Source organism: Mya arenaria, chromosome 13, assembly GCF_026914265.1.
Source record: "Mya arenaria isolate MELC-2E11 chromosome 13, ASM2691426v1".
Lineage (NCBI taxonomy): Eukaryota > Metazoa > Mollusca > Bivalvia > Myida > Myidae > Mya > Mya arenaria.
In genome coordinates, this window is record NC_069134.1 from 48,737,784 (window position 1) to 48,804,214 (window position 66,431).

Consider the following 66,431-nt stretch of genomic DNA (forward strand, 5'->3'; position numbering starts at 1 on the left):
ACTGTTCCGTAGCACTGTATATGATACTTCAAATAATTCTGACATAATAATACATTATGACACAGGGATTGATTTGCAGTAATATCAAGGTAATTAATTAGGATACTACAAATATGCCGTAATATAAACTATGATTCTAACACCTAATATATGATTCTAAAAATCATCATAATGTCATATAGTCATATATTGAGGATACTGCATTTACATAAGATACTAAAATAGTACATGTATAATTGTACATCGCATTATAATGTTATGTGTGTTGTAGCGCGATTAACAGATTAAGACAATTTGTATAAAATGACCGACGTAATACACAAACGATCATAAGAATGTCCTCGTTTTTACAAAATTACGGAAGTACATGTATATCAACGAACGGCAAATGCTACAATATTACCTCCCCTTACTAATACATTTACAGTGTTTACATCTATTTTTAGTTACCGAAAATCCGCTTGCGATTGGATGTTATTTTTAGAAGTCGAAGACCACTTTGAATATACTGGTACCGTTGACAGTTTGAATGTAAACGCGAAATTATTCAAAATTTGATTCTTTCTTGTGATATCGTTAATTGTGATAGTATATTAGTGTAGATTTAAACTTCAAGAATTTACAATACAGAGAATACATTTGACCGGTAAGCTCGAAACTAAATTATTATTTTATTATTGGGAATTTTCGTTGACAGTGTATACATGTCTTAGTTTATAAATAAACAATACATTTGCTGGCGCGAAATTTGAAAATAATAAATTCATCATTGTTCGTGTCCTTAATAATTATGTTATAGTACTTAGTGTTTATTTTTTCACTTCTTTGCTCTTATTTTCCATGTTTATGAAAAAAAACACCACCACTTTACCATCATTATTTAGTTGTTAGTTTACGTTAAATAACTGATATTCCTTATTTTAGGGTAGTGCAAATTGGAAATATTCTTTATACACTTTTTGTTTCTTTCGTTCATCTATCTTCAAAGAGGTAAGCTTCTAAGATATCTATTTTTGTAACTGCATGTGTTACATTGAACTTTACATATATTATATCAAATGAATTACAAATAACATATTTTCTATATAATTGTCAGCAGCAATGGAGAACATAAAACTATTAGTTGTCGGCGACGGCGGCGTCGGCAAGAGTTGTCTTCTTATAGCATACACAACCAGCGCGTTCCCGTCGAAGTACGTCCCGACAGTTTTTGACAATTACTCTGCCAATATAATGGTTGATGGGAAAGCGGTCAATTTGGGCCTCTGGGATACCGCCGGACAGGTAAGTCGTCGTTCAATTATAATAGAGCACTAGAGGATCCAGGGCGGAGGGGGGGGGGGGGTGCACCACTCAAATCGTGCTACATTACTTTTAATTTCAATAGAAGGAGAACAGAAGTAATTAAATACGCCAAAAATGCACAATTTGGGACTATAAAACGTTAAAATGATCTTTGGGAGCCACCCCCCCCCCCCCTCCCTGCCGACACTTTAAATAAATATAGTTCGGTTCTGACGGAAGAGCACAAGTTAAAGGGATACGCCCCTAAGTTACACCCCCTCTTACGTCAAATACTGGAACCGCCCATACCTCTTATACAGGCACGTGTACGTGCGGACTTATCTATGTGTATACCAGTTATGTGTAACATGTACATGCATATAATCACGGTCATGTAAGATAGCAGGAGAAACGTGATTTATGCGAGTATCAGCACCCCCCTCTCCCTCCCTCCCCACGCCCATTTTGAATTTCTGGATCCACCACTGCTGCTTGATTTGAATCCAATAATTTCTTTTTAGGAGGATTACGACCGCCTCAGACCCCTTTCCTATCCAGGGACGGACGTGTTTTTCATCTGTTTTGACCTAAGCAGACGATCTTCATTTGAAAACGTGGAGCCAAAATGGCTACCGGAAGTGAGACATTACTGCCCAAATACACCGATTGTACTAGTCGGGTGCAAAGCTGGTAGGTCGATCTGCTTCATATAACATCAGTTTTGTTTAAATAAGTTATAAATGTAAAACATTCGACTGCCTGTTAAAGCTGATGTTTTGTTAGCAGTCTTATATTACTGATTTCCCGATAACAACGCAAAAATTGGCTCATTCCAAGACAACATGAAAAAAAAATATGTCAAAACCGGTAAATTTGTAAGAGTGCATGTTTAAGGGCAAATTACACCAATTTGGAAGTGACTTGTATCTACGTTCAAAACAAAACAAAATCTAACTGGTTTTTTAATATTAAGTACACAAATGGAAACTTCAGTAGAAATTAGTGTTTTTTTCGCGTGCAAATTGGTCAACTGACTACAGATATTGATTTATTAAGTGGTGTCTTGCTATTTGCGTAGTAACGCGAAAGTTGTTTATTGCAGGCGCACTTAGAATAATGTACATACTTAATTGGTCAAAGAAAGCTAACACTCTACTCTGCAAGACTTCTGTAAAAAAAGAAAATTGTATAAATACGAGGCAAACTCATTCGCTGCTGAGTGTTCAAATCCTTTTTGTTGCAAACTGTATGCAGACTGTAAAGATATTTTAACTACAGACCGTAAAATGGCTATTTGCCGCTGGTTGTTTAAAATGTTACTTTCTGCAAATTGTTATTTATGTTATGTATTGCAGACCTGCCGTCCGCAGTATCCGCAGCCGATATCGGCAAGCTTACCAAGACTCATGGACTCAAATACTGTGAAACCAGCGCCCTCACACAGAGGGGTTTGAAGAATTGCTTTGATGAAGCTGTAATTTTTTTCTTCTTTGGAGCTTAAAATTATGTTGATATATAGGGGTTCATCAGTAAAATTAAATTGACATATTTCTGTTTCAAGCAGTCAATTTGATATTTTTCACTTATTTGAAATTTAAGTCCGCTCTCGGGTCCAAATGCACGTTTTCTAAAAAACGTGCAATAAAAATGACTTTTAATTCCAATTTGATGCATATGATAAAAAGAAGAAGAAAAATGTTTCAGTGTAGGATAGTAATATATTTCACAGTCCACACCAAAACTTATATTCCACAAGTGGCCACGAGTGAAATATTCACTTCTTGCACTGAAACAAACAATAATCGTCTATATATTGATTGGGGTTTGTTTAGATACACATAAAAAGTAAAGGATTGTCTTATAACAATAAGGCTTTCTTTTGATACAATGACTGAATGAATGTTTTGTATAAGGTGTAAAAAAACCTGTCTTAAGCACAGAGCTTTCAGGTAATTCAATTGATTAATGTCATCAATGGTACTTATGCGACGAGAATAATTTCTTATTTGTATACGTATTCCCTGATTAAGTTATAACTTGAAATGCATTACGAAATACATAACTTGCAAGTTTGATTCGAGAGTAGTTAATGCTCAAAATCTTTTTTATAAATACTCATCAAAATAACTGCTCACAAATGCCATGGATATTTAAGTCGAAATACGTTGGCTCGAGCTCGCTGTGCTCTATTTCATCGTTGGCTCGAACTGGATGTAAAGGACCGATTTTGTTCTACATATCTATCTTTCCCTTTCTCGTTTGGCTCTATTTTCCCGAGGCTCGAGATATTTTCGCCGGTCCCTGGGAGTTCGAGCCAACGGGGTCCGACTGTAATTCGATTTAAATCCATGATTGTGCAAATATCCCGATCAATAGAAGCTGTTGGAAACAAGAACTAAAACAAAACATTTCACATGTCCACTCTATCACAACCTATTGGCTGTGTCACTGTTTTTATAATACGGTTTCGGGTAACTTGGTCGTAGCTGAGTTCAAATGCTTTATTTGTGGGAATGCTTTCCAGTGACGATTTATGAGAAACTGTATAAAGTTAAGATGTTTGTTATTCATGTCAAAAAATAGCTCATTGGGCTAATGTTTCTTGTTAACATATACTAGTCTTTTAATAAGGATTCTTGTATCTTGTATCTTGTATCTTTCAGACACGGTCAGTTCTTAACGCACCAAAGACAAAGAAGTCCATGGGTTTGTTCAGTAAATTGAAAAAGACCATCACGGATCCGCCAGTTATGCCGCAGACAGGTTGTAGTCTGGGTTTCAAGGCAGAAAAAAGTGAAAAATGAGGAAATTTACTGCACCCCTCTGCTATACAAAATATTTTGATATCAAACTGTAAGTTAGGTTCTGTAGAACACGAAAAGTGAGTTTGGCCAGTGGGCGGCTCTTGCGGAAAGGAAATATTCAAGATGGCGCTCAAGATGGCCTCCATTAATTTCCATTTCAGTTAAAATACTATGTTTGAATATAGCTGTTTTCATCAAATATCTAAGACGATATATATTTCTCATAATGTACTTCAAATTGACATATAATCTTAACTAATTCAAGGTAAATGTATAAAAAATACCCCAAAATTTGATTTTTCCTGTTTACTTTTATTTTTAATTCATTTATGTTTAGTGTCTGTGAAAAAGTGGTGGCAGAATTGTTAATTGTACATTCCTTCATTTAAAACAATATTTTAGGATATAGCTTTTATATTTTTAATAACGTCAAGGTTTCATACTATAATAGCATCCCAAAGGTGGTCGCAGGATTGCTATTGTTGTACGAGTATACGTCTTATAGCAAACTTTGCTAGTGTGCCGTCTAAATGCATGGCATGTGTCTCTTTCATAATGTGCTTTATGTTAACATTTTTATCTGACCTCTCCCATGTCAAAGTTAAGTTCATTTCAGTCAATTCAAGGTCATGGTCATTTCAAGGTCAAGATATGAAAATAACTCAAAGAATGATTTTCCCTGTATACTTTAATTTACGTTTAGTATGTGTCTTCAGGCATTGACAGAATTGTAAATTTTATGTTCACTCATTTAAAACAATAGTTTAGGGTATAGTTTTTTCTTGTTTTTTCGAAACCGCCACCGCCAAGGATCATACCGTTACAGTGTGCCAAATAAAGGTGATCGCAAGCTATTGCAATTGTTGAACGAGTCTTTTGGCACATTGTGCTAGTGTTACAGTTAATTTATATGTATATCCTATTTCATGGCATGTATCAATTTCATAATGTGCTTCATGCTGACATACGTATCTGATTGCTTCAAGGTCAAGGTCAGTTCAAGGTCAAAATACACTGCACCACAAACAGTTATGAATGTTGTTTATTTTCGTCTTCTTATTTTTTAAGTTTGTTAATTAAATTGTGTTTGCAGAGAAGTAATTGTTAATTTCCTCTCTTTGTGATCTCTGTTCAGTTACTTTTCATTGAAATGTTTTAAAGGTGTTATGGAGACAACTAGGTGTCGTTCTAGTACATGTTACCCAAGGCGGTTACCACAACTTGTTGTTTGAAAGGGACTTCATTATTAGAACATTGTAACTGTTTCATTTTAAACACATATATCCTTAAGAATAGATTGTAACTGTTTTATAATGTATTTCATAATGAAATACAAAATTAAGCTTTTCAAAATCAAGGTCAAACTCATTTGAATGTCAAAATGCAAATATGTTCAATATCGACTTTGTTATTATTTCATTTATCTATGTTTTGATTAAATTTCTTTTAAAATGTCTATACATTACCAAACTAACCATAGTTCATATATTTCCCATATTAAAAGTCAAGTTAACCCAAAATGTCCCTTCTTGAGCCCATCGAAACAAGCTACATGACATACATTTTTGTGAATCCCATGTAAGCACATCAAACCTGAAGTCCTTCCAGTGTTGTACTAATGTGTTGACATTCTAGTTCCAAGCAACCCAAAATCAGTTCTTTCTAGGTCTAATACGTGCTAAGCAAGCCATAGTGTTTATATTGTAACGACCTACGCAGTCAAAACCTCTTAAAGCCAGTTGAAACACAACGAACACCGAGTTGAACGTTTAACGGTTAATAGTGTATTCTTGTATCTTCGAATCATGAACATCAAGCAAATCTATAGTTATCAGATAACAGTTTAAGTTTAAGCATGGGATCTCACGTTTTCTATATTTGGAAATAATTAACTATCATTAAAACAACTTATTCTTTATGTAGGGTCAAATACTAGACCTTTCCGATTTACGTAAGGTCAAATACTAGACCTATCAGATTTACGGTCACTTTCAAACCCTACCGAGCTATCCGACGTCAAATTTCAAGCTAATGATCCCGAAATGAACGCTGTTTACAGAGAGAACAGGAGATTCCCACGTGATCAAAACTGACCAATGGCGGCCGGACCTGTGAAACGTCCGACCAATACCGGAGGACCGGTGAAACGCTGATCAATCACCGAAGGACCGCCTTGACAGAGCAGAAGGACCGGTAAGACGGTACTCACAGTGCCCAAAGGGCGGTCCGGCAGCCATGGCAGTTGTTTACAATATTAAAAAAAATTCAAGCATAAAATCAAGCAGTAACGAAGTGGCTCAAAATATAAATGATTATAATAAGACAACTATAAATAAATAATGTGTATCTAATAAAAAAGGTGATGAAACAGTCCAAATACATTCAACACATATATGTAAGGTAGGTAGAGAACCCCCCTTGTATGAACATAAATAAAATGATTGGATGGATCTCAAAACAAATATGACCTAATTTAAGTGTAACGTTAAATTTTCAATTTTTAAAACATATCATAGTCTTTAAATATATTTCAGTAATGTATATTAGTTCCACAGAAAGATGTCAAGTGAATGTCCAGGTGCGTAACCTGTATAATGACAGGGTCATTACACATTCCCCAACCCTCAAAAATAAAACTCTCCTGAAACTTTTCCTTAAACTTAAATGTCATTTGAACCACTTAAAATATAGTCCAAACATGTAACACAGGTTTTAATTGCCAAACAATAAATAAATATTAATACTCACAATGTACCACCAGTGTCCAAGCACAGTCATCGACACGTTCCCTGTCCCATGTATAACTTTAATATGACATAATAATAGTGTTATCATTTATATTTTAACTTTTATCACGAGTTCTATGTTACTTATGATAACAAACAACATTCATCTCATAGGTATGATCAAGGCCAAATTATTCCCGTTTCCCGTGGGTAAAAAGGTGTAGTTTAAACTAGACGGGACGTGATGAAAGAAGCTAAATGAACGCCGCAACATTAGTCACTTCAAATATAACATTTAACGTCGTAAAGTCGGCACACAAAATACGATATAAATACGCATATATATCAATTATTCCGATATGTTATATTACCAAGACATCAAGTTAACGAAAAAACACCAAGCCACGGTGAAATACCCGGATAGGAGGCGCCTTTCTATTTAAAACGAGCGCCCGTCACCAAACTCGACGCGTAGCATATTCAACGGCGTTAGGTACTCCATTCGACTAATACTGCAGCTGAAGTATGATTCTCTTCAGATTGTGTCGTTGTTATTATTTTTTTCTGTGTTTATTATGCTATTAGAATTGTTTTGATCCATTGTTATTTCCATTGTAACTTATAAGTCTATTAACATGGTAAACATTGGATGGTTTCTTAGGATCACACTTTACAAGATATCTGACGAAATCAATCTTTTGGAGTACCAGATATGGATCCTTCCACTTAGGAATTAGTTTAGAACATACACCTATACGTCTTGATGAATTGTAAACCAGAACATACAGGGCCTATAGACAAGGTTCGCCGACGAGAATATATCATTATTTCGTTTCTGGGCAACACTGTGTTTCTTAAGTGATGCTTGAGCAACTTCGTGTGCTCTTGTTAACATATCTTCGAGACTGCTGACATAATCATTAGCGCATCGTGGAACATCCTCGGACCCAGGGATGCCCACAACAGCACGCACTGGACGTTGGACCTCTCGACCAAATAACATCCCGTTCGGTCTGATGCCCGTTGAGCTATTGACAAACGACTGATAAGCTCACATAAGCTGTGGTACATACTCGTCCCTACGATTCTGTTCTTTTTCAGAAAACATTGATAACAAAGACATTAAAGTTCTATTGAAACGTTCTACAATGCCATTGGTTCGAGGATGAAGCGAGCTTGTTCGAATTATGTCAATGCTTAATAAATCACATACATTTTTAAACAATTCTGAACTAAAATTTGTTGCCTGGTCAGTAAGAATTTGTAAAGGAGTGCCAAATCTACAAACAAACTCGTTAACAAATACGTCCACTATGGTCATAGCTTCTTGATATGGTAATGGATAGGCCTCGGTCCATTTTGTAAAGGTATCAACTACAATCAATACAAATTTGTTCCCTTTATATGTTGTTCATAGACAGCGCCCTTACTCATATAGGCCATCACGCGCTCGTGGTCTCCCTGTTTTTTGGAAAGTACAGCCCCAACAGCATGGTCACTTGCGTAGCTATCAATTATGAAAGGTATGACCGGAAGGGGTATGCTAAGACTTGCGCAGAGGTAAGAGGGTATTTTGGTTTTTCAAATGAAATTTGGGCCTCGCTTGTCCATTTAAATTTAAACCCTTTTCACACAATTTGTGAAGCGGTCGGTCTATCGATGCAAAAGTTTCGAACAAAACGCCTGTAATATGAAGATAAACCAACAAAATTCCTCACTAGCTTAACAGACGTAGGAACTGGCTTACACGAACGGCCGATATCTTATCATTATCAGTGGAAACACCACTCGTTTATACCACGTGACCAAAAACTTGATAGCGTGAGAAATACATTAAATTAAAAGGTATTTGTTGATTTTAGTCAATACCGTATATTTATTTCACTGCGCCACTCGTGAAAATAAGATTTTTCTATGACCACTCGTTAAAAAAATGCGTTTTTACACTGATATCAACAAACATTTTCTACACATTTCACTGAGTAAGCACCAATAGCTATAGTTCATGAGTTGTGAAGGTGAGTTATAGAGTAGCTAACAGTTTGGTTATTTCAAAACCACTCTGATGTAGACAAAATTCAGTGTTAACCACAGGACAACAGGTCTTCCCTTATTTAAGTTAACATTTCTCATAAGTATTAAACTCGAAATCATAATTTTTCTGGATTCTGAAATTACTGTAGTGAGCCTAGTGAGTTTTATTAAGCTGTACCGTCAACGCGCATGCGTGCGGACAATTGCCGGTGAAGACTATTTTACATATATTTCTTCCTCACAAACTATGCTTCTTAAATTAACACAATGTATGCGTTGTTCTTTTTATTATCGAAGAAACTTAACAAGCTCGGTCCGGCAATAATGCAATACACGAAGAATGATGGCTGATGTTGTCTATTGATATAGATGTCCGCCGTACATCTATGTGATCTTGTGTTCGCACCTTACATTTGGAACGTTCTGATCACTTCTCCAAACGAAAACCAGTATCTACCACGTATAGTATGAGCTCAAACGTGATATATCAGTATATCGCTATTGTAAAATTGAACTAAATAAGTTGTACAAACTTATGAGTTTCAAACACTAATTCATGCTACAAATGACTGCCGAGGAAGTAATTTAAATAGTACTAATGTTAACTATATTCGCTACATCTGTCTCCTTTAGACAGGCATCTATGAAGAAGTAGATTTTTAAGTAATATAATGATACAAAATTGTAAGTATAGGTTTATTATTATTATTATACAATACAAAATAGAATACTTATAAGTGTATAATACTTATAAGTGGTAATATCAACTAAGTTGAACTACCTAACAACATAAACATTATCAGTTATCAACAACATCACAACATTCCATTTCAAATTTCCCAGTTTCGTTCAAATGTGTTAAAGCAGATTGAACATCGATGCTTGGAATTATGTCACAGTTTTTAGCTACGAATTGAACATCCCTATAAGAGTTCTTGAGGAGCATCAGCACTTGGTAAAGTGCGTCTTTGGGAACAATTGTTTCAACGATGGTGACGCAAAGATAATCTGACACTCTGGTGGAATCATCTTCTGGAAACTTAGATCTAAACTGAATAGTTTCAATTCTGGTACTCTGTTCCGATTCCTCGATTGGCAAGATTTTGCAGGAATCTATTTGCAAGCTGATTTTGCCAACAGCATTTGTTGATGATGCAATTAAGGAAATAAGAAAAGTATCAGAAAGACTCGCTTCGAATATAGACACTTCTTTTACGGTGTTACTGGGCACTGTAGCATTAGTTAAATCTGGACCTCTTTTGTGGCTGTCAGAGCCAAGTACTTTGCAGTTCCTAACCTGAACGTGTAATGATCCTGGAAGTAAAACTAGCAATGCAAATAAAGAGTTGATGCGCCCGTTTTCAATATCTGTGTTTGTTATGGTAAGCCTAAATGGTGTCGTCCGATACCGTTTAGATTCCATTCCGTTCAAAGGAAGAACTTCTTCCCCTGGTATGACTGTGCACCTGTCTATTAAACATTTTACTGGAAATACACATTTTGTCAGATCACTAACAAGTTTATACATGTCTGAGGCATTCATCTTTGACCGGGAGAGAGTGAATTCTTTAGTCATATCTTGTCGTACACTTTGAGTTCGCTGAAGACTTTTCCTCTGGGCATTTTGCTGTTCAGGTCTTTGATAAATATTAACATTGTGTATAATATCACATTTTGTTAGGTTTATACTCTGTCTTTGGTATACTGATTCGACTGAAGATGTAAGTGCATATAGTGTAAATGATGACATACTTATTCTTTCAAAGGTGATTGATGTAACATTTTCAGGAACAGAAAGTTTGTTTATTACATCGGGAAAGCGCATGTTGCTTAAATTTAGTCTTTTCAAATTTATCATCGATGGCAACATACCAACAAGCATCGGAACACTTGCGTCGTTCAGGAGTTCTGTACAGTGAAGGGTACACTCTTCTAATGATTCAGGTTTTGATCGTGTAACTTCCGAGATAACTTGATTACACTGAGAAATAACTTTGCACGAAACCATTTCAAGTATGTTCATTCCAACAACAAAGCCATTAAATATTACATTGTCCAATTTGAGCTTTTTCAAACGAGGACATCTTGAAACATCGAAATTGCCCTCAAATCTAACGTGGGTCAGTGACACCTCTTTTAAACTATGGCAGCGTGATAAATCAAGCGTACCGCTTCCACTCACGTCCGTTTTCAATATATATACGTTTCTGAGTCGAAGGATCTCAAGTTTGGCGGTAAATGCAAAGGTTATGTCTAAAGATATGTCGCCAGAAATATCAATTTCAATTAGATATTTCGCATTAACGGCCATCTCAACAATGTCGGGGCAGCATTTGACTGTCAAATATTCCAAATTATACGTAGACAAGTCTAGATGTGCGGGCATGGACAATGAGCTCACATTTAGTCGTTTCATTTCATTTTGTTTCGGCAACACAATCAAAGGACGTGACAAAGTCTTGCTAGCATTTGATGCGTACGATGAGTCAGAATATGATCGTTTAGGGTTGGGCCAAAACGTCTTCTCTTTGTTTCCGCTCTTCGGAGTCTTCTTGGATTCTGTAATTAAGCGAAGGTCGTTAATATGCAGAGATTGAAGGTAGACGAGTTTGGAAAGGTCTAAAGTTTCTGTCGACGGCCTTTGATCGGTATGAAGTAAACCTTTTTGATTTGTTTGAATCATTGAACAATTGTCGACCGAAAAATGTTTCAGTTTGCTGCAAAACGGCAGAGCATGAAATACACTTCTTTCTATGCAAAATGTTTCCAAATTTGCCAAATTCAATTCTACAGACAGTACGCTTCTTGCAATCCGCAGTGTATGCAAATTAGAATTTTTTAATTCCATAATCACTTTCTTCAATGCAACACATTCATCTGCTTCAGAATTTCCAGTATACATGTAAAGGAAGCCAAGCGAATGTTTGTTTCTTTTAACTACAGAGGCAATTTGCTTTTCGTTGCATTGCGCCTGCAATAAAAATAAGGAGCTGATGGTATTCTTTTTGTCTAGCAAATAATGAGCTGAATCTAAAGACATCTTGCCAGAATCACTGAAATGTCTCAAAACAAGTTCAGACTTTGTTGTACCATTTCTGACACTTTCAACATATCCTTTGCAGATAATGTCTTGAACAAACTTTATTTTCTCACATAAAACAAAGTCAACTTCATGAAATATAGATTTCGGCAACATTCTATTGATTAAATCAGAAAACGACTCAGCAAAATTCGCTGCTCTTGTATCGTTCATCCCACATAAGAAAACAAATATTTCAGTGAAATCCAATGCATCCGCAAAATTGTCCATGCGAAAGTTCTGCACAAAATGTTTAAATTCATCGCTATTCATAGTTGCAAGGTGCAACGCACACAGCATTTCTTGGTACGACACATGGAAGAAACTGTATGTTTCCTGGCTACTGTAGGCCGTAGGGGATAGAACTTCCTTTGATATGATTCCAATATCAAGTGCTAATCGCTCGAACGACTTTGGTTTCTTCGGTATGAAGCTTCCCCGAAAGACGTATCTGTTTTCCTTGTTTCCCGCGAATAAAGCCTTAAATGCCAATTCAGCTAGAGAAAACATTGCATCCATGTTTTCCAAACAGCTTTGGCAATTATCAAAGCAAGAAGGTAAATGGCCTTTCTTTTGTACACTCGAAGTTGCGTGTTTAGCTTTGTTTGAGCGTGCAAAGAGCAAATTGATCATATTGCAGTACGTTTGGCATTTCGATTCTCCAAGCGGTTGTCCGTCATACCATAGACATACCAGGTGCATAATGATCAGGGGAATTGACGTCACACTGCTTGTATCACTTGGATCTCCATGGACGAGATCAGCGTTTCTATGTCCTTGCAAAATCGCAACAAAATCGTTTGGATTCTTCCTTCCTTCATATTTTTCATTAAGACACTGGATGAGCTTATCGATAAATAGTCCTGAAGAATTTTCATTTAGTCCTTCCATATGAACGAAGTTGACGTCCGAAACATCGTGGAGATTAAATCTACTAATCGCCCATGGTCGGGCTGTAAAGGCTAACGTGCATGTAGGTCGTTCCTTTTCAAATTCGGGTAAATCTTGATATGGCCAGTTTTCAAGTCCATCAAACAGAATTAAACAGTTCATTTTCATAACTGCTTCAAGTATTTTTCGATCATAATTTCCCTTTAGTCGACGGATTATCGACTTTTCGATGACGTTTTCGATGAAATAATCCCCGCCATCGTTTCTTACTTCATTCAAATTCACATAGAAAACAATGTCATATGTTTTGTTCAAGAACTGCAAGTTTTCCCTGATGATATCTCTGCAATACTGAGATTCTTCTGACGAATCTAGAACCTTGTAGAACGTACACCATGCGATTGCAATAAATTTACAAAATGCGGTTTTGCCAACACCGGATCTTGCAGATACAACAGTCAACTCTTGAGTTGGTTTATCTTCATCCAGCAAAATATCTGCAATCTGGTCTATGTTTTCAAAGGCATTGATATTAGACCCGCTTATTTGATTGCAAAGTCGCCGTTTCATCGTGGGAAGTACGTAGAAATCTAGAAGTTTTGAACTTTTCTGCTTTATAAGTGGTGAAATTGGCAACTCGCTGTGTTTCACATAGTAGAAGTCAACAAGGTCTCGCTTGAATTCTGCAAGAGAGATATTTTTTAAATTAATTATATAAGATATTTGAAATGAAATGAAATAGGATAAAAGTTTTTTAAGATAAAAGCGTTGCTTCTCAGGGAAGTAACGAATATAGTGGTAATACATGCGGAAAAATGGTTTTATACACGGGAATTAACTGAAATCTGTACATCCAACGTGTGCGGTAAGTGGACGGGATGTTGAATATACGGGTATGTTCGGACCCGTATATTCATAAAACTCATACATTTTGAGTATACGGGATTCGATGTACGGGCGTGTATTAACCCGAACACCAATGTTATAATAAAAAAAATGAATTCTGTAATCAAGTTATGTCTTTTGGTATTTAATTTGATAGTATAAATGAAATGAACAACATTTTTACCATTGACACTGTAAAAAATCACTGTTACGTAGTAAAACAGGAATGTGTTGATTTGCCGCTAGTACTAAAACTATGTTGATGAATGTACGGCACCGTATATCTTGAGTGGACGGGCATGTTGGGTGTACGGGAATTTATGCTCTTCCGTACTCTTTGAGAATACGGGATTATACCATTCCCGTACACGATGAATATACGGGCGTGTACAATTCCCGTATGTTATGGATCTACGGAAATATACAAGTTCCCGTACACGCTGAGTATACGGAAAAGAAACAATTCCCGTACTTTATGGATATACGGAAATGTACTCAATACCGTACACCTATGTTATAAAATAGTTTTAAATTTTGTAATCAAGTAAAGTTATTTGGTGTATATATGCTATGAACAACATTTATACTATTGACTTTTATATATTTGTCCGTATTACGTAGAGAAACAGAAATGTGTTAGTAATAAGAAATTTTTGTAGAAAATGTAATGCTAGTTTGGCTTTTAAAAGCCTTTGGTAACACCGTTTATCCACGGGTACGGGGAAGGATGTACGGAAGTCAGTACATGTGGTGCTCCGTATACGTATTCGTGTACGGGGTCAGCACACGTTGGGTGTATAGGTCCGAACACGCCCGAATATTCAATACGTACAGGACCGTACTTTCCCGTATATTCAACCATTTTTCCGCAGCGCATCTATTTTCATGTAATTCGCGCGATACCATCTGCATACTAGACATGCAAATAATAAATTGCATCAATAAATGTTATCTTTCATACATGACTTATTTCATACATACAGGTAAAATATGGTGTACGATTTTAAATAGATAACTACGATTACTTAAGTTCTAATAATGATGACACCTTAAGTTTACTAACAACAGTACTTCAAATTTCTCTATTTTTTATCAAAATGTGCAGACATTAAGTTAATTTGAACCCTTCTCATATGTCGGCAATATGAAATTAGATTAATTAATAAATCTATAAGAAACAATGAGCATTACTGGAAACATCTAATGCCATTTCCTGGTACACTTGAGTCAATATCCTAATATTTTCAAAGTCAAATTAATATATACTGTTATGTATATACAAATTAGTGCTTTTTTCTGTAAATAAAAATATAAGTTTTACTAAAGTCAATGAACTAAGCATTTTATATAGTATTTTGGCAATATCAAGAATTACTATCACATGATCATTGTTTTACTTAAGTACGATAATATCTTAATAAAATTACTTTAAATATGTTTTATGAACACTGACAATGATTGATCTTCTTTTACTTGAAGTTAATAAATACCAAACATTATCAATTACCTTCAAGGGCGTGCTGATTCATTGTGGGATCCCCCTGAACGGCTGATCCTAGATCTTTTATCTTTTGTCGTTCGATGAAACTGCATGTTTTCAAATCATCGAGTAGACACAGTCCTTCATTCTGGAGTGTTTCAAGATTTGTTACCCCTGTTTCATTTATTTCATCTATTAGACTTTGAGTCTTTTCTTCAATTTCTTCTGCCTGAACTCTGCAAGTATATTCCACTGCCTCAACCGCCGATCTTCCAACCCTCTCAAAATTAAACGGCTGCTCGTCCAAACGTTCACAACCTCCATTTTGTCGGTAACCTAATTCGTCAGCCTGGGTTTGTATTGTCGATTGAATGCTCAACTGAACACGCGAATTATCATCAATATTATCAATACCACTGTCTAAATGTCTATGGTCCTCATCGGTAGAAGCAGCATCAGTAATTTTGCTAGCCATTTCATTTAGTTATAAAAACACAACACATGTCTCATAAACTAGACTCTGAAAAATGAGTACAAGTTTACATGAAATTGAACGCTAACTTCTTATAATACGCTTCGTTAACTCCACTTAATACTTTAGGTGAATGCGGGTGTTCGGTGAAATGGATCTAAATATAGAATGTTGGAAATCCCATGCTGAAGTGTTTTATTAAGTGAATATTGATAAGCCGAATGAAGGAGGGATAGGCCGATATTTTCTTATTAAAGGCCATGACGATACAACAATCATACTTCTAAATTATGATTGAAGTCCATAATTATGTGTTTATTGCACTAGAAACAATTGTAACTTTCCGCTGTAGGTATTAGTGTGTTCATAACTTAAGTTTATGTACTTAGTAATTTGCAAATTGACATAATCAGTTATCCATGTGGAGGTTCAGGGCTTATAAATTATATAAAACACCAGTCGACCACCTTCAGAATCGCGTATGCCTTTCTCAGAAGGGATCGTTTGCGTTTTTTGGCCTCGCACGGTACAACTTGTAACAGCAGCTAATTTTGATCTAAACAAAAGGTGTTGTTTTTGCGAAAGTGTTTTGTTATTAGTATCGTATGTCATAGCACACGGTATTTTAGAAATAACTGATGATATATACATGTGGTGGCCACGGATCCGTGGTCTAGTGGTAACCTACCAAGATCCTTTACGTTGCATTATCTGTATTATCTACCTCAATATTTACAAGTTGTACATGAATTTGACAAAATAAGTGTTGACTTGGCTTATGTTCCTGGCGTTGAAACCTTGACACGTATTCACACGACTTAAACCATGACTATAATCACGACTATAATATCACGACGACTATAGACACGACTATTACTATATCAACGACTATGGCCACGAACAAAACTACGACTATTATTCAACGATCAAAGCCAAGATTATAATCGCGATTTATGACGCGACTATAACCACGAGTATGATCACGACTATAACCACGACTGTTATCACGACGACCGTAATTCACGACGACCATAACACGACTATAACCACGAGTATGATCACGACTATAACCTCGAGTGTTATCACGACGACCTTTATTCACGACGACTATAACACGATTATAACCACGTGTATGGTAACGACTATAACCATAACTGTTATCACGACGACCGTAATTCACGACGACTATAACACGACAATAACAACGTGTATGGTAACGACTATAATCACGACTGTTATAGCGACGACCGTAATTCACGACGACTATAACACGACTATAACCACGTGTATGGTAACGACTATAACCACGACTGTTATCACGACGACCGTAGTTCACGTCGACTATAACACGACTATAACCACGTGTATGGTAACGACTACAACCACGACTGTTATCACGATAATTTAAATCACGACGACTATAATCACGACAAAAGCAACGACTATAACCAAAAATATTCTCAAGACTATTTTAAAGATAATTACCACGAAAATATAGCCGCGGTTAAAGCCACGACTATAAGCACGATCATAACATTGGTTACGGCAATCACGACTTTAACCACGACTTTAACCACGACTATAACTATAATGCACCAGTCAATTGAAACCACGTCCCCCCCCTCCCTCATGTCCGGGGGTATACTAGGGATAGCCGGGGAGATGGGCCATGCTTTTACCTTCCAGGTGCCCCGCAGTGCCGGGTGAATGCGGTGGTTTGTCTTCCCGTCAAATATAGCGGGGAATTGGCCTTTGCCCGGGCTTGGCTGGACCGAAAGTCAAAGTCCCCGCTATTCCCCGGACCTGGGGCGGGGGGGGGGGCGTGGTTACGATTGACTGTTGCATAACCAACACAATAACCAGGGTGATAAACACAACGAGTACACCTAATAGTATAACCACGACTATAACTATAACCAACGCAATAACCAGGATGATAAACATGACGAGTACCTCCAATAGTATAACCACGACTATAACTATAACCAACGCAATAACCAGGATGATAAACATGACGAGTACCTCCAATAGTATAACCACGACTATATCTATAACCAACGCAATAATCAGGATGATAAACACGACGAGTACCTCCAATAGTATAACCACGACTATAACTATAACCAACGCAATAATCAGGATGATAAACACGACGAGTACCTCCAATAGTATAACCACGACTATAACTATAACCAACGCAATAATCAGGATGATAAACACGACGAGTACCTCCAATAGTATAACCACGACTATAACTATAACCAACGCAATAATCAGGATGATAAACATGACGAGTACCTCCAATAGTATAACCACGACTATAACTATAACGATGAAAAATAGCCGAGGAGTTCCGAATGGAATGTTGGGAGAAACGCCTTTGAGCGGTCGGTAAAACAAGAGTTCACTGGTGGTTTAAACTAGTTTATATGCACCTAGTCTCACACTTGTTGCAACAAATATCAATAATGGTAAAATAAAATAAAAAGCCTCATCCGAAGACAGTATAACTATTAAAATCAATATATAGTAAAAATTGCACATTAAATAACCGTATTATATACAAATTGTACAACAATATACATGTAACACACATTTCAAATTTCAACATAAAACACAAACATAAAGGCAGGGGCGGATCCTGGAATTGATGTTAGAGGGGGTGTAAATTTAACAATAACTAGTCCGAAATTTGAGCAAATTTTATGACTTTTCTCTCCAATATTGACTTAAAAAGTAAATTAGGACGATTTTAGGGGAAAGAGTGCCGGGTGCCCTCCCCCCCCCCACCGAAACTGCTTCTGGTAATTGAAACAAACTGACAAATCTGTTTTGAATAACGTAAACATGTTTTTTACAAGTATGTTTCTATACATATAATGTACTATGTTCTTCCCCAAATACGAAATTACAATTTGTACACAATTTTTACACGATTTGAGCATAGATATTAATCATTTGCAAGGGGAAGTCCGCACTTTTGACGAAAAATAAACTCATGATATAAATTATATGCACACAACAATAAATATACAGAATTGAGAAGAACTCTTAACAGCTTATCCAGGCTGGAGGCGTAACTTAGGGGCTTAACAATGACTTGCGACCCTCCCTCAGAACCGAAATTCATTCAGTTTGTAATATTGCTGCGGGGGGGGGGGAATCATGTAAAAAAAAATGGTGCATTTTTGGGAGTGTTTTATCACTTTTTTTCTCCTGATTTACAATGAAGAGTAAACTTTTAGTGAACAATATCTCTTCGGTCGTTTCGTAAAGCTGTTTATAATGGTGTAGAGGACACATCTGTTCACTTTCACTTAAACGTTGGCAACTAAATGACCAGTTAAGTTAAATCAGAAGGGACGGCACTTTTCCCGTATTTTCCCAATACTTATAAACATTTATTTAAACGTCAATTTTTCTCTCACATCACTGCGCATGCGTCTTTACTCTTTGATCCGTATTTCCGGTCATACTCTTCAACGTCCTTTAAATAGGACAAGGGAGGCCACCTGTTTTCTTCCACATAGTTTTTATTATCTCCCTTGAGTTGTGGAAATTCAGGTCTCTTCTCGAAGGCTAAGTAGTTACTCGCAATGAAAAACAGACACCAGTTTGCGATTTGTGAAGCGTTGTAGGCCTGAAAAGAAAAACAAAGTTTATTAAAAATAAGGCTCGATTGGTAAGTTAATTATTCAAAATGTGACAGAAGGTTTTATACTTGCCGAGCGCGTCGGTAAACCTTTTGGGCAATGAATTATTTTAAAATAAGAATATACAAAATTCTGCTTTAATACGTATCTTCTAGTTGCAGATTAGTAGTTGTAGAATAACTCAATTTTAACTAAAAATGTACAAACAACAAGTAAATGTTTCATAAACAAATACTATTTACATTAAGGATTTTGATTCAATATAGCCGAATCTATAACAGCTATTATTTTATTATTGACTTGAATCTTATTTTAGATACTTATTTTTTTTATTTTTAATAATTATGTGTTACACGTGAAAAATCAACCACCCGAATCATTCCAGCCGTTGACACAATCAAAATCTCGTTATTGTTATGCACCAGTCAATTGTAACTACGGCTCCGCCAGGTCCGGGGAATAGCGGGGACTTTGACTTTCGGTCCAGCCAAGCCCGGGTAAAATATCCGCCCTGCGGGAACAAACAACAGGTTAAATACCCGCCAAATGCCTCCGCACCCACGGACCCTAGGTAAGGCCCATTCTTCGCTATATTTGGCGCGAAGCCTATTTCCTCGGCTATCCCCGGACCTGAGGGGGGGGGGGCGTGGTTACAATTGATTGGTGCATTACACTTTCAATCCACACACCTGTGACGTCAACAACAATCCGATGACGTCAATTTCCGAACGTTCGATCTGCTTTGTCACACTCCTATCAATCTCTTTGGTGATGTATAGTTCACAGAGGTTTATCAGGCGTCTCTGACCATACTCGTCGGCAAGAACTATGATGACGACGGCGTCGGAATCCTCAATGGGTGAATGGTCGGTGTAGAGATACTCGAGGAATGCCAAGAAGGTCTCTTCTGTTGTATTTGGTATGTGAATCTACAAAATATAGTCGTTAATAAATACCGGAATGTTGACATATTTAATCGTTCAACTTGATATTATAAACCCATCATTAATCCACGCGCAATACATATCGCAAAATACGGTAGTCCGTATTCCACTCTGGACAGTGCAATACGACCGTATTCCACTCTTGTGACGTCACTTCATAACAAGTATCGTTGCGCGATGTTAAAATTACGTCATAAAGCAAAACAGTGCATCGTTAAAATGACATTTATTATGAAAACAAGTGGTTTTTAAGTGATATAACCAGTAATGTATATAATAAAAGGTTTATTAGTACTGCGTTTTGATCCGGAATGTCGTATTCGACTCTCTTGGATTTTGCAGATTTTGAATCAACCCGGAGGATATCCGAATCGAGTCGAATAAAACCTCCCGGATCAATAGGCAGTACTAAAAACCCAATATACACCCGTCGGTGACTAAGGCGGATTAAAGTGACACTCTTATTCACAATCAATGCATACACGTGTATAACATATATACATTTTGAACTGATTGAACTAGAAGAGTTCCTTTGTCATTTATAACAAATAGTATTTCACTCTCTGACCCACGAGTTACAAGAGCAAAGGAAGATTAATCCGCGTGACTGCCGAATGAATGACGTTAAAGAGAGACAATAGTTCAATATTATTTGCAAAAAAATAAAAAAATGAACCTCAGTTATACATTTTCAAATGTAAGTTAACCACTTGTAATCAGTTATAAATGCAGTTTTACCTCCGTCATGTTAGACTTGCTCTCTACAAAGTTCCCACTAAACATGGCCGCCATGACGTCACACCGCGTGCTCAACACGCACTTGTTTGCGTAAATATGGGAACCTAGAAAGGACAACATACAACATTGGTAACATATTTTATCACGTGCCCTCTAACTTCCTATGCCATAAAATATGACCATGTGTTGGTTTTATGCTTTAAATCTTTTTGCATTCTTCTTCGAGATGCCTAAACGCTGCACTCTCACAGATTGATCGTTTTGACAACTTTATAATATTTTTTGGTTATGACATGAGCCAATTTGGGTAAACGTCTGGAAACCAGTGATGAATGACTGCTGACAAAAGATCAGATAACAATTTTTCATACATACGCTTGAAAATTGATGTTTTATGGCTTATAGCGTTACTCACAGTTTAAAAATAATGAGTTTCCCAAACAGTTTAGATCTGTTATTTTGTGAGTTATCTTATATGAATGCTTGAAGGCTTCGGTGCCAAAATCACCTGATTCTGAGACAAAAATAAAATAAAAGTCAAAACTATCAATCTATGAGAGTGCAGCTTTAAAAACGAAACAAAACAAACCTCATATCCGTGAATATGTATTTTGTTGCAACTTCTAACCTGAAGGTTGGATGTATAATTTGTATTTTGTCGTTCACCGTATACCAGATAAGATGTTAAGATACCTTTGCAAAATGTATTGAAACTTTACCAACCTCCAACGTTAAAAACGACATCCGCGCCATCCGCATTGTTAAAGAACAACTGTTTCATACGAGCGCCTGTCTCGTCATTCAAGAACGTGCCAATACTTGGATTCAGGAACTCTTGTTCTGTGAGCAGATTATTACAAATCGTCTCCAAGTAGCTCAGTCGGAAGATCTTCGCAACGCGCTCCAAGTCTTTGATCTCGTCCTCGCTGACTTCATCAGGGTCAGGGAAACGCGGGACGCCTGGTTGGATGAAAAAACGGTTATAAGTCATGCACGTGGTAATGCTAAGTAATGTTGTCTTTCCGTTCGACAAAAACAATATAAATTGTGGAAATGTATTCAGTCGACCAATAGAAATGGTGAAGGTTTATTCTCTCGACCAAAAACGATTCTAGACCAATAGAAACAGTTGACAGTTATACACTCGACCAATGGGAACCGTGGACACTTATATACTCGACCAATAGAAACTGTGGACCGTTATACACTCGACCAAGAACAAATAGAACTTGTTGACGTTTACCTGAATACAAGAATTCCAGAACTCTGATAAATGTCTTGGCCAGTATATCCTCGCTCAACTCCACAACAGTGTGCACTCGTGTTTGACCTTCACCTTTGACCTCGGCATCCTTTCCATACACAGCAGCGATTCCTGGTACCGCACCGGAGTTGAGCTGCTCAAATGAGAAGTTGTCTATGGCGTTTATTTCTTTCATCTGGTTATTCTGCAAATTTGTCAAGGTTATATCTTCATTGATCATAAATATATAGCGCTACTTTCCATTTTCTGTTTATGACGTCAGTGACTGGACGTTCAACGAAGGGTTTTGTTCAGTTTAAAATGTAAAGAATTAAACGTAACAACAAAACAAGTTCATAATAATTGCTCATCAATATATGCAATTACCGGAAGTAGCATTAGCGACATCGATTTTGGACAATTCGATAATCGTTTCATCACATAACTTAATTATCCAAAACGAAATCATCCGACGTCATTTAAAAACAACAACAACAACAACAACAACAACAAAACAGTAAATAAAGTATACCTTTATCGGTTTCGAAACTCCAAATATTTTAGCAAACATCTTGGAGGCGGCACACAACACGAGTGAATGGGCGTCAAGACTGTGACTGCCGGCCAACCGGAATGTGACGTCACAGTGACGAGGATCTTGTAAAATCCGGTACCAGTCCTCACCAAACGTTGACGTCTCAATGTCGATTTTTGGCGCGAAACATATGAATCGTTAAAAATTAAGGTAGGATTTTATCACTTCTTTGTTGAAAACACCTAATTGGCGCAAAATGCTTAGTGCTTAAACACAGAGTTATAAAACTTGATACACATACGCGTATTATCATTGGAACATTTATTTCTAGTAACATGTGAATAGTTCGTCCGGCTGGCGCACTGTTAAGTGCAGTTGCTTCCCATCATGGCGTCCTAAGTTCGATTTCTGGCCTAGGTGTTTGTGAGTTTGGTTAGTGGTCACCAAATCTGTGGGTTTTCTCCAGGCTTTCCGGTTCTCCACACACTTTCACACAACCTTGTTCCAACAACAGTAACTAAGCATACGTTAACATAGCTTTCTTTACAACCGTTGTAAAATAAAATAAAGTTTTCACTCACTTTTTTAATGTGAATAGCTTAAACGGTTTTCATAATATATGTATGTTCATGATTTGCTTGACAACGGCGATGATCCCAATAACGCCAATGATGATACTTACCTCAAAAAAAGTCATCAACTACTTTATTGATAGGTGTATCACGATTTTAAATGAAAACTTGACAGACAAAATGGCGTACCTGTCTGGGGCATAACTGGCGGGTCTGGGATGGTCTTTTTCGATTTACCGAAAAAACCCTTGGATTTCTTTGTCTTTGGTGCGTTCAGAACTGACCGTATCTGAAAGATACAAGATACATGTACAAGATACAATTTTTTTTGGCAGATGTATTACTCTGTACTGAGAGGTCACTGGCCGAAGTTCGTCTTTCGGACAAAGAAGGTAAGACAGGAGTTGTTTGTTACAAGATACAAGACTCTTTATTTAAAGTCGGGTATTTTCAGACATGAATAGCAAACCTACATAACATATCAAAGCAAATCAAAGAGTTGATGACCTCTTAAGCTATGTAAATGTTTAAAAGGAACTTAATTGTTCTTTGGGAAAAGGCCTAAAATTATTATATTTATACAGTTACACATAAATATTCATCAGAACGCATTCCCACAGATATAGCATGATATTTTATTTACGACTAAGTTACCCGAAATCGTTTTATGAAAATAGTGACACAGCCAATAGGATGTGAAATAGTGGACATATGGAATGTTTTGCTTAAGGTTTTGTTTCCAACAGCTTCTATTGATCAGGATATTTTCACAATCATGGATTTAAATAGAATTACAGTCGAACCCTGTTGGCTTGAACTCCCAGGGACCGGCGAAAATATATCGAGCCTCGGGAAAACCGAGCACAGTGATAAAGCTTAGATATGTAGAAAAAAATTGGGTGCTTTACATCAAGTTCGAGCCAACGAGGAAATCGAGCCAAGCGAGCTCGAGCCAACGGGGTTCGAATGTTATATCCATGGCATCTGTGTCTTTTGGAAGCAAGAGCGGGCTTAAATTTCAAAGAAGAGAAAAATACCAAATCGATATTTTCACTGTTTGAAACAGAAAAATATCAATATTATTTCGCTGATAAACCCCTCTTTATATACCACCGGAAAGCGTATACTTAAAAGTAAAAAAGGCAAAGAAGACACGCCCTATTAAAGTTCAAAAGAAAAAAAACTTACTGCTTCATCAAAGCAGATCTTCAGTCCCTTCTGGGTGAGGGCGCTGGTTTCACAGTATTTGAGTCCATGAGTTTTGGTTAGCGTGTCGATGTCGGCTGCGGATGCTGCGGACGGCAGGTCTACAATATATAACATAAATAACAATTTGCAGAAAGTAACATTTTAAACAACCAGCGGCAAAAAGCCTTTTTTACGGTCTGTAGTAAAAATATCTTTACAGTCTACATACAGTTTGCAACAAAAAAGTATTTGAACACTCAGCAGCATACAATATTCTTTTTTACAGAAGTCTTGCAGAGTAGAATTTTAGCATCGTACAGTATACGAAGTGCGCCTGCAATAAACAACTTTCGGGCTACTACGCATTCTGTACATAGTCAGTTGACCAATTTGCACGCGAAAAACCCACTTATTTCTACTGAAGGTTCCACTTGTGTACTTAACATTAAAAAAAACCGTTCGATTTTGTTTTGCTCTGAACGTAGTTACAAGTCACTGCCAAATTGGTGTAATTTGCCCTTAAAGCTGCACTCTCACAGATTTACCGTTTTGACAACTCTTTTTATTTTGTCTTTGAATGAGCCAATTTTTGCGTAATTATCGGTAAACCAGTGATATATGTCTGCTGACAAAAGATCAGCTTTAAAAGGCAGTCGAATGTTTTTCATTTATGACACATTTTAAACAAAATTGGTATTATTTGCAGCAGATCGACCTACCAGCTTTGCATCCGACTAGTACAATCGGTGTATTTGGGCAATAATGTCTCACTTCCGGTAGCCATATTGGCTCCACGTTTTCAAATGAAGATGATGTGCTAAGGTCAAAACAGATGAAAAACACGTCCGTCCCTGGATAGGAAAGGGGTCTGAGGCGGTCGTAATCCTCCTAAAAAATTAATGGAATCAAATCAAGCAGCAATGGTAGGTCCAGATATTCAAACTGGGAGTGGTGAGGGAAGGAGGGGAGGGGGGGGGGGTCGGTGAGTGCGCAATCGTCAAACACCCTCAAAACGTTTATTTTACTGAGGTATTGAAATGACAAATTTACCTGTTCTTGTACATGTAGCTACAACTACATGTAAAGTTGCAGTTGAGTTTAAAACTTATTTGCGAAGTTCTCATTAAACTTAGACTCCATGATACTCGCATAAATCACGTTTCTCATCCTTCTTTACTTGAACGTGATTATAAACAAGTTACACAACACTGGATGTCGTAGTACACATAAATCAGTCCGCACGTGCACGTGCCCGTATAAGAGGTATGGGCGGATCCAGTATTATACCTGACGTTAGAGGGGGCGTAACTTAGAGGCGTTACCTTTTTAACTTGTGTCAGAACCGAAATTTATTAGTTTAAAGTGTTGGCAGGGAGGGAGGGGGGGGGGGGGGTGGCTCAAGATAATTTTTATGTTATATTGTCTAGAATTGTGCATTTTTGGCGTATTTTATTACTTCTTTTTTCCTTCTATTGAAATATAAATTAAACATAGACGATTGGAGGGGTGCACCCCGTCATTCCGCCCTGGATCCGCTAGTGCTCTCCATATAATATAATTGAACGCCGACTTACCTGTCCCGCGGTATCCCAGAGGGCCAAACTGACCTCTTTTCCATCAACCATTACATCGGCACAGTAATTGTCAAACACCGTCGGGACGTACTCCGACGGAAACGCGCTGGTTGTGTATGCTATAAGAAGACAACTCTTGCCGACGCCGCCGTCGCCGACAACTGTTAGTTTCATTTTTTCCATAGCTGCTAAGTCCTGTAAAATTATAATTAAGACATATATGTCATTTGTAATGCAGTTATAAAAAATGATATCTTAACAGCGAATACCTTTGAAGAACGATAAAAGAAACTAAAATTTTATAATGAATATTTCTATTTGCACTACTGTACCATAAAACAAGGAATATCAGTTATTTAACGTAGCTTACTGATAAAATAATGAAGTTACAGTGGTGGTGTTTTTCATGAACATGGATGGTAAAAGTAAAGAAGTGAAAAAAACAACAACACTACTATAGCAACATTATTACTAAAAGGACACGAACATTGATGATTATTATTTTTTTTTTTAATTTCGCGCCAGCAAATGTATTGACTTTTGTTTATTTATAAACTGAGGTCATTATATAACCACTGACAACGGAAATTCCCAATAATAAAAAAATAAATTTTTCGTTTCGAGCTTACCTTTCAAATGTATTCTCTGTATTGTGTTTGTTTAAGTTTAAATCTACACAAATATATATACTATCACAATTTCAGTTATAACAGAACAGAACAGAACAGATATTTTATTAAGACTTGTACAAAGTACATCATCTTCTTAACCACATATGAATAATAAATAAACAAACACATGGTATGACATAGGTTATACATACTATGGAATAGAATCATAAATACATTCAAAAAAATAAATAAATATATATGCAAATCAGGTGAGGATGAACAAAACTATTGTAATTATAAGTCAATATTTAAAATTGATCTTCTAATACTCAGAGCTTGTTTGACAAATAAGGACAGTTTTATAAGTTCTTATAACAAGAATGAATAAAATAGAGAATATTTCGCGTTTACATACAAACTGCCAACACTATATTTAAAGTGGTCTTCGACTTCTATAAATAACATCCAATAGCACGCGGATTTTCGAGAAACTAAATATAGATATTAACACCGTACATGTATTGGTAAGGGGAGGTAATATTGTAAATATGCCGTTTGTTGATATATGTATATACATGTACTTGGAAAGAGATATGCATGTAAAGATCGCATATTATGTTAACCGTGGAAATCTTATGATCGTTTGTGTATACAGTCATATTGTACAAATTGTCCTAATTGTGTCATAATGTAGATGTTGGGATGGTTTGTAAAATCATAATAAATAGAACTGATAGAATCGATCGAAGTATCATTATTTTCCTTCTATTTGTCAAAAGTAATTAGTCATGCTTCTATTTTAAGTTAAATAGCCAACTGAACTGATATTTTAATCTTAGAATACTAGCAAACTAATATGCTGGCATATTATAGTAGAACGTAATTATCTGATGTGCTATTTTAATAACATCCTCTTTTTGAACAAAGCCTTTATATTAGATTATTATTTCTGGTATACTTACAGATTGAGAATGTCATTGAAAGACAAAGTCTGCATCGTGGCAGGAGCTACACGGGGCATCGGCCGCGGGATCGCCTTGCAGCTAGGCGCACATGGTGCCACCGTCTACGTCACCGGAAGAACCCTCAAAGGCAAGGATGATGCCCAATTTCCGGGTTCCCTCAAACAAATGTGCGAGGAGATCGAATCAAGGGGAGGCAAATGCATCCCTGTACTGTGTGATCACAAGAACGACGACGATGTTAAGAAATTGTTTGAAAAGGTTGCTTGGGAACAGAATAACCGTTTAGATGTTCTCGTTAATAACGCGTTCTCGGCATTCAACGCATGCGTGGATAACGTTAAAGTTCCTTTCTGGGAACTACCCTATCATCTATGATGAGCTGAATCAAGTTGGTTTACGAAACCACCACCTATGTTCGGTTCTAGCTGCTCGTCTGATGGTGCCCCGGAAGTCGGGACTGATTATAAACATTTCCGGACACGGGGGAAGTACGTATACATTAAACGTGCCCTCGGATTTGAGGGAAATCGATACTATTGTCAAATTTCTCGTGAAAATACATCCTATTGACGATGGTGGTATACAGAAAGGTACCTCCTCGGCCATTTTACATCGAAAACATCCTCGGATGTACATGGACGGTTTACAATGTCAGACATATTTACATTTTAACTATGCTTTTACTATATAGATCGCATAGTGATTTCAATTTAGCAGTTAAACTAAACGACTTAATTTACTCTTTGGAATCTTAATAATTTATGCAAAAATTCACTTCACTGACAATCATTTTAAACTAGGTTATACAAAATACACGTAAAACACTACAATTGATTATACTATTTTTTAATGAACTACTTTTAATGATGTACCGGCATACATCCGAGGTTGTTTTCGATGTGAAATGGCCGAGGAGCTCCGAATGGAATGATGGGAGAGACGCCTAAACGGTGGGTGCAACACGAGTTCACTGGTGGTTTTTAAAAACTAGTTTATATGCACATAGCCTCACACTTCTTCCAACAATTAACAATAATGGCAAAATAAAATTATAAGCCTCATCCGAAGACAGTATAACTATTAAAATCAATATATAGTAAAAATTGCACATTAAATAACCGTATTATATACAAATTGTACAACAATATACATGTAACACACATTTCAAAATTCAACATAAAACATAAACATAAAGGCAGGGGCGGATCCTGGAATTGATGTTAGAGGGGGCGTAAATTTAACAATAACTAGTCCGATATTTGAGCATATTTTATTACTTTACTCTCCGATATTGACTTAAAAAGTAAACTAGGACGATTTTAGGGGAAAGAGAAGAGTGTCGGGTGCGCCCCCCCTCCCTCGGAACTGCTTCTGGTAATTGAAACAAACTGACAAATCTGTTTTGAATAACGTAAACATTTTTTTTTCAAGTATGTTTCTATACATCTAATGTACTATGTTCCTCCCTAAATATATTTACAATATGCAAACAGTGTGCGCTGATTGTAAAGTGATGCGTCAAATCCAAAGAGGCACATTTTAACCCTAATTTGAAAAAAAAAATGCTTTGGTAAAATTTAGAGTTAAGTCGGCCTATTTAAATTCCGCGTTACATTATACGTCCTCGAAATAACATCTCTTGGTTTTAACAATATTTATTCGGATATCGAAATTACAATTTGTATACAATATTGCAAGGGGAAGTCAGCACTTTTCAAGAAAAATAAACTCATGATATAAATTATATGCACACAACAATAAATATACAGAATTGAGAAGAACTCTTAACAGCTTAACAGAAGGGGCGGCTCCAGGATGGAGGCGTAACTTAGGGGCTTAACAATGACTTGCGTCCCTCCCTCAGAACCGAAATTCATTCGGGTTATAATGTTGGTAGTAGGTGGGGGAAACATGCCCACAATTACTAGCAAATATGGTGCATTTTGGGCGTATTTTATTACTTTTTTCTTCTAAATTTCAATGAAGAGTAAACATCTAGTGTTCAATATCTCTTCTGTCCTTTCGTATTTTATGCTGTTTATAATGGTGTAGAGGACACATCTGTTCACCTTCACTTAAACGTTGGCAACTAAATGACCAGTTAAGTCTTTGCAACGAATTAAGTCAGAAGGGACGGCACTTTTCACGTATTTTCCCAATACGTATAAACATTTATTTAAACGTCAATTTTTCTCTCACATCACTGCGCATGCGTCTTTACTCTTTGATCCGTATTTCCGCTCATACTCTTCGACGTCCTTTAAATAGGACAAGGGAGGCCACCTGTTTTCTTCCACATAGTTTTTATTATCTCCCTTGAGTTGTGGAAATTCAGGTCTCTTCTCGAAGGCTAAGTAGTTACTCGCAATAAAAAACAGACACCAGTTTGCGATTTGTGAAGCGTTGTAGGCCTGAAAAGAAAAGAAAGGTTTATAAACAAAAAAGCTCCATTATTAAATCATAATATAAAATTTAACAGAAGATTCTATATTTTGCCGAGAGCGTTAGTAAAAAACTATTGGGCAATGAATTATTTTAGAATAAGAATATACAAATTTTTGCTTAAACAAGTATCTGCTAGTTGCAGATTAGTAGTTGTAGAATAACTCAATTTTAACTAATAATGTACAAACAACAAGTAAATGTTTCATAAACAAATGCTATTTACAATAAGGATTTTGATTCAATATAGCCGAATCTATAACAGCTATTATTTTATTATTGACTTGAATCTTATTTTAGATATTTTTATTCTTCAATTTTGGTTATTAAGTGTTACACGTAATAAAACTTCCACCGGAATAATTCCAACCGTTGACACAATCAAAATCTCGTTATTATTATGCACCAGTCAATTGTAATCACGGCTCCCCCAGGTCCGGGATTCCGGGGAAAAGCGGGGACTTTGACTTCCGGTCAAGCCAAGCCCGGGTAAAATCCCCGCCCTGCGGGAACAAACAGCTGATAAAATCCCCGCTAAATGCCTCCGCAACCCCGGACCCTAGGTAAGGCCAATCTCCGCTATATTTGGCGCGAAGCCCATTTCAGCGGCTATCCCCGGACCTGGGGGGCGTGGTTACAATTGACTGGTGCATTACACTTTCAATTCACACACCTGTGACGTCAGCAACAATCCGATGACGTCAATTTCCGAACGTTCGATCTGCTTGGTCACACTCCTGTCAATCTCTTTGGTGATGTAGAGTTCACAGAGGTTTATCAGGCGTCTCTGACCATACTCGTCGGCAAGAACTATGATGCCGACGGCGTCGGAATCCTCAATGGGTGAATGGTCGGTGTAGAGGTACTCGAGGAATGCCAAGAAGGTCTCTTCTGTTGTATTTGGTATGTGAATCTGCAAAATATAGTCGTTCATAAATACCGTAATGTTCACATAATCGTTTATATTATATACCCATCATAAATCCACACGCAATACATATCGCAAAATACGGTAGTCCGTGTTCCACTCTTGTGACGTCACGTCATAACAAGTATCGTTGCGCGATGTTAAAATGACGTCAAAAAACAAAACAGTGCATCGTTAAAATGACATTTATTAGGAAAACATGTGGCTTCGAAGTGATCTAACCAGTAATGTATATAAGAAAAGGATTATTAGTACTGCGTTTTGATCCGGAATGTCGTATTCGACTCTTGTGGATTTTGCAGATTTTGAAGCAAGACGAGTGAGATCCGAATCTGCACTCGAGTCGAATACAACCTCCCGGATCAAAACGCAGTACTAATAACCCTATTATACACACCGTCGGTGACAAGGCGGTTAAAAGTGACACCTTTAATCATAATCATTACATACACATGTAAAGTATATACATTTTGAGTGATACACCTTTAACTAATTACTAAATAATGCATTTATGGAAAATAGTAATATACTGATAACAAGATTGTTACCATGTATTTAATAGCTGAAAACGCAAAACAATAAATGTTAAATGACTGGTGAGTGCTAAAAGATTTAGTGTGATCACCTTTCGTCACATAAGGTAGAATTTCCGTGTTTTCTGCACCTCTCTTTCAAATTAAACTTGTTATCCTTCAAAGGAACCATTGTTTTTGACATTTATCCATTCCTTTTGGTATAGTAAAACAACTGTGTTAATTGTGGTAAATCTTATTTGGTAGTAAGAGTGCATCTTTAACAAACCGTCGTTTACTGAATTTTACTGAAGCATGACTGCAATATCATAATTTCAATACCATATACAACTTTTCTAAGCAATCCCTGTCCTATTATATTTTAACATGTATAGCATGAATGAGAATGAATCTTGGTGTATGCGAGCATTTAAAAAAAAATGATTGAACTAGAAAAGTGGTCCCTTGTGATAACAAAGAGTACTTCACTCTCTGACGCACGAGTTACAACAAGAGCAAAGGAACATTAAACCGCGTGACTGCCGAATGAATGACGTCAAAAGAGGAATAATAATTCAATATTATTTGCAAAAAAACAACAAAAAACTATGCTATACATTTATAAATCTAAGTTATCCATTTGTAATAAGCTATGAATGCATTTCTACCTCCGTCATGTTAGACTTGCTCTCCACAAAGTTCCCACTAAACATGGCCGCCATGACGTCACATCGCGTACTCAACACACACTTGTTTGCGTATATATGAGAACCTGGAAGGGACAACAAATAACATTGGTTACATGTTAATCTCGTGCTCTCAAATTTCCTATGACAAAACTTACGGCCATATGTTGGCTACATGTCTTCTTTATATTTTGTTGTTAAGAAATGCGCCAATTTGGGTACATGTCTGGAAACCAGTGCTTAATAAAAGATTAGATCGCATTTTTTATCATTTACGCTATAAGATTGATGTTTAATGGCTAAATGCGTTTCAAACGCTTTAAGAAAACAATTGAGATCTGTTCTATTGTATTATATGACTGATTTGATGCAAAATGAGTTGATTCTGAGACAGTTTATTTTAAGAAAAGGTCAAATCTGTCAATTTGTGAGAGTGCAGCTTTAAAACATTAAAAACTAAACAAAACACACTACCCCATTTTCGTGAAAAAAACTTGCAACTTCAAATATGGGCTGGATATGTAATTTGTGTTTGTCATTTTCTCTATACCAGATAAGATCCTAAGATACCTTTGCAAAATGTATTGAAACTTTACCAACCTCCAACGTTAAAAACGACGTCCGCGCCATCCGCATTGTTAAAGAACAACTGTTTCATACGAGCGCCTGTCTCGTCATTCAAGAACGTGCCAATACTTGGATTCAGGAACTCTTGTTCTGTGAGCAGATTATTACAAATCGTCTCCAAGTAGCTCAGTCGGAAGATCTTTGCAACCCGCTCTAAGTCTTTGATCTCGTCCTCGCTGACTTCATCTGGGTCAGGGAAACGCGGGACGCCTGGTTGGATGAAAAAACGGTTATTAGTCAAGCACGTGGTAATGTTGTCTTTTCGTTTGACCAAAAAACAATATAAATTTTGGAAATGTATTCAGTCGACCAAAGGAAATTGTGATGGTTTATTCTCTCGACCAAAAAAGATTCTAGAGGGTTTTTCACTCGACCAAAACAAACATGGTATTTAATTATCTCGACCAATAGAAACAGTGGACAGTTACACACTCGACCAAGAGAAACAGCGGACAGTTATAGACTCGACCAATGGGAACCGTGGACACTTATACACTCAACCAATAGAAACAGTGGACAGTTATACACTGGATCATTAACTTGTTGACGTTTACCTGAATACAAGAATTCCAGAACTCTGATGAATGTCTTGGCCATTATATCCTCGCTTAGTTCCACAACAGTGTGCGCTCGTGATTGACCTTCACCTTTGACCTCGGCATCCTTTCCGTACACAGCAGCGATTCCAGGGACCGCACCGGAATTAAGCTGCTCAAATGTGAAGTTGTCTATGGCGTTTATTTCTTTCATCTGGTTGTTCTACAAAAATGTTATCGATTTTGTCAAGGTTATATCTTTATTGAGCATAAATATATAGCGCTACTTTCCACTTTCTGTTAATGACGTCAGTGACTTGACGTTCAAAGAAGGATTTTGTTCAGTTTAAGAAAAAAGAAATAAACATAACAACAAAACTAATGCATAATAATTGCACATCAGTTGCAAAATGGTGCACACCGCATCAAGTACATGTAAGTATCGCGCATTACAAAAATATACGTAATTGCCGGAAGTAACATTAGCGACATCGATTTTGGACAATCACTATCGATTGTCGCCGCCCTTATTTTGACAGCGATGATTTATCGATTGTATACATCACATACCTTAATAATCCAAAACAAAACCATTCAACGACATTTTTTTTTAAAAAGAAGAAAAAAATTAATAAAGCATACCTTTATCGGTTTCGAAACTCCGAATATTTTAGCAAACATCTTGGAGGCGGCACACAACACGAGTGAATGGGCGTCAAGACTGTGACTGCCGGCCAACCGGAATGTGACGTCACAGTGACGAGGATCTTGTAACATCCGGTACCAGTCCTCACCAAACGTGGACGTCTCAATGTCGATTTTTGGCGCGAAACCTGTGAATTGTTAAAAATTAATGTAAGATTTTATCACTTCTTTGACGAAAAACTGAATTGGCGCAAAATGCTCAGTACTTAAAAAAGAGTTACACAAAACGCGTATTATCATTGAAAACGTTTATTTCTAGTAATATGTGAATAGTTTGTCCGGCTGGCGCAGTGTTTAGTGCAGTTGCTTCCCATAAAGGCTTCCTGGGTTCGATTCCCGGCCTGGATGAATTTGAGTTTGCATGTTGGTGGTCACCTAATATGTGGATTTTCTCCAGGCTTTTCGGTTCCCCAAGAACACAAGAGCGCGCTCCCACTTAACATTGTTCCAACGACAGTAACTAAGCATACGTTAATATAGCTTTCCTTACAACCGTTTTAAAATAAATAAAGTTAAAAATTTCACACACCTGGAATAGCCTAAACGATTTTCATAATGTATGTATGTTCATGATTAGCTTGACAACGGCATCCTCGGCACCCCAGTGTATTATTAGCTATATACTATTTATATTTGAGTCCATGCGTCCATGGGTCTATAATATTTATATAGGTTAAGTTACACTGGGGTGCCGAGGATGGACAACTGCGATGTACCCAACAACGCCAATGATGATCCCTACCTAATAAGAAAAGTCATCAACCACTTTTTTGGTATCAACTTGACAACCAAAGGGCTTACCTGTTTGGGGCATAACTGGCGGATCTGGGATGGCCTTTTTCGATTTACCGAAAAACCCCTTGGATTTCTTTGTCTTTGGTGCGTTCAGAACTGACCGTATCTTAAAGATACAAGATACATGTATAAGATACAATATTTTTGTCAGAGGTATTTCTCTGCTTTGAGTGGTCACTGGCTGAAGTTCGTCTTTCGGCAAAGGAGGTAAGACACGAATAAGGGTAGTTGAAGAGTTGTTTGTTACAAGATACAAGACTATTTATTTAAAGTCGGGTATTTTCCGACAGGAATAACAAACATACACATGTACATAACATATCAAAGAGTTGATGACCTTTTAAGCTATGTAAATGGTTAAATGGAACTTAATTGTTCTTCGGGGGGAAAAGCCTAAATCCCTTATCTTATACAGTTACACATAAATAGTCATCAGAATGCATTCCGACAGATATAGCATGCTATTTCGTTTACGACAAAGTTACCCGAAACCGTATTATGAAAATAGTGACACAGCCAATAGGATGTGAAAGAGTGGAAATACGGATACTTTTGCTTTATTTTGTGTTTCAAACAGCTTTTATTGATCAGGATATTTTCACAATCATGGATTTAAATAGAATTACAGTCGAAACCTGAGAAAGCTTAGATATGTAGAACGAATTCGGTGATTTACATCGAGTTCGAGCCAACGAGGAAATCGAGCCAAGCGAGCTCGAACCAACGATGTTCGAATGTTATATCCATGTCATCTGTGTCATTTGGAACCAAGAGCGGGCTTAAATTTTAAAGAAGAGAAAAATACCAAATCGATATTTTCACTGTTTGAAACAGAAAAATATCAATATTATTTCACTGATAAACCCCTCTCTATATACCACCGGAAAGTGTATACTTAAAAGTAAAAAAAAGGCAAAGAAGACACGCCCTATTAAAGTTCCAAAGAAAAAAACTTACTGCTTCATCAAAGCAGATCTTCAGTCCCTTCTGGGTGAGGGCGCTGGTTTCACAGTATTTGAGTCCTTGAGTCTTGGTAAGCTTGTCGATGTCGGCTGCGGATACTGCGGACGGCAGGTCTGCAATACATAACATAAATAACAATCTGCAGAAAGTAACATTTTAAACAACCAGCGGCAAAAAGCCTTTTTACGGTCTGTAGTAAAAACTTTCTTTACAGTCTACATACAGTTTGCAACAAAAGTATTTGAACACTCAGCAACGAATGAGTTTGTCTCGTATTTATACAATATATTTTTACAGAAGTCTTGCAGAGTGCGTACAGTATACGAAGTGCGCCTACAATAAACGACTTTCGCGTTACTTTGCAAAAGGCAAGAAACAACTTATAAATTCTCTATATCATATTCTGTATGATGATGTCAGTTGACCAATTTGCACGCGAAAAAACCCACTTATTTCCACTGAAGGTTCCACTTGTGTACTTAACATTAAAAACCCCGATAGATTTTGTTTTGCTTTGAACGTCGTTACAAGTCACTTCCAAAGTGTAATTTGCCCTTAAAGCTGCACTCTTACAGATTTACCGATTTGACAACTTTTTTTTATTTTGTCTTGGAATGAGCCAATTTTTTTGCGTAAATATCGGGAAACAACTGATATGAGACTGCTGACAAAAGATCAGCTTTTAAATGTAGTCAAATGTTTTTCAATTATAACACATTTTAAATTAATTTGGTATTATTTGCACAGATCGACCTACCAGCTTTGCAACCGACTAGTACAATCGGGGTATTTGGGCAGAAATGTCTCACTTCCGGTAGCCATTTTGGCTCCACGTTTTCAAATGAAGATGGTCTGCTAAGGTCAAAACAGATGAAAAACACGTCCGTCCCAGGATAGGAAAGGGGTCTGAGGCGGTCGTAATCCTCCTAAAAAAAGAACTTATTGGAATTAAATCAAGCAGCAATGGTGGATCCAGAAATTCGAAATGTGAGTGGGGAAGGTGTGTGTGTGTGTGGGGGGGGGGGGGGGGGGGGTGAGTGCACACTCGTCAAACTCTCTCAAAACGTTTATTTCACTGAGGTATTGAAATGACAAATTTATCTGTTCTTGTACACGTAGCTACAACTACATGTAAAATTGCAGTTGAGTTTAAAACTCATTTGGGAAGTTCTCTTTAAACTTAAACTCCCTGATACTCGCATAAATCACGTTTCTCCTCCTACCTTACATGAACGTGTTTATAAACAAGTTACACAACACTGGATGTCGTAGTACACCTAAATAAGTCCCCACGTACACGTGCCCGTATAAGAGGTATCGGCGATCCAGTATTTGGTTTGTGCATTTTTGGAATATTTTATTACTTCTTTTCTCCTTTTATTGAAATAAAACGTAAATTTAGACGATTTGAAAGGTGAACTGCCGCCCCCCGGCCTGGATCCGCTACGGTGCTCTCCGTTATAACTGAACGCCGACTTACCTGTCCCGCGGTATCCCAGAGGCCCAAATTGACCGGTTTCCCATCAACCATTACATTGGCAGAGTAATTGTCGAACACTGTCGGGACGTACTCCGACGGGAACGCGTTTGTTGTGTATGATATAAGAAGACAACTCTTCCCGACGCCGCCGTCGCCGACAACTAATAGTTTTATGTTCTCCATTGTTGCCGAGTCCTGTACAAATATAATATTTTTTTTATTTATGTTATGTTATGTTCAATGTAACACATGCAGTTATAAAAATAGATATCTTAGAATATCTTAAAATTAAAAAAGTGTACAAAACAACAACACTACTATACAGTAGCAACGTTATTATGGACACGAACATTGATGATTATGTTTTTAAAATTTCGCGCCAGCAAATGTACTATATAGTTTATTTATTATAAACTAAGATCATTATCACTGGCAACGGAAATTCCCAATAATAAAATAATAATTAAGTTTCGAGCTTACCGGTCAAATGTATTCTCTGTATTGTAAATTCTTGAAGTTTAAATCTACACAAATATACTATCACAATTTCAGATATCACAATAATAAATAAAATTGAGAATATTTCGCGTTTACATACAAACTGTCAACGCTATATTTAAAGTGATCTTCGACTTCTATAAATAACATCCAATAGCATGCGGATTTTCGAGTAACTAAAAATAGATATTAACACTGTACATGTATTGGTAAGGGGAGGTAATATTGTAAAATATGCAGTTTGTAGATATATACATGTACTTCCGTAATTTTGTAAACACGAGGACTTAAAAGAGATATAGGTGATTTGTAACTGCTTTGGAAAGATGTATGCATGTAAAGATCGCACGTTCTATGTAAACAGTGGAAATCTTATGATCGTTTGTGTGTTCAGTCAGTCATTTTATACAAATTGGTCTTAATCGCGCTATGTACAACACACGCATATAACATTATAATATGATCTACATTTGTACATGTACTAATGTAGCATCTTATGTAAATGAAGTATCCTCAGTGTATAACTATATGACATTATGATGATTTGTAGTATCATATATTAGGTGTTAGTATCATAGATTATATTACGGCATAATTGTAGTATCCTAATTACCGACCGTACGTGGCATATTGCTGCAAATACATGCCCGTGTCATTTTAATATAGTCTAATGTATTATTATGTCAGAATTATTTGAAGAATTATATAGACAATAACGGAATATTTTCTAACTATCCTAATTGAACCGTTTGTAAAATCATAATGTAGATGTTGGATGGTTTGTAAAATCATAATAAATATAACTGATAGAATCGATCGTAGTATCATTATTTTCCATCTATTTGTCAAACTAATTAGTCATGCTACTATATGTTGTATAAGTTAAATTAGCCAGCTGAACTGACATTTTACTAGCAAAATAATATGCTGGCATATTATAGTAGAACGTAATTATTTGATGTGCTATTTTAATAACATCCTCTTTTTGAACACAGCCTTTATATTAGATTATTATTTCTGGTATACTTACAGAATGTCATTGAAAGACAAAGTCTGCGTCGTGACAGGAGCTACACGGGGCATCGGCCGCGGGATCGCCTTGCAGCTAGGCGCACAAGGTGCCACCGTCTACGTCACCGGAAGGACCCTCAAAGCCAAGGATGATGCCCAATTTCCGGGTTCCCTCGAACAAACGTGTGAGGAGATCGAATCCAGGGGAGGCAAATGCATCCCTGTACAATGTGATCACAAGATCGACGACGATGTTAAGAAATTGTTTGAAAAGGTTGCTCGGGAACAGAATAACCGTTTAGATGTTCTCGTTAACAACGCGTTCTCGGCATTCAGCGCATGCGTAGATAACGTCAAAGTGCCTTTCTGGGAACTACCTGATAATATCTATGATGAGCTGAATCAAGTTGGTTTACGAAACCACTACCTATGTTCGGTTCTAGCTGCTCGTCTGATGGTACCCCGGAAGTCGGGACTGATTATTAACATTTCCGGTCACGGGGGAATGACGTATACGTTAAACGTGCCGTACGGTATCGGAAAAGAAGGCTGTGATCGAATGGCTGTTGACTGCGCACGAGAGTTGAGGGAGCATAACGTCGCCTTCGTGTGTCTTTGGCCTTGCGTGGTTAAAACTGAGGGCTCACAAGCAATCTTCAAGGATCCGAAATTGTCAGCCACCATGGCTGTCGAGGCTGGTGTTAGTGAACAAATTCTGAGAGACAACTACAAATACGGGGAGTCGGTAGAGTACGTCGGAATGTGCGTCGTCCAACTCGCAAATGACACAAATATCATGAAAATGAGCGGGAAAGTGCACATAACCTCAGACCTCGGGGACCACTATGGGTTTAGGGACGATGATGGCCATAAGCCTATAAACATACGCCGAATAAACTGTCTGCTAAAATTTGCGCCATCTTGGATTTCCTGGGTGTCAAATTTTGTTCCAGACTTTGTTAAAATTCCGTCATGGCTTATGTCATTTGCTGGGCACAAATTAAACTAAAATTATGCAATGACTGACAAACCTGAATAAGAATGTAAGCATGAATGTAATCGCCAGCTCTGGCAATTAAAACGTATATACAAGTAAAATGTATGGTTACATGTTTGTTGTTTTTAACTTTTTATATAATTGACGCTCATTGAGATCAAGAAAGTTCTCATTATTCATGTTAAATTGAGTCTACTTGTAGTGCATAATTCATAGTTTGTTTTCGCTTTTTATATGGATTAGTTTTTTCTTCGATCTTAAGTGAAAACGATACTGCATGTACATAGTTTCTCATGAAAACACATCTTCTCAAGCAGTGACAACCTTGGTTCATAAAGGTATTCTATGGTAAGATTCTAATAAAGAAGGATAACCTTTATTCAATATCATGAGCATATCGCTTCGAGAAAGGTGAAATTATCACAACGAATATGTAAATACATTTATGTTCTCACAGGCGAACACCAGTAATAAGAGACATACCCAACCCCCTTTCGTAAGCTTTTCAATGGGTTTTATGGAAAACCAAACACCCTTTTTGATGTGCATCATTCCATTGGGGGGGGGGGGGGGGTAATGAATGTTCGGAATCGACGATGTGGTCCGCTGTACACAGATGGGAAAACATGGTAGAATTCGGTGCCAATAAATATTCGGCATGTGTGTGTGTGTGTGTGCGTGCGTGCGTGCGTGCGCGCGTGTGCGCGTGCGCGCGGGTGTGTGTGTGTGTGTGTGTGTGTGTGTGTGTGAACTTTGTGTACTTACATTGCATATGTATGTTTATATATAAGGTCAGTACTGGTGCAGCAAAATTATGTGAAGAAATTCTTACCAGAACAGACCAATAAATAATGTTCAGTCGCCCAACATCACGGTGCATGCACCCCGGGAGTAGTCTTGAAGGGGGAAATTAACCAAGCAATAAGTAATATGTCATGTAACTATGTTGTCGTTGATTGATTTGATTAACGGTAACACTGAATCGATCGGTAGCAGAATCTATCGAGAACAGGAGTGGCTATACGAAAATCGTATTATTAATTCGATCTTAGATAGTTTGGCACAATCGGCTATCTCCGGCAACCTTCGAGGTAGATGTCAATCCTGTTAGATAATGGCCGAGGTGTTCCGATTGATTGTCACAGTTTTATTGTCCCATATGCACGTGCAGTCGATTGTTTAAAACATTCATACATTTGTAACATACATGAGCCCCTCCATCCGAAGCGAAATTTATTTGGTTAAAGTGTTGGGAGGGGGTTTGGTTACTTGCCCTAGATAATTTTTAACAAAATAGTGCGTTTTGGGCGTATTTTATTACCTTTTCTCCTATATTGAAATAAAAAGTAAACTTGACAGGTTTGAGGGGCGACGCCGGTTTTACCCCCCCCCCCCACCTGGATCCACTTGTGTACATACCTGTTGTATCATCACTGTTCAACGTGAATACGATTCATAAATTATATCTTTTATAATTGCCTCCTACTGCTTTAAATTTGGATTCTATGAATTGGTCTTCAGAATGCCGTTGCATAATATCAAGTTATGCCGGCACCAGTTAATTGTAACGACGATCCCTTCCCCTAGGTTTGGCGATAGCCGGGGGAATCGGGCCGTGTTTTTACCTTCTAGGTGGTCCCGCAGTGCCTGGTGAATGCGGTGGTAATGTCTTCGCGCCAAAAATACGAGGCGGGGAATGGGCCTACCTAGGGTGCCTGGTGTGCGGTGCATTTGGCGGGGATTTTTCCAGCAGTTCGTTTCCGCAGGGCGGGGATTTTACGCGGGATTGGCAGGACTGAAAGTCGAACTCCCGCTTTTCCCCGGACCTGGGGGCGTGATAACAATTGACAAGTGCATTACAATGTATCATGTACGTAGTAGTCGACGGTCGTATATGAATCATCGTGTTATAACAACATAATATTTGTTCTGAAGTGCAAATTATTGAAGATAAATGTATGGTTCATTTGTTATATGAGATCTTAAGTTCCTACGGAAAACTTATACTCGGGGAATAAGAATTCTTTCGTTTGTTTCCCGGCTGCCACCGTCAGGTCGATCTCATGATCGAATGAAAAACCGAAAAGTGTTGTCTGTCGCAAATTTGAAACCATTTGCCATTTTTATAAATTTGCATTATTTGTCGTGTGTGACATTGGCGAAATGGCTTCAAAAATACCAGAAAAAGCGTTGCATTTGATTATAAATGCCCCGAGAGTTACATTAAACAGCATCAAGCCTTTACCGGACTCGTACACACTTAAGGTTTGTTATCAGATAAAGTATGAAACATGGGGGATTGAGGAGTTGCTTGTTTTCGGATACGCTAACATTTCGGATGACATAGCTTTTTTGTTTGTATTTTTTGTTGTACTTGAACGATAACATTCTACTTGGTTGTATCCTATCTGCTTTGTTGTTTGTGACATACACAAGACATGTTTATTTTATAGATAAAAATATACCAAAATAAAAACCTCTTTAAATTGCAGTAACACGCACTGAGTAACGGTGGTTTGAGGATAGGTGAGCGATAAAGGGCTTAAATATTACTCATTGACAAACTCTAGGTCATATTTTATACAAAGATCAGAACTGGAAATGCTTTAACACTGCAACATATGCAGTTTGATTAAGAACTAAATGAAGTTAATCACCTGACGTACAAGTATTAAAGTTAACCTGGGAGGAAAAATGCACTCCGTGTTGGGCTCCACTCCACGATCGCTAGAACACCAGCACTACACTCTTACAAACTAAGCAAACAGGGCAACTGGTTCTCAACCAAACACACAACACTCCTACCCTTACCTTTTAAGATGACAGAGGCACTCTTATCACTGTCTCCATTACGTAAATCTGGAAGAAAAGTGCGCTCGTTGTGGGAGTTGAACACATGACCGCTGGAACACTAGCACGGTGCTCTTACCATACATACACACACACACACTTCAGTAGAAAAGCCCCTGAAATGGACAGGGTTCGAATTTGGACTCGCATACTCGCAAAATGCGAGCGACATTTGGAAATTGCGAGTGACTTTTATTCAAGCATGCAAAATTATGCAAGTGGCTTTTTCTAGACCACAAAATGTTAAAAGGAAAGTAGAATAAACATGAACTTAACTCCGCTACGTTGTTGAGTGTAAACAGCCTATAAGTGGCATGTTTACACAACCAGTATAAAGAAGACAGTACGGAGTCACGCTCCAGTGTTCGAAATTCACGGTAGCCCGATAGCCCGAGGCTACCAAATTTCAGCTGGGGCTACCGATTTTCCACAGAAACTAGCCCGAACGGGCTTCCGTTTTTTCCTTAGGTTATTTAAAAAACCTGCCAATTAAACGCGTTACGCATCATGTTTTTTATACGCAAAGCCTTATTATTCAAGAATGCGTCTTTCAAGGCGACTGGAGCGATTAAGTCGCCTTGACAACGGCGAAGTCGGATTCGCCGAAATTTACATTCAGGGCTCAAGCCATGTGCTCAATGTTTGTTTATTTAATCATTAAATATAAACACATGCCAAAATTCATTAACGCCCGAAGTGACAAGTAATTATTGATCAGTTTCTAACCAATAACTGTGTCTATTAGCAGCAGTCAAACTCTATGACGTCATTAACTCCGCCCATTATGTAGATTAACCAATAAAGTCGGCAGTTTTCGACAACAACGATGGCTATGAAAATTGACAATGCTAAAATAGCAATATCAACATTGATATTTTATTTATTTCATTTAAATATATTTTATTTATTAGCTAATATAAAAAGAAAGATATTTAAGTTTTTAATGCGAACAGAACATAATCATTCTACAAAAGTTGTCTTAAATGCAGAGGAAACAAGTGCTCGCTTACTTCCTGACAAATTTAATCAAAGTGAAAGGAGAACTGTCGAATATACAGTTAACTCGTTGTCTGTGTACTGTACAGTAAGGTTCTATTTTATACCTTTAAATAGCTTTGCCATTAATTTTTAAAGAACAATTATAGGAATATTGGCAATTTAAACATCGATATATTTTTGTTGTTACTTCTGAAACTTGAAAGAGAAACTGAAAGTTGAAAAGAGAAAAATGTCATTGCACAATCGCTGGTGCATATCTGATTTGACAAGGATGCATTGGATAACAGAACTTGTAGTACATGCATAACTCTTTCCATTAAATAAAAGATATGTTCAGGAAATATTTTTCTCGTATTACCTTTTTGAAAACTTTATTAGTTACTGAACTTTTGATGACTACACTAATATATGTATGACTATAATTTATTATTGACGCATTGTTCAGATTGTGGAGCATTTATTGAAACTGTATCAGCGTGCTTGATTAGATATTCAGAATCGTTGCGGAATCGTATTTAAACTTCCAAAAAATATTCCGAACGAGTGATACTTTTAAGTGTTTAAGTTTGGGCTAGTGAAATTGGTTTCGGGCTTGTAAAATTTCCTATCTGGTAGCCCGAATGGGCTAGTGGATTCAAAGCCGAATTTCGTACACTCGCTGTAGTAAGTTTTCAAAAATAGAACAAATACGGAAAAAGCTGAGTTTTATTACGAATCTTTCCGGGATGCTCCTACGAGGCATGCATAAAACAAAGTGAATTAAAATGACGTAATCACCTAGCTCAGTCATTGGCTAAATTTAGCCCAACTGTCAAAGTCAATAGACTTCGTCGATCGATATATTTCATGGTCCAAAGCATCCACGCTATATTTACTGTTGCTTTTATTTATTTTAAATTTATAATGTTATTGTTTTTAATACTTATAGACTTAATGAAATCTGTAGCATACTTGCCGAATGGGTATTACCCGATGGCGAGGGTAAATATACAAAGTGAACAATGGACAGCTTTGTTATCAAAATGCGGCCAGCATCTGATGAGTCTTTTCATACCTCCCAAAAACAATAAGCCATCAACAAGTTCTAGTAGTCGAGTCACTCAAGATTGATACTTTTTAATATTCATAATATGTCTTGGGTGTAAATTTCTACTTTAATTAGACAACATAATTATAAGGGAATAAAGCAAATTTATGATAAAATTGCAAGTTGATTTTTCATTTTGCGAGTTGCCTCAAAAAGCACTCACAAAATTTTGCGAGTGCTCCTGAAAGTTAAATTCGAACCCTGATGGAGATTGTAAACAAATTACGAATTCGAGCACACCATGAACATTATAACATGTTTGCAGAATACCCTCAAAATACCTTGTTCACAGATACAATGGACATTGATCTCAGACAACCATGATAGTACAAATATCTTGATCAATGAAAGGTGGTGGAACCAAACAGTTTGCAAAATATTGCACATTTTAAGTTCATTTTATGACAACTGCTGACAGTTGCACTGTTTACATAGTAGCGGCGGTTATGATCTTGGAGTTTTATCACTTTACACATATTAATATAGTTTTAACTTTAAGACTTAATCAAATATGATTGTTTGTCAATGCCTATGTATTTCTGGTCAGACTGTAAAGTTTCTAAGAAAATAAATTAAGGCATTAATATCCTTCCTTTCCTCAAATTACTGTTGCAGTGGCTCACTTACCTATGAAATTTGGTATTTGACAGATTGTTCATATATTGTAACTTATGATTGATCATCTTGGCAAATTGGTATTTTTATATACCTGTTTTAAAAAAGATGGGAGTTATTAATTATATTTTTCTGCAAACTTTAAAAGGCTTTGTCCAATCATCTTCAAATTTGGTCAGAATGTGTATTGGCATTATATCTTGGACAAGATAAATAACCAACCATATCGCTCTAGTCACTCCAGAGTAATCACCCTTTAATTATTAAAATTACTTCAAATTGGTATCGTTTGATCAGTCTTTTGAAGCCTTTATCCAATAATCACCTAATTTTAAGTCAGAATGTGTATGAGCATAATATATTGAGCAAGTTTGAAAACCAACCATATTGCTCTAGTCACTAAAGAGTTATTTTCCTTTAATTATATAAATAACCTAAAATCGGTCATGTCCAAACAATAACTTTAGAAGCCTTTGTCATATCATGAACAAATGTAAAAAGAATGTGTATCACTATGGGCATAATATCACGGACAAGTTTGATAACCTGCTCTATTGCTTGAGTCATTCAAGAGTGTTTCCCCTTTAATTACTATAAATTTGTCTTGTCTGATCAATATTATTAGAAGTAAACAAGCCATATCACTTGAAGTTGAGTCACACAAGAGTTATTGCCCTTTAATTTGATAAATTAACTATAATCAGTCTCGTCCCATCAATTCCTGTAGAAGCCTTTTTCCAATCATCACATAATTTGTTGAGAATGTGTATGGGTAGAATATCTTGGTCAGGTTTGATAACCAGACATGTCACCTCATTTACTCCAGAGTTATGACCCTTGAATCAGCAAAAACTGTTTTGCACAGTGTCCACTCTCTAAATTTAACATACAACCTCTAAACACCAAACTTGGTGTCCTAAAATTAATAGGGGGGGGGGGGGGGGGGGGTATTTTGTGACAGTTGTCACTCTTTTTAATTCTGATATTAACTGAGTGACAGTCAGCTCTAATTTATATTATCAATTCTATCACTTTGTCCTAGGGTAAATGAGTATAATTTTGTTGAAAGTTATGATATTAATTGCAAGGCTGTGAATGTGATCAAAATGTCTTTTACAATTTATTTAGGTGAGACAAAGACGAAGTCGAGCTAAAGGCGGACAGAGTGGTCGAGGTAACAAGGGTCAAGGCCAGCGAATGACCTTGCCCAGACTGGGCTTTGAAGGAAACAACACACCGTTCTACATGCAGATGCCCATTGAACCATACTATCAGAATCACCAGTAAGTTGCTGAGTTGTTCCAAATACACATATTTATTTTTGATATACATGTACAGTGTGGGTTTATTTACTGAAAGTTGGGGGGGGGGATTTGGCCAACTTCACACTCCCATCAAGTAGGTATACTCTATTCACAAAAATTATACACAAAAATAACAACCCCTTAACAAGCCTGTTAGTATGTAGATATTCCTAAATGAAGTCTTTATTCTTTAAAAATTCTTCAATCCCAAGATCTTCAAAGGGGCTGGTTTTTATTGTTTGTTTAACATATACTACATGTACGGTAATTTCATGATTTTAGGCATTTTGTCGCTAATTTCAAAATTATGACGGCCCTGGCCCCTTTTACAAAAAAGTAAAAACACACATCAAAGAGAATTTTTTTCATTTTAAAGCTTTTTTTGCTGAAACAGCAACCAACAAGAATCTGTTTAAAAAATAGCTTGTATTGTTGCTGTCTTTACTTGGCATGAACTAGGAGTCGAAGGAACTGCCAACCTAAACAATTAAGGAGTCAATAAAGGAGTTTTCAACTCGACTTAGTATCAAACATTCAATATGAAGTGGGGTCTGGTAACTGTTTCATATGTCATGTATCACTGACTTTTCTAAGTGCAGTTACCTGCCTTCTAAAAGTTGTTTCCGCTTTGTGTCCATTTTCCCCAAAACATCTTTTCCCTATTCTGTCAAGTTTTATCAATGAAAGCAATGTATTTCTTGATCTTTACAAGAGTAGCTTGAATACAGTATGGGACTATCATGTATGTGTCATGGTATCTTTACCTATACAGATGTTCAGAATGTGTGTTAGCAGCCCGATTGCTCAGTCAGTGGAGCACTCGCCCTATTTTTGTGAGGTCTCTGGTTTGAGCCCCAGTATGGCTGCACCCTTTTCTCATCCTGTGGCAAATTCCACCCTATGAGGGCCTGTGACTGTATATGTTCTGGCACCCAACAAAAAGTCACAAAAAGAGAAAAGTGCTGAATACTTGGACTATCTGGTACCCCTCACTTACAGGATGAGCGCTCTACTGACCGAACCTCTGGGCCGCTTACACACTATCTCAATACCTCTATAGGTAACACTGGCATGAGATATGCATAAAAAAGTCAAAATATGTACATACATGTATCCAATTATATAAGCTATTTTGGTTTGATTTTGTATTTACCCAAAGTGGCACAAAATTTCCAATTTAGAAGGCGTAGGCGGTGAAAAAATCCAATATAAATCAATGTGCATTTAGGATACAGTTTGAAGTCACTAAATATAATTATCCAGTTATCATGGTGAGAGTAGTCTAGTGGTGATCTTGAAATCTTGAAATCTTGGTATACATGTAGGTGTTTCCCTCCCTTCACAATAGGTTGAGGTTATGAGCTCCACCAGGGGGACATTCTCATGGTCTCTTTCAGCTCTACAAAAAGATGCTAGTACTAAGGCCTTAAAAGAAATACATTTGGTTCTGATTGCCTGACCCTTCCTATGAAATAGGGGCTGACCCTACCCTTTTTACAATTTCAACGGTATCATTTCTGACATGATATCATTTCTGACATGATCTTAAGTGCTCATACAAATTGGCACATTTTTCTAAAAAAGTGTAATCAAATGACTTAATTCCAATTTTAGGCATTTAATAAAAAGAAAATTGTGAACACCGAATCACTCGTAACTATGCCAATCGTGAATTATAAAATCTGGTGCTCACTCAGTCTTATATATTACAATCTTACAATGAAACAAACAATTATCCTCTATGAAGTTGCATTCATCTTTTTCAGCTTGCGAAGGGAATACCCACCACTATCTCTACACACTCTACAGAGAATGATCGACCTAGGTCGTTTGAATACAGAAGAACCTATAGACCTTAACACGATATGCAACACGGGCATCTATAAGATTAAACCGAATGACAATGAATATGGAATCAATCTAACAGATGAGGTATATATACATTTACATGGTAATTACTAGTGTTTTAGCCAGGGTTTAAAATCAGTGTGTGAATACCACGTGATAAATAACGTCATATATGCAATGTCGGAAGGCAACATTTTACTTAAAATAAACACTTAAAACAACTTTTCTTTTACTACATTTTAAATGAAACAAAGGGCAGTCTACGCTGCTTAAAGAACCTCGCCTTCGTTTTATTACCAGAGTTTGCTAAGGTGATTAGTTTCATCAAACACTGCGACAAACCTGTTTCCAAAATAATGTTTTGACAGTGCTGCTTCAAGACAACTGTGTTGTGAAAAGGTTTGTCAAACTGTTTTAAGAACTACACTCTCAATCAAACTCTGGTAAAAGTCCTAAGGTGGGGCTCTTTTAGCGACGTAGACTGCGCTGTGTTTCATTTAAAATGGTGAAGAAATAGTGAAGTTAATTTGTTAAAAGTCTTCATTCGAAGCAAAAAAATTCCTTCCGACATAGCATTTATGACACAATTTATCACGTGGTATACACACACTGAAAAAGGACAGGGTGCTGCATAAAAGGGACAGGTTGCTGAGGGAAAAAAAGGTACATTGTATCTGGCAGTGAATAATTAAAGCATTATGAATTTCATAGAAAATGTAAGAAAGTGTGCTTAATTGAAGTAATACATGTATAAGGTTCAACTACCAGATATGTTAAGTTTGTTTGAATTCCTAATCATATTACAAGTTTTAATCAAAACAAAAGAAATATTTAATTCTTTGAAGGCAGTAGGATTCACATTCTGGTCTCCATGAGGGCAGAAGGGTGCTTCCAAAAGGATAGGATGCAGCACCCTCCCATAACACTCCAGCTAAAACCCTTAATATACACATCATAAATTCCAAGTCATCAAAATTATGATCTTCTTCTTAAACAAGCCTTAATAGCATTATGATATACACATAAATTTGCAGTCGATGAAAATGAGATTTTCTAGAACAAACTTAAATACTTTGTTTTCATTGAATTGTATGGTTTTCTTAAAAAAGCTGGAATATATAAACATACATGTATATTAAAACCTAAAAGAAAATACAAGCCCATAGTTGGATTGAGCTTTTTGGTTTGTAATATGTTCTCTTTCAATAAGTTGCATGTATGAACAAGATGCAGGAACAGATTCCAGATGTAAAAACTGTAAAAAAAACATGTGTGTACAATTTTATTTTGTTGAAGGAGATTCAAATTTAGTTATTTGATGTGTTATACAGTAAGCTTTATTATTGACAGTCTTTTTGTAAATGATTTCCAGGGAGCTGATCTTTTCACATCTAGGGTGAATGTTGAAGTCCAGTGGGCAGAAGAATCGACCATCGCAGCCATTGAGAGAAATGGTGGTATGATCACTACACGTTTCTATAACCCAGAGTGTCTGAAAGCCGTTATAGACACCCAGGACCACTTTAGAAAGGGACTCCCCATTCCTCGCTGCCCTCTTCCACCCCAGGATGCGTTAGAGTATTACATGAACCCAGAAAACCGTGGATACTTAGCTGATCCCAGTAAGCTTCAGGAAGCCAGATATGCGTTGGCCCAGAAGTATGGCTACGAGGCCCCAGATTATTCCATGGACCGGAACCCAGCTTTGTTCAAGAAAATGAAAGATCCGAGACAAATATTTTTTGGACTGAGTCCCGGATGGGTTGTTTGTCTGAAAGATAAGGCCATTATTAAGCCGAAGGATGAAGATTATATTCAGTATTATCAATCATGATTATAGAATGGACGAGTTCTTTAGAATTGTGCATATACAGTCGAAACTCGATGGCTCTATATTCTAGGGACAGGCCAAAGTACTTCGAGCCTCGAGAATATCGAGCCAAGCGGGATTGCTTACAGAATGTTATTTTTTCATTTGTTACATAAAGTCTTATTTACCTCGTTTGTTATTGGCTACGCTATCTCCGCAAGAGAAGGAAGAGTATTTATTGGGCATAGGTACGCACCCTAAATTTCGTAATATGACTTATTCGATTATTAGAAAATATCATTTTATTTTTTATTTATAATAAAAATACTTTTATGCGAAAACAAGCAATTGTAAACAGTGGGTAACACAAACATAGCTTAAAAGTTATATCAAAATGCATAGTAATTTTAGGGATGGATAGCAATTAGAGACATAACTTAAAAGTGATGGCATGTTTATTCAAACTGTTAAACCATTTAAATTCGACAATAATTATAATATCAGTCAAGCAATTTTAATCGATTAGCGCCTTGTGCTAAATGAAGCCAATCAAACAAATCAAGGCGTGAGATTCTTAACTGAACCCGCGAAAATGACATCGACCCAAGCAACCAAATCAAAGTGTGAAATTCTTGTTTGGGACCGCGAAAACCACTTCGAGCGTGGAGAAATATCGACCCTCAGGATATCGAGCCATCCGATCGAAATTTATATGAACAAAGAGTAAATAAAAATTGGTCCTTTTAATTTGGTTCGAGCCAACGAGGATATCGAGCCATGAGATATCGAGCCAACCAGTTTCGACTGTATTCATCATGTTCCTATTTGATGAGATTTTAAAAATATGACAGATGCAGAACATTGGAAATTAAACGGGCAATTATTTATTTAAAGATACATTGATCTAATAGTTATCTTAAGATTGTGTAACTTACTTGTTTAATATTGTCTACCTCTTTTGATTAAATGATAATGGAAAAATATCATGAAAAACTGTGACACTATCAGTTTAATGTGCATTCTTATATGCCTGTTTATTAAACATGCATACTGGCAGGTGTATTGGCGTTTCCTTGTCCTGTATGTTGTGTTCTATAACTTAAGTAGCCTTTGTCTAATCTTTAACAAATTTGTTGGACATGTTTAATAACCAGCTGCAGTGTCATATTGCTTCTGTCACTCAAACGTTGTCGCACTTTAAATAAAGAAATAACCTGAAATCAGTCTTGTCTGATCAATAATAATAATTATGACATTATGAGAGGAATTGCAGTATATAAGAACCAATACTAAATTTAAGCTAATTATAGAGTTATTGCCCTTTGTTATTTTTCCTTGTATGTAGCATAACTTGAAATCTACCGGATTGAATTTAATTAAACATCATGGTAAAGCACACAGGAGAAAGTGCAGTTTACAAGAACTAAAACTCTTTCTGCTTATTACCCTTGTTTTTCTTTTCTTGTCTGGAGCATAAATTTAAAACTGCTGATGGGATGGAAACACACCTTTGTAAATAGATAAAAGGAAATGAGAGAAAAAGCAGTGCTTAAGATCCTAAATCCTATCCTGTATATTAAGGTTGCCTACCCCTAATGAAAACCTCAAATTGAAATCAATTTCAATGCTTTAGCCTATGTTGTTAGCACAGGATTATAAATCTTTTGAGGGTTTCATGATAGTGGTTTGAATCCAACCAGAAACATATTTTTCCTTTTTTCAAGTTGCTAACATTTTTTTACTGAAGTTCATATTGTATTTTCATTATACAGTTATTAAATACATTTTTTAACTCTTCAATTTTAATGTTTTAGCCTATGTTGCTAAGCACAGCACTTCTAATGGGCTATAACTTCAAAACTACTGATGGGATTGAAATAAAACTTGGTATATAGATAAATAGTGCAGTGCACAAGCACCATACTCCTCATGTATAAAAAGGTGGCACACCCCTGATGAAACCTTAACTTAAAACTCTTACATTTTAATGATTTAGCCTATGTTGTTAAGCACAGGACTACAAATCTTTTGAGGATTTCAAGGTAGCGAATCCATCCAGGAGCATAATTTTTCTTATTTTTTTTAATTTTTATTCATTAACTAACATTTTTTACAGAAATTGATCACACTCAATATTACATTTTTTTGTCAGTTGGAACAACAATCCACACATTGTCAAGACGATATTCTGGATCTCATTGTACAGATTTAGTCGACAGTGTGTTTTAGACATTAGCCGACCTGCCTTATTGAATATTTCCTTATGTCAATGGCAGTTCTGCTCAAAACGAAATTTTAAAGTGCACTAAACCCACACGAGCACTTTGTAACTGTTCCCTATTCAATATCAGGGCATTTCAAGGGCCAACAATATGATGAACACACTATTATTTGGTAACATACAATGCAATAATGATCAAAACTGCCACATGCTTTAAAATCAGTGTATTATTGTTTGTAATGAACTGCATACAAACACCACAAAATTTCAACTGTCTATTTCATAGCAATCAGTTATCACAGTTTGAATACAGTTCATGGAAGAACCAAGCTGATGAGTGCATGGAGTTCAAGCAAAGGAGGGTTGATTGCATTTCATGGACATATGTACTGCTCTTTAGATTACTTCTCTTCAATAAAACTTCTGTCACACAGCAGAAGTAGATAACTAACATTAAATGATTGCCAAGTAATCTTGTGCACTACACCACAATTAAAAACCTTCATTTATTTTGTCAGCAATTTAACTTCTAAATTACTCGATGGTTTTTAATTTAACAACACAATATGGTTGAGCATGATAAGTGCAAACACAGTGAACAATAATCTCGAAGGTATGGCCTCTTGTCAAAGAAATTCTTTGCCATTCCTGTGTCCAGGCGGAAGTCGGGGGTATTCGTCACTGCTTCGACAGCTCTAGTTCTAAAATCCTTTGTCTGTTTATCACCTGAAAATTAGCTATGTTCCCTCAGTCACTCCAGGGTTATGGCCTTTACATTGGCAAACACTGTATTTAGTTTCCGCTCCCTAAATAAGGCTTGACGTAAAACCACTTATCATCATACTTGATGTCGTATTACTAGGATGGGCGTATTTTGTGACATTTGGCGCTCTTATCTTATTGCTTATTCTCATATACATAATTTAATGTAACGCGCTGATAGATGTTGTCTCAAAAATGATGAGCAATATATTTTCAGCTTGTCTGTGTTTCAATAAATACGTAAAGTAAATCCTGGTATTGTCATAGCTTTAAGGTTTTCGTAATTTTTATGTTTCTTCTATAAATGGGGAGATACACTTTTTCTCGAGTGGTCTGTCTGCCCATCTGTGCTTCGCAAATCGCTTCACATCTCTTGTAACCCATGTAAGGATTTTAAAATAACTTGTCATAAATGTTATAAATGTTTATCATAATGGTAATCGACCAGCTTGGTTCAAGGTCAAGGTTACACTTAGAGGTCAAAGGTCATATGACCATAATAGGACTATTTTTTATCCGATGTTTCTCATACTTCAGCTTTGGCTAAAAAAATATCACTAACGACTTATAGGATTCTAAAAAAATCGCCTCAAATGTTAACCAAACTACGATGATGAGCAGAGCACATGTAAAAACAAGATCGGTTCAAGGTCATTCTTACACTTAAAATGTCAAGTGTCATATTACGACTATATGACTATATTTCGTGTCCGAAGTTCACCATATTGAGACGATGTGTAGAGCGCATAATCCATTTCAGTTCAAGGTCAAGGTCACACTTTGAGATCATTGAAGGATTTTTTAAATATTTCACCACAAATATTCAACATATTAAGACAATGTGCCTGTTCGCACATGCTCTCTTTAAGGTCAAGGTTACACATGAGTTTGAAATATCATCGCAAAAAATGTTCACCACATGGAGAAGATGTGCAGGGCCTGGGCAGTTTTTATGTTTCTGATAATTAGAGTTCAATCTTGTTGTGCGATGAAGGAAGCATAGTAAGACATAATTATTTTTTCCATGCTGTCAAAACAAAGGTTAAGGACAGTGAAGCTTAGTAATTGCATGTTGAAATCGCTATTCGTATTTCTCTTAAAGGCAAATCGCCATAATGTCCGCTGTTATGATTATATTGCAGTTAATGGCTAAATGCTAGTGTTCCATTGCTATTGATGGCAAAATGCTAGTGTCGCATTGCTATTGATGGCAAAATGCTCGTGTCCCATTGCTATTGATGGCAAAATGCTCGTGTCCCATTGCTATTGATGGCAAAATGCTCGTGTCCCATTGCTATTGATGGCAAAATGCTAGTGTCCCATTGTTATTGATGGCAAAATGCTGCGTCCCATTGCTATTGATGGCAAAATGCTAGTATCCCATTGCTATTGATGGCAAAATGCTAGTGTCCCATTGCTATCGATGGCAAAATGCTAGTGTCCCATTGCTATTGATGGCAAAATGCTAGTGTCCCATTGCTATCGATGGCAAAATGCTAGTGTCCCATTGCTATTGATGGCAAAATGCTCGTGGCCCATTGCTGTTCATGGCAAATGCAATATTGTCCTTAGTGCTATTCATGTCAAAATTCTATTATCTTATTGCTTTTTAGCAGAATGCTAGTATCCCATTGGTATTTATGGCATGGCAAATGCGGCATTGTCCTTATTGCTATTCATGGTAAAATGCAAGTTTCTTAAATGTGATATGAACACGCGACAAGATGGTCACGACGTAAATGTGCTCTTATCCTTTAGAGTAGTTTTGTGTTTTGTTTCATCCTTGAGGCTAAACAGAGAATATAAAGGAGCAAATACATTTGTACCAGTAATTGGTATTTTGAATTAAACAAACTCTGTACTTTTTTATGAATGCTGTATTCAACGACAGTAATTGTGAATATACAAGCCCATCAGTTGTCACCACAAAATCAACTGCTGCAATGGCCAGTAACGTCAGGCCTCCCTTTTATATATTTCTAAAGAAGACTCAACGACAGTTAACAGCATGTTTCAGAAGAATTAGGGTCAAATAGACAATGTAGATGAAAAACTAGAAACACATGGTGCCTTGGAGAAAACGGTTGATCAAGTTGACATTGGTTAACGTATCAAATACACGCTGATGAGAACATTAAACCCATTGATTTTTTATTCAAGCTATCGAAAATACAGTGAAGTGTAGAGGCTTTTGAGATGCAAAATTTAAAGATGCAAACTGTATAAGTTTACGTGAAGACTCTTAGCTTGAGGAATAATTTAATCTTTGTAGAATAGAAAATAGGCCGGGTGAGAAACAAGCTGAGACAGAAGTCAAAGTTCGTGACTTCGTAAAAAAGATAAACCGAAATTATCGCAGGAACTCGGTACTGATTATTGGACGTGCGTATCTTATCAGTGTGCATAATCAATGTGAATGGAATCCACGTCCACGTAACATTGTCTGCAAATTTGCAGACTTAAAGTATCGCGAACGCAAGGTCACCAGATAAAGAAGACAACCCTCTGCACCAATAAGCAGCTTCTTCAAGAAATTATGGCAAAAAACGACAGACACCTATACCTAAACAGAAGGCGACACTGCAAGATGGAAGTCGGGCCTGGTTTGTGCACGATACGCTGTAAGGGAATAGGAGGCCATTAGCATCTGATAAGGAATCATCAGAGAATGAACTCAAAATACTTGTGTGAAAATAAACGAAGATGAAATGGAGATTTTCTTAAGAAATTAATCGAAAATGATATTTTTATTTTATTTGAATGATGAACTAATTCTTGCTCTAGTTTGAATGTTGAGGGTTGTATAAATAGAAACTTTTTTCACGTGATGGTAATGATGAAGATATATAATTATGGTCTGTTTCAATAGTTGGTGTAGATTTGTTTCATATGCTCAGTGATGCTAGTTTCTAATTTGAAAATTAAGGGAAAGTGTTGTTAGCCAGATATGATAGGCCTCACTATATTTTGCACGATAATGTACTATCTGCTTCAATCTAGGATAGCTATTTACCGGAAAACCCCCATAAGCATTGGCCTCGTAAGATGAAATAGGTAACACACGAGGTAATCGCAGGTTTGATTTTTGTGAGGCTATTGATACCCGCATTGTCAATATCAGGTATTCGGTAGAAGTTGTATATAATAGAACATACGTGTATATGAGAAATGGAGCATTGACATGGCGAAATACGATTGGTTCGATAAGATGATAACAAAAGGTCATACACATGTTCCTGTCGAAATGCATGTATATGGAGTACTAGTTTATTGACTACCTGTGGGTGTCCACTTAAAATGCTCTTTAAGTATGTCTGTTTATTGCACTCATTAAGGCAAATTATTGATATGTTTAGTCGGTCACTAAACTGATATGTTTAACGTGGATTTTGACGGTGATAATTTCCCTTCGTCTAGGTCATACGGACACTTCAAGCTGAACGGTGACGTAAATGGCACTAACACTTACAGGGACATTACTTGAGTTTGAAATATAGGGAAAATATTAACGCTATAATAATCTTAAACTTGATAAATGAAAATAACTGTGGGGTTAGGAGGAAGCATGAAATGCAGAAAATGCATTTTTTCTTTCCTTTTTTTCTATCATAATTTATAGAAAATGATTATTGCCGCACTTATGGGGGAAAAATGTATTTGCCATTGTCCGTCCGTGCGTGCGCGCGTCCGTGCGTTCGTCTGACCGTGATTACGTCATTGGTATTATGCGAATGCGTATTATGCCATTAAATCTCCAAAACTATTTGACCTAGAGTTTTGAAAGGAAAGTTGGGAAAAGTTGTCGAGATGATAAAATTGTGCACCTGGGATTTTATTAGAAGCTGCTCATAGTCAGGGTATATTATTGGCCAATTAATTACCAAAAATGGGTTGTTTCAAACATGTGTCATTCATAACCCAAAAACTATTCGACCTAGTGTCTTAAAATTTTAAGGTAATGTTGTTGAGATGAAAAGGGTTTTGTTTGACGCTGCACTTATTAAAACCCAAAGTTATGGCCCTTAAATTAGCAAAAAATGGCATTTTTTTGCACTAGTGTTGCTTATAACTCAAACCCTTTTTGAACGAGAACAAAAAAGACTTTGGTGGAATGTTATGTTGGTGAATACGTTTGTCATCTAAGGTTTCATTCCTCGATTTCCTAACAAAACTAGATTTATGGCCGGTTTATTAGCAAAATATGGCGTTTATGGACTTCGCCAAAAACTTCAAGACTATATGACAAAGAGTCAGGAAAGCTAAAGGAAACGTTGATGTACACAGGGTGTTTCCTTTTCCGCTCGGCACTGAAAAAAAATAAAGTTATGGCACTTGAACTAGCAAAATATAATATTTATGTACTTGTGGCGATCAAAACTCAAAAAACAAATTCACCAGGAGTAATGAAACTTGGGGAAATGCTGTTGAGGTGATGAGCTGGGTCTTGTGTTTTTTTATTATTGATAACAAATATTCACTGTCCTTAATAATCAAATAATGAATGGCAAAATGTTATTATGTCATAAGTCATACAATTTTTGCTTTTAATTGCAAATATGCTATCATTTCAAAAAGTGTCATAAATCATCCACATTACGAATGACAGAGCTATCTTTGAATTTAAACCTCTTTAGAGCCTACACCATCAACATATTGATAAAGATGGCAAATAACATTTTGCCTCCAAAAAATAAATATTACTCTGGATGACTCAAGCTGTAGTATTATGATTCATTAATCAATCGCTCTATCAATGGCGGTTAAAATCAAAGTGATGTTCCTGCTATGAATTATTTATAGAGAGATTCTGCAAATTGACAAAAATATATTTGCATACCCTAACAACAGGGAGAGACGTTTCTACTTAATGAGTATTGACCTTTTTGAATTTAACTACTATTTGAATAAGATCTAGTTCTATTTAGTTCTATTTTTATCGCTCTTATCATTGTATTGTCTTTATGGTTGTAAACTGTTTCCGTTCATTACCTAAGACCTTGTGAGTGCAGATAGTTTATGAGTGAGTGCACAGAGTTTGTGAGCGCAGACGTTTTAGTTTGATAACATATCGACGTTCTAGATAAGGGTTAAAGTAAGCTTGACACATATTTTTCTTTTCTTTTTGATAACCATAAACTGAATTCTTGATATTTCGAAGTAAAATATCGGAAATCGTATTTTTGTACTTGCTGCCTTAGCAGCTGATATAAAGAAGACAGTTTTTCGACGACTGTACAGGTTCTTTACGTGCCTCACTTTTTACCACCAACATGTTTGCTACGCGACACAGTAGTGTATTTTGCATCGGATTATAAAAAGGTTATCAACGAACTTGCGAGTAAACAGCCGTTCAAATATGTGACCTTTTTTACTAACGCTACCATATCTTTATACCCTAATATCAGGGACATGCTATCAATTTTACTAAAATGAAAAAAAACAAACTTTGTTAGAAATAATTCATGAGTTTTTTTTCTATCACGTCTGGCATATCTTGCCTGACTGCTGAGTGGTTGAGCATTCGCCTCGGAAGCGGATATTCGATTCGTTTAGTTGTTCAGTGTATGGATATAGTACATAAGTCATGTGTCATTTATAGTATGTGTATGACTTTGCTGTTTAAATGCTTAGATGAAGAAAGCAATTTAAAATTTAAAGATGAATATCTTTTGAAAATTGCATTATGTGTGTATATAATTTTATTGTTCAAACGACAGTTTCAGCCAATCGCAATGTTTATTTGCCATTGTTGTTACTGTTTTAATCATATATACGTTCAAAAACGATCAATCCACTTTTATCAATCGACCAAGTTGATAGACATACAATTATTTAGATTTATTTTTCGATTCATTTCGATTAGTTTCAATGGCATTTTGAATCTACACTTATATCTTTAGTATACAAGGACGAGGATTTTTCGCCCACAATCTCTGGTCCATCGGTTTCAAGCAGTGCTGATAGTGTATGCATTAAAATACGATAACGTCTAAATTAAGAGTTAAAATATTATTCATTATATATTTTTTAAATAAAACGTAATTTAAATAAATAAACGAAGTATAAATATTTATTGTCAAGTTTTGGCGAAACTGTTCTGATTGGACTTTTATTAATGAATGACTAACACTCTGATATAAATTTTGAACTGTTGTTCTATGGAATGTTTAAATAAATGATTGAAAATGCACTCTTACTCCAGCATAAGATTCACCACAATTAATAATATTGTTTAAATATTCCAAAAATGATGAATACATGTCAAAAACAATGGTTCTTATGAATCTTGATATCAATAATTATTTTTTTACATAAAGCATTATTTAGCAAGTAGTTAAAGGTTTATCAGTCAAAATGTATGTTTGTCATACATGTGTATGTAATGATTTTTAAATATTAGTATCACTGTAACATTTAACAGTGCTCGTGGTTTGTGAAAACCATGATTTAAGGTCATTACTGTGATTAGGTTACGTCAATAAATTCAAAAGTTTAAAGTTTAATGGTATGATGCACGGGTGAAAAAAAATGCTACAGAATCAGAGACGTATAGACGCCAGCGACTGGTCTACTTCCGGGTTTTGACAGTCCACATAGAGGCGGCGCAGCTGGCGATCTACTAACAGGAAGTGCAGCGACCTTGTGATTTTTCCGAGAGTGGCAGTTCGAGTCACAGTTAATATATATTGTAATATTTATGCAAAAAGCTACAGAAACATGCTCAGTAGCAAAAAGTTTAAACATAAACCCGGTTTCATCATGGCTATGATTATGTAAACCAAAAACTACCGATCACAGTCTCTGTAAAACTGGAAATTATGACAACATTAAATGTAAGTGCGTGGCGACTTTTTACAGCTTCCACACGGTACTCACAAAACTGCTGTAAATATCAATATTTATGCGAAAAGCTACAGAAACATGCTCAGAAGCAAAAAGTTTAAACATAAACCCGGTTTTAACATGGCTAAGATTATGTAAACCAAAAACTACCGATCACAGTATCTTTAAAACTGGAAATTATGACAACATTAAGTTGCATCTCTAATAAGACAGAGGTGCACTTTTAAATTCGAAAGTTGACGTCTATGCAATATTTGCCGATTTTGGCGATTTTTACTCAAATAGTACGTCATAAACTAATGGGTAGACATTAGGAAAATAAGGTGATGCAGTCGAACTCTGATTTTTTTTTTGTGAAAGTGTGATCCTTATCGTTTAGTATCTATAACGGCTTAGGCCTGAACATTTGGGCTCTAAATAGGGGTTTCGTTATATATTTTATTTATGACCTGGCTACTGAACTTGTACTTCAGTTTCCGTTGTATTATTAATATAAATATAACCAAATGCAATGGGTTAGTAATCGAGGTGCGTTAATGTAATTACGTGGTTGATGGTTCAGTTATTAACATTTCATAAACAATGTTTTTCGCAATCTGTCCAGTATTGCTAATTGTTTTGGCTTTTGAATTTGGGTACACCAATACACATTGTGCAGTTATACAAAAAAGGAATTTCAACAAAAAAATCAATAAGTTCAACTGCTGCTCGATTGATTCCTCACACTAAGTTGAAAAAATGGGCATTTTTTTATACCAAAATCATCTTCATACTACATGTATGTTCAAATATAAATGTACCAAAGCTTTCCTCCGAAAGTGGATTTAACTAATGGAGCTAGTTTTCTGCGAAGAGAGAGAGAGAGAGAGAGAGAGAGAGAGAGAGAGAGAGAGAGTAGTTAGAGAGAATGTTATAAAAAAAACTTTGATTTTCATTTTAAATTATTTGTACAGCTCCAAAATTAAATCTTCTCGTAAATTGGCATTTTAAAAACAAACAGAAAAGTGCATAACTACCTATCACGTTCATCATACTGCACGCACCGGGACACACACTGTGTCGGGACTCACCGAGTCCTTGTATTTGCTACAGTCGCCGATACGAAAGTAGAGATAAGCAGTTCATATCTTTGGTTTTATGCTCCCTTTAATCATTTCCCCCCGGTCTTTTGTTGGTTTCGCAGCCTTTGTTCTCATATATTATGGACTTACGAACAATGGAGAGGCCACTATTGACTTTGCTGATTTTCAACTTTTTGGTATTAACAAAGGGGCAAATATTACTGAATAATAACTCATGCACCATTAAGCCAGCGACACACCATGATGCAAGACATCTAGAGAAAGCAGTTCGGGATGGAAATAGGATGATTTGGATTACAATAAACAATATCAACAACATCAGTAACCTAACTGAAACAACAACTGATATGATAAATCTGAAACAATGGGTCCTTACAACAGACGAACCACACAAACAGCTCCTGTTGTTGTCTGCTGATTTTATCCCAATGTCGCTGTGGACTTTGTCATTCAGTGTTGTGCAAGTATCAATAAACCTCTCTTCATCTCCAAATGATTGTCTTCTCGAGTTGAACATCACTGACCAGGAAAAGGCAATTTACCGCCAGATGATTGACAATTTGTTTCACTCTTCTGTTGATCTACCAGACACATCTGAAGTATGCCATAAGCCGTATATTTTTACCGATTCAAAAACAGATAAACACTATCAATGTTACGATGGTTTCAAATCGTATGCACTGGTGAAAGGACCCTGGATGCGTTCACTTGATGCGATTTACATAATCGCGATGGTACTTATTTCGAACTGGTTAGTGTATGTACTCTTTAAGATAAGTAATTCCTTTGAACCAAAGAAGTGCATTCTGTTACATGCTCACAGCCAAACAGCGCAACCCATCGAATCAGGGGTAAACACCTGTTTGCTTACTGACATGAGATCGTACCCGTCAACATTATTTTCATTTGTAAAAATGAATCTTACTTGTAATTTTTTTATAACGATCGCCGAATCAGCGACTATGAGACAAAGACATTGTAAATATATGTTACGTTTATATTGTATCTTGTTTTTACAGTGGATCCCGTTTGGTTTACCCATTTTTATTTCGGAATATGTTTTTACAAAATATAAGGTATCTGGTGCAGAAGACGTGGCTTATTTAAATATTTGGATAGTGGGAAGTGCAATTTCTTTTTCAATCCTATTGTTTCATGGAATTATATCTCGCATACGGAAACATGAGTTTGCTGAATTTCCATATTTCTTTAAGTCAATCAAGACAAACTTAAGAAGATTATATATTTTCTCAAACACTGTTCATGAAATATACAGCAATTTGAGTCAGAAATTACATTTAAAATTAGATTCGGGAATTACATACTTTCTCGTGTTATCAATCTCGATGTTACTTACACTTTTATTTGCTATGCCGTCGGTTAATATTGTACTTATTCTTTTCTTCGACTTTATTTTCATATGTTACTGTGAAGATCGGTTTGATGTATTATTTGATGATTTAGCAAGTGTTGCTTTATTGGTTGGCGTTTATTTTATTCCGTCTGCATATACTGTTTACTTTTGCATTCGCTGTATTGCGTATGCAACGATAGGACTCCAAATAAATTATGACAATGCGAACAAATGGGCAATACTGATAGGATTGATTGCTGTGTATTGCTACCATTGTTTCCATACAGTGAGTGTTAAAACCCTCAACTACAGTCAGCTCATACACAAACACATACAACAACAACTTGACTCGCGAATACAGGAATTGTTAGATGACAAATCTGTTTCGTTTGATAATGATTCTGTTTATGGATTGATTTGGTCGAATAAGGTGGTTACATGCGATACTAATAATGATTGTGATCGAGCAAAAAATAAAGGAAGTTTGATTTATTTTGTAAACACTACTAAGGGAACTTACAGCCTGCCAACTTCATTCATTATTGAAGCTCTTGAAATCAACGATGATGTTTCTCCGGGTCCTTTGGGATGGCAGTATTTTAAGGCGTTCATCAAGTTACTTTCATGTGTCATGCTTATTTACTTTGTTGTAACAACTGTATTTGCACTGGGACAAAGCGTCGACATGTCTGCAACAGGACAGACTGCACTTGCTCTTACCGGCGGTGTCCTTCCGCTTCTACTTGAAAGACTTTATTCGAAGTCGTCTGCTGAAAAACATCGTGACCACGATGGACTTAATATATGGAAACGTAAACTTGAAAATCATAGATTTTCAAATCATAGATTTTCAAATCATCTGTGTCTTTGATTTGTTTTCTTATAAATGAGAATGCATGTAAAGTATGGATAAATCTGTTATTTGTGTCATTGATCTGTTTTCTTATAAATGAAAATGCATGTAAGATATGGATAAATCTGTTATTTGTGTCTTACATCTGTTTTCTTATAAATGAGAATGCATGTAAAGTATGGATAAATCTGTTATTTGTGTCATTGATCTGTTTTCTTATAAATGAAAATGCATGTAAAATATGGATAAATCAGTTATTTGTGTCTTTGATCTGATTCTTATAAATGAGAATGCATGGAAAATATAGATAAATTTGTTATTTGTGTCTGATCTGTTTTCTTATAAATGAGAATGCATGTAAAATATGGACAATCTGTTATTTGTGTCTTTGATCTGTTTTCTTATAAATGAGACTGCAAGTAAAATATGGATAAATCTGTTATCTGTGTTTTTTGATCTGTTTTCTTATAAATGAGAATGCATGTCAAATGTGGATAAATCTGTAATTTGTTTTTTTTATCTGTTTTCTTATAAATGAGACTGCATGTAAAATATGGATAAATCTGTAATTTGTGTTTTTGATCTGTTTTCTTGTAAATGAGAATGCATGTAAAATATGGATAAATCTGTAATTTGTGTTTTTGATCTGTTTTCTTGTAAATGAGAATGCATGTAAAATGTGGATAAATCTGTTATTTGTGTTTTTGATCTGTTTTGATATAAATGCGTATGCATGGAAAATATTGACTTGATACATACTGGGTCATCTAGTACACATTGCATACATCTTACTAATAAGATAACGACAAAATGAGGAAGGATAGAAATATTCGGTTGAACATTTAAGGACTGCCAAACATCGTAATATTTGTTTAGCTCGAACAATTAAATGAACATACTCCAGCCGTTTCAGTTTAAGTATTTTTCGAAATATATATCACAACTACTACGAACTAAAGTTCTGAAATAATGTACGAGACGCTCGTTAAAAAGATGACGCCAATGTTCTTAATACGAGGCATAACACGTTTTTATTTTATTCCTGTTTAATCGATATTTCATGGGGTATCCCTTTGTCAGATGCAAACGTTTAATCATATCTATATTGCTGCGTTTCTTGCTTGAAGGACAGGGTTGAAATAAGGCCAATGGTTGAGGAGTATATTCATTTTAATTATAATTACAGAATGGGATATTTCTTTAGAATGGTTCAAAATGTTTCCATCCACATAATGTGACTGAAACAGTATGAGGGGAAGGTAAATTTTCAATTATAATTATGTTAAGATAATCGGATATATAAGGAAAAAATCGATGTTTTGTCATAGCCTTGGTCGTCACCGTCGTCGTCAATTTATCCTTGGCCATTCCTGAAAAATTGTTCAAGATAATAATATTTACAGCTTAACTTTCATTGATTAAATGAACTGCCTTTCCGAAAATGTTAGAAAGAGTTTAATTATGATATGTTAAATGTAAATTTTACGTTTAAAAGTGATTTGAAGAGATATGTATTTCCCCGAGTTGTTATGACGTAGTTTGACCATCTGTTTTCGGTTTCGTTTGGGTCGATCTATTTGCAGAATTTGTATTATATGATTACTGTATGGTTTCTTAAAAGGTTTTTCAGTGAAATGGTGAACTTGGTGTAAATATAAATAAAGAATTGCGTGATTAATGCCATTATTTGGGATATGAACACAGTTGGACTGGTTAAAGTACTCGTTGAGTTGACTTCACACACTTTAACAAGCCCAACGGCGTTCATACTCCGATATTGCCATCAGTTCATTCCTAAAATTAATGTTATTTTTGCTTAAAATAATCGAATGATATAATTTCCCGAATCATCGACATATTGCTATGAATGAAAAACACATTTAACTGTTATAACTTACTAAATCATTACTGCATGAATGCCTTGTCGTAGTTCAACGTGTAAAATAGGCCAATAAAATTTTGCATTGACACAGTGAAACTGACAAGAAATTTATTTACAAACTCCATCAACAGAGTGACACCGTTTTACCTAAGGATACTTTTGTATGATATCAACTTATATTTGAGGAGGTTGCTGTTCTATTTAAATCGCTTGTATCATTGCAATGTCTTTATGGTTTTAAACTTATGCTTGTTCATTATCCTTTGTGAATGCAGACGTTCAAGATTGTCTGATAATAAGCGAATGTTTGTCCGCTTCAATCTGAAATATGATTATTTTAAAAGCTTCATGGTCACTTTTAAATGCCCTAAATCAAATCTTGGTATTCGATGATTTATCATGATACTCTTAAATCGTACTTTCATTATTGTATTAAATAATTATAGTTCTTATTTCATGAAGTACCATATAAATGCATTTTAGTTTTGATCTTAAATATCAAGGAATGTCTTACTTTTTCGAAATGTGGACTCATACCAAATGTCTTATGTACAACATTACATTGTGGAACAATACTCAAAATTAACTGTTAATAATAGAAAATGTTAGGCAGAAAATTACACTTGACTGAACTCCGAGATATGTATTGCTGGTAAGAACATCACTCGTTTATCTGAGTATTTATCCTGACACTTTGAAACGTTACCGGGTTTGATAACTAACAACATTATTTCAGACACGGATTGAAATGTTACAATCGGCCCAGCATCAGTTAGGACGTAAAATGTTATTAGTCTTACTCCTATCACCGACCGAAGCATAATGATCACAATATGAGAACGAATAAAATCTTTTATAACATATCTATTAATGTATTTGACGCGTATATTGCTTCAACATTTGGTTGATGGATTGACAATTGTTGAAAAAAATGTTAAGATTCTCAGAGCATTTTTCCCCGTTTTTTATAAATTGACATACTGGTTGAGTTTGTAAATCCGAACAGTTTATAAATACCGAACACCTGTTAAATCACGCGTTTGTTTACCTCGATCAATAATTC

At 36.2% G+C, this 66,431-nt stretch overlaps 6 protein-coding genes and 1 pseudogene across 11 annotated transcripts; 4 read left to right on the forward strand and 3 right to left on the reverse strand.

The window, feature by feature from the left end:
• The first annotated feature begins 511 nt into the window (after window positions 1–511).
• On the forward strand, window positions 512–5,439 carry LOC128214904 (ras-related protein ced-10-like). Of its 2 annotated transcripts, none has more exons than XM_052921609.1 (5): window positions 512–646; window positions 1,100–1,284; window positions 1,806–1,974; window positions 2,640–2,758; window positions 3,948–5,439. In XM_052921609.1, the coding sequence occupies exons 2-5, from the start codon at window positions 1,102–1,104 to the stop codon at window positions 4,086–4,088; spliced, it is 612 nt and encodes a 203-aa protein (XP_052777569.1). In that variant the 5' UTR covers window positions 512–646; window positions 1,100–1,101; the 3' UTR covers window positions 4,089–5,439. The 2 variants fall into 2 exon arrangements, with proteins under 2 accessions (XP_052777569.1, XP_052777568.1); XM_052921608.1 differs by having other exon boundaries at window positions 537–646; window positions 1,097–1,284.
• A 4,111-nt stretch (window positions 5,440–9,550) lies between these two features.
• On the reverse strand, window positions 9,551–15,752 carry LOC128212856 (uncharacterized). The gene is made up of 2 exons (XM_052918233.1): window positions 15,211–15,752; window positions 9,551–13,501 (listed from the first exon to the last, which is right to left on the reverse strand). Exons 1-2 carry the CDS (start codon window positions 15,656–15,658, stop codon window positions 9,648–9,650), a joined length of 4,302 nt encoding a protein of 1,433 aa, XP_052774193.1. The 5' UTR covers window positions 15,659–15,752; the 3' UTR covers window positions 9,551–9,647.
• A 2,322-nt stretch (window positions 15,753–18,074) lies between these two features.
• LOC128213352 (rho-related protein racA-like) lies at window positions 18,075–26,915 on the reverse strand. The gene is made up of 11 exons (XM_052918965.1): window positions 26,732–26,915; window positions 26,103–26,297; window positions 25,248–25,416; window positions 24,529–24,647; window positions 23,526–23,629; window positions 22,766–22,952; window positions 22,234–22,438; window positions 21,714–21,950; window positions 20,991–21,094; window positions 19,998–20,237; window positions 18,075–19,295 (listed from the first exon to the last, which is right to left on the reverse strand). The coding sequence occupies exons 2-11, from the start codon at window positions 26,283–26,285 to the stop codon at window positions 19,080–19,082; spliced, it is 1,764 nt and encodes a 587-aa protein (XP_052774925.1). The 5' UTR covers window positions 26,286–26,297; window positions 26,732–26,915; the 3' UTR covers window positions 18,075–19,079.
• A 769-nt stretch (window positions 26,916–27,684) lies between these two features.
• LOC128215330 (dehydrogenase/reductase SDR family member 1-like) lies at window positions 27,685–29,518 on the forward strand (annotated as a pseudogene).
• On the reverse strand, window positions 29,318–39,012 carry LOC128213349 (rho-related protein racA-like). 2 transcript variants are annotated; one of them, XM_052918958.1, is made up of 11 exons: window positions 38,881–39,012; window positions 37,353–37,547; window positions 36,630–36,798; window positions 35,867–35,985; window positions 34,916–35,015; window positions 34,052–34,242; window positions 33,428–33,632; window positions 32,847–33,083; window positions 32,229–32,332; window positions 30,794–31,033; window positions 29,318–30,089 (listed from the first exon to the last, which is right to left on the reverse strand). In XM_052918958.1, the coding sequence occupies exons 2-11, from the start codon at window positions 37,533–37,535 to the stop codon at window positions 29,874–29,876; spliced, it is 1,764 nt and encodes a 587-aa protein (XP_052774918.1). In that variant the 5' UTR covers window positions 37,536–37,547; window positions 38,881–39,012; the 3' UTR covers window positions 29,318–29,873. The 2 variants fall into 2 exon arrangements, with proteins under 2 accessions (XP_052774918.1, XP_052774917.1); XM_052918957.1 differs by lacking the exon at window positions 38,881–39,012 and adding an exon at window positions 37,833–37,961.
• LOC128213350 (dehydrogenase/reductase SDR family member 1-like) lies at window positions 38,114–39,929 on the forward strand. Of its 4 annotated transcripts, none has more exons than XM_052918959.1 (2): window positions 38,114–38,152; window positions 38,883–39,929. In XM_052918959.1, the coding sequence occupies exon 2, from the start codon at window positions 38,884–38,886 to the stop codon at window positions 39,868–39,870; it is 987 nt and encodes a 328-aa protein (XP_052774919.1). In that variant the 5' UTR covers window positions 38,114–38,152; window position 38,883; the 3' UTR covers window positions 39,871–39,929. The 4 variants fall into 4 exon arrangements, with proteins under 4 accessions (XP_052774919.1, XP_052774922.1, XP_052774923.1 ...); XM_052918962.1 differs by having other exon boundaries at window positions 38,122–38,178; XM_052918963.1 differs by having other exon boundaries at window positions 38,141–38,234.
• A 2,051-nt stretch (window positions 39,930–41,980) lies between these two features.
• Window positions 41,981–51,572, forward strand: LOC128213351 (39S ribosomal protein L15, mitochondrial-like). Its single transcript, XM_052918964.1, has 4 exons — window positions 41,981–42,123; window positions 46,538–46,692; window positions 48,480–48,645; window positions 49,934–51,572. The coding sequence occupies exons 1-4, from the start codon at window positions 42,022–42,024 to the stop codon at window positions 50,393–50,395; spliced, it is 885 nt and encodes a 294-aa protein (XP_052774924.1). The 5' UTR covers window positions 41,981–42,021; the 3' UTR covers window positions 50,396–51,572.
• The last annotated feature ends 14,859 nt before the right edge of the window (window positions 51,573–66,431 follow it).

Bases quoted from the DNA above. Each gene is read 5' to 3' on its own strand.
- LOC128212856 (XM_052918233.1), bottom strand. From the start codon at position 15,658: ATGGCTAGCAAAATTACTGATGCTGCTTCTACCGATGAGGACCATAGA. The intron at 13,502-15,210 runs GTAATTGATAAT...TCTCTCTTGCAG, and splicing joins GAATCAGCACGCCCTTGAAG to AATTCAAGCGAGACCTTGTT.
- LOC128213352 (XM_052918965.1), bottom strand. From the start codon at position 26,285: ATGGAAAAAATGAAACTAACAGTTGTCGGCGACGGCGGCGTCGGCAAG. The intron at 25,417-26,102 runs GTAAGTCGGCGT...TTAATTTTTTAG, and splicing joins TCTGGGATACCGCGGGACAG to GAGGATTACGACCGCCTCAG. The intron at 20,238-20,990 runs GTAAAACTGCAT...TATATTTTGTAG, and splicing joins GCAAGTCTAACATGACGGAG to ATTCACATACCAAATACAAC.
- LOC128213349 (XM_052918958.1), bottom strand. From the start codon at position 37,535: ATGGAGAACATAAAACTATTAGTTGTCGGCGACGGCGGCGTCGGGAAG. The intron at 36,799-37,352 runs GTAAGTCGGCGT...TTCTTTTTTTAG, and splicing joins TCTGGGATACCGCGGGACAG to GAGGATTACGACCGCCTCAG. The intron at 35,016-35,866 runs GTAAGTTTTTTT...TGTATCTTTAAG, and splicing joins AGATCTGCTTTGATGAAGCA to ATACGGTCAGTTCTGAACGC.
- LOC128213350 (XM_052918959.1), top strand. From the start codon at position 38,884: ATGTCATTGAAAGACAAAGTCTGCGTCGTGACAGGAGCTACACGGGGC.
- LOC128213351 (XM_052918964.1), top strand. From the start codon at position 42,022: ATGGCTTCAAAAATACCAGAAAAAGCGTTGCATTTGATTATAAATGCC. The intron at 42,124-46,537 runs GTTTGTTATCAG...CAATTTATTTAG, and splicing joins CGGACTCGTACACACTTAAG to GTGAGACAAAGACGAAGTCG. The intron at 48,646-49,933 runs GTATATATACAT...AATGATTTCCAG, and splicing joins GAATCAATCTAACAGATGAG to GGAGCTGATCTTTTCACATC.
- LOC128214904 (XM_052921609.1), top strand. From the start codon at position 1,102: ATGGAGAACATAAAACTATTAGTTGTCGGCGACGGCGGCGTCGGCAAG. The intron at 1,285-1,805 runs GTAAGTCGTCGT...ATTTCTTTTTAG, and splicing joins TCTGGGATACCGCCGGACAG to GAGGATTACGACCGCCTCAG. The intron at 1,975-2,639 runs GTAGGTCGATCT...TATGTATTGCAG, and splicing joins ACTAGTCGGGTGCAAAGCTG to ACCTGCCGTCCGCAGTATCC.